The sequence below is a fragment of the Panthera uncia genome (assembly GCF_023721935.1).
Source record: "Panthera uncia isolate 11264 chromosome A3 unlocalized genomic scaffold, Puncia_PCG_1.0 HiC_scaffold_11, whole genome shotgun sequence".
In the NCBI taxonomy this organism is placed as follows: domain Eukaryota; kingdom Metazoa; phylum Chordata; class Mammalia; order Carnivora; family Felidae; genus Panthera; species Panthera uncia.
The window spans coordinates 52217702-52289790 of record NW_026057578.1 but is presented as its reverse complement, the minus strand read 5'-3'; positions in this window follow the sequence as shown (position 1 = coordinate 52289790).

The window sequence follows — 72089 nt, the reverse complement described above, 5'->3', positions numbered from 1 at the left end:
ACTAGATGTTGTTGTCACTGCTGTCCATGGTGGTTGAATCAATTTGCAACCTCGTCCTTGAATTCAAGAGTGCAGTGCCCCAAAGCTTTGCCTGAAAGTATGACACACTTGTAGAATTTTTTCAGCCTGAATGCTGAAAAAAAAATCAGTGTTTTTTTAAAGATATTTTCCTATGTAAACCTATGTATTTTATTTTATCCATTTGAAACATTATTACAAAAAAGAATCCATTGTTTAAGCCCTGGTCTAGAGAGGCCTTGTTAACACTCTGGACTTTTTTAACAGCAGGATTCTGCTTGGAAATGATTGTGAGCAAGGTTCCTCCATAGTGTTTTAAATTTCCTTTATTTTTTTTAAAAAATTATTTATTTATTTATTTTGAGAGAGAGAGAGAGAGAAGGAAAGAATTCCAAGCAGGCTCTATACTGTCTGCACAGAGCCCAACATGGAGCTCCATGCCCCAACTGCGAGATCATGACCTGAGCCGAAATCAAGAGTCGCTTAACCAACTGAGCCACCGAAGTGCCCTTAAATTTCTCTTAGTACTTTCATTTACTTATTCTTTTAAGGAGCTAGATTGGACATCTTTAAATTTTTAAATGTCATTTACATTTCTTTTTTTGTGAGTTGTCTGTTCTTACCTCTTGTCCATATTTCTATACTCTTTTCTTCTACTTTTATAGTTTTCTGATCTACTTTTGGAAAATATTTTTGGACCAGCAATACTTTGTAAAATGGATTACAAATAGACTTTTCCATATCTCATTTTATCCATTGTTTATTTTGCTCTCTTTTCCAGATATATATATTTAGGGGTTTTGAGTAGTAAATGTTGTTCTTTTCCCTCTTCTTACTTCTGATTTGTGAATTACAGTTACAAAATATTTATTTCCAGGTTTTTAAGAGAATCATCCATGTCTTAGAACACTTTTTTGAGGTCACGTATTTGTTTTTTCATTAGTTCTTTTTTTTTTACATTAATTCTTTGAGCCATTTGGTTTACCATGGATTTTTTGTGCGTGGGAAATTGATCCAGTTTTATTTTTCCATTTTTACAGTTATCCAAACATTTCTTGTTCAAAAGTCCTTCTTTCCTTCACTAATTTGAGATGCAGCCTTTTTATATCATCATATTGGAGAAATTTCCATGAGCAGCAGGGTCTTCTTTTGGCTTTTGGATTCTGTTCCATTGAGATTTCAGTTTCTTTCATGTGAAATTAACATTTTTCATGACAGCGTTTTTATATTATTTTATGCCTGGTGGTACTTGGCTTCTCATTCAAATCTTTTCTGGCTACTCTGGCTTGTTTGTCCTTCTGAATGAGCTTTGTGATCAACTTATCTTACTTCAGAATAAGTAATAAGTCTTGTGGTATTTTTTTTTCTGCTTGTATATTATGATTTAATTGACTGTCTTTTCTTCAATCTGCATCCCCTGTCTCTCCTTCATCAATGACTTTGTAATATTTGCAATAAAAGTAGCCCACACTCAATATAAATAATTCAGTCAATGCAGAAAATGTAAAAGAGAAAAAGACACTCAAATCCCAGATAAAGTAATTGTATTAAAATGGAATCTTTTGATGCATGCCCTAAATGCATCTCATCATGTAGTAATTTTGCTAAAAAGGAGTCATCGGAACTGTACTGACTGTGGTTTTTCATAGTGGAGGCTATGTGGTGGTTGCCTTTGTTCTTGGACACCTAGATTACTTATGACACTGGGTCATGTTCATGGATAGGAGAATGTATTGCAGGAACAAGCTAACTCAAAATCTTAGTGACTTCACACAGCAAAGGTGTCTCTCTGCTCAGTTGCCCAGGACCACAGAGGTCCACATGTTGTCTTTGTTTCTTCTATAATACATGGTCATTGTGTTCCTCAGGGCAGGGTATTAGAGAAAGTGAATTCAGCTGTCTTGGTTCTCAAGTGACACATGTTATTTTGTCTCTTGTCATTCAGCAAGTACTTGTCCTTGGGCCTCAACCTAACTGAAGGGAGGCTAAGAAACATACAGAATTCTTGGATATCATAACTACCTGTACCTGTGGGTCAATGTAAACATGGCTTTTTTTTTAAGTTTATTCATTTTCTGGAGACAGAGACAGAGCGTGAGTAGGGGAAGGGCAGGGAGAGAGGGAGACACAGAATCTGAAGCAGGGTCCAGGCTCTGAGTTGTCAGCACAGAGCCTGACGTGGGGCTTGACCCCACAAACTGTAAGATCATGACCTGAGCTGAAGTCTGATGCTTAACCAACTGAGCCACCAAGGCGACCCTAAATGTTGCTCTTTACTCATGTGATGATACAAAGATCTGAAAAGTCTGTTTCCTCCATGTAGTTGACTTATTTGTATTTCCTAAATGCCCAAAATGTTTGTCTTTATTTTTGAAATTCTGATGTTAACTAACATAAATATTATGGTAGGTAGTTCTTCTGTACCCCCCCCAGAAAAGAGTTTTAAAAATCAACTCAGATTTTATTCTTTACTTTGATTTTTATTGAAAATTTTATTCAATTATACATATGAACATTTTCTCCATTTCATATATTGAGTTTTCTCAACACAACTCATCCTTTTACATAATGTCATGTTTTCTTGTGCATTTCTCATTTCCTTTAATCTGCTCTTTTTCCCTTTTGAAATCACAATAATTATTGTATTTTTCTTCTGTATTAATAGATTAGAATATTAATATCTTTACTCAGTCCAGCTGCTTTGAAGTTATGCAACTAGTGGTATTAAAGTATTGATGTAAGTCCTCAAAACTCTGTGATACTTGAATATCATTCTGTGGTTTAACTACAACTTCTTTGAGCTCCAATTTTCATGATGTCATGATCTTATTAGATTTTCTTGAACATATAAAACCGACAGAGTACTTCCTTTTTCCCTCTCATTTTTTTTTCTAGACCAAATTCTTGATCCTCATTCTGAATACTGTTTTTCTCTCCTTCCCTTCCTTTCCCTTCCCTTCCCTTCCCTTCCTTCCTTCCTTCCTTCCCTTCCCTTCCCTTCCAGTCCCTTCCCTTCCTTTCCCTTCCTCTCCCTTCCTCTTCCCTCCCCTCCCCTCCCCTCCTCTACCTTCCCTTCCCATCTCATCCCCTCCTTCTCTTCCCTTCCCTTCTCTTTCTTTCCCTTTATAGAATGTGAATCATTTGCCGTGACATTTCTTGTCATCTTGGTCAAGCAATCAAACACTAAAGCAGGCTGCCCAGTTCAGAGTTTCTATTTTCTCTAACTTAATGCATGATAATTCATAATTCTCCTCAGAACTGATTGCAGACCGACTATATTCTATTTCGTCTATTTTTTTGACAACTAAGCTTGAAGGCTGGGGAGTAGGAAGGTGGAGAGCCCAGATCAGACTATGTGTAGACGTGGTTAGGACACTGGGCTCTATACTCCCTTCTGAGATGGTGTTAAGGACATCAGGTTTCACCTTATCAAGTAGGATGTGTATTTTATTTTCAAATATAAATGTCTATTGGCTTTGAATCATTCTCTAAATCAAGTAAGTCATAAAGGTTTGCTTCTGTGTGACCAAGTCAGCCTGTTCATTGGTTGCTTGTTTCATCTACTTCTAGGCATTTTTATCATGACTCACATTAAAAAAGTTATGAAGAAAATAATATTTCCTATGCTCCTTAAGTGTACTTTAGATCATTTTACAAGGCTCAGACATTGTCATCCTCCTCAGATTGTGTTTGTTTGTGTTCCTGGCTGCCACTTTTAGAAGTTTGCCACACAAGCTTATGCTCCTTCTTTGTGTGCTGCTGGTACATGTTTTATTTTATTTAATTTTATTTATTTATTTATTATTATTTTTTATTTTTTTTATTTGAGAGAAAGAAAATGGGGGAACAAGGCAGAAGGAAAGAGAGAATCTCAAGCAGGCTCATATCCAGTGCAGAGCCTGACACAGGGTTCAATCTCATGACCCCAGGATCATGGCCTGAGCTGAAATCAAGAGTCTGGAATTTAATCAACCGAGCCACCCAGGCACTCCTTAGCTGCTTCTTAAACACTTTAATTCCTGGTTCTCAGCTGAGACAGACACACAGAAACAGAATCCCTGGGATCATGCTATAATTTGAAAATCCCTGACTATGAAAGCTTCCACTTTTTCTGTTTCTAGCCCACTAAGGATTCTCAAGGCAATATATCCTTTACATTAATTTTTTAAAGTATCAAAACATTATCTACATAAGATATTTTTAGCAAAGAATAAAGAGATTTTTTCTTGGTATTCAGGGATGCCCACAATTCCACATATATCTTCTTGAGCTAGTTTAGTAGAAAAATGGTCTGATATTCTTATTCCGGACAGCCCTTTAGATTAAAGGGAAATATGTATGAAGTGCTGATGTCTGCACACCCAGAGGTCCTGTTAATGCTAAATAATCATAATTTATGACCTGGGCTTGTATATAGCAGCAATATGTAATAATTAGTGCTATGTTTTAAAGCTTCTCTTCCTGTAGGTTTCTCAGGAAATGAAGATGGGTTGCACCCATGTTGGGTGAGCCATAGGGAGCTCAGAGGGAACACAATGAAATGTTTGCTCTTCAAGATGTTTATTTCCATTTCAGAAAATGAAAAATATTGTTCATCAACATTAACTCTATTTATAGAGCAACTAACCTTCTTATAATATACATTATCTCACAAGTGTCTGATTATATTGCTTATGTAGTTCTCAAAATCTTATATTAAAATATGTCTCATGTACACATGAGACAAAGAAAGCAAATGCAAATGTAGATTCTATCCTGGTAAATTTTGAAAGAAACAATAGTTGCAAAAAAAAAGCCTTAATCCTCTTCCCACCTGCTTCTAGGACCTTCTTTATAAAGATTATTTCAGTGCCTGATTTTGCTCTTTCTGTAGTTCACTCTGAATATAATTCCATGTGCCACTTTTCTCAAGAATATTAAAAAGTAAACCATGATTCCTTAGGTATGATCAATCTTTGGGTGTAAATTACATAAATTTCTTTAAAAAGACAAATGAAGGGTATCTGAGTGGCTCAGTCAGTTGAGTGTCAGACTTTGGCTCATGTCATGATCTCACATTCATGAGTTTGAGCTCTGCACTGGGCTCCTGACTGACAGGGCTCAGCTTACTTTGCTCTCTCCTCTCTCTGCCTCTCTCTCTCTCTCTCTCAAAATAAATAAATAAACTTAAAAATAATAAGACAATGAAAAATAAAATACAAATATTATTATAGTAAGATGGAATTTATAATTTATGCAGAAGTGCAATATACAGTATCATAAGAGATAGGTAAATGTAATTATACATTATAAAGTTTGATGTGTACAATATGAATTTTAAGTAGTTTTAATTTAAGAATGCATATTTGAGTCTATTCATCTAACAAATTATTAATAAAAGTGAGTATAGCTAATAAGCCAAGAAATAAAATAAAGTGGAAGTCAAAAACCTTTTGATGAACTATAAAGGAGTCTAGAAACGATAACAGAGACCAAATAAAAACACCAGCAATAAAAACAGATAAGGCAAATAGAAAATAGATAGCAAGATGATAGAGTTAAATCAATCATTACATGAAATGTAAATGGGTTAGACATTCCATTTAAAAGATAGTTGCTATCTGACTGTATCAGAAAGGAATTACTTAATTGGGCTATTTATAAGAGATGTGCAATAAATATGAAGGCACAGATAGGTTGAAATTAAAGGACTTGGAAACAACAAATAATTCATATGGTGAGTGATAGGAATCTAGTATGGTTATATTAGTATTAGACAATACTGATATTAATGTCAGTTTCTACATTACCAATAATATCAATCAGACAAGAAGTATTACCAAAGATAAAGACTGTCATTTAATAATGACTAAAGGATCAATTCAACAGGAAGACATAGCAATACTAATTTTGTAGGCACCTAACAATAGTTTCACACAATATACAAAACAAAAACTAATCATTTAAAGAGGAAAATCAAGAAATCCATAATAAAAGTTGGATATCTTCTTATGCAGAAAAACTAGACCAAAAAAAAAAATCTGTAAGGAAATAAAAGATCTAAACATTGGCAACAAACGTTGGTCTAATCAACCTTTGCAGAAAACTATAATCAACCATGGCAGAATGTGCATTCCTTCAAGTGTACATGGAAGATGCATCATGACAGAAAATATATTGGATGTAAAATGAATACCAAGTATTTGAGTTACTGGAATTTTTCAGAATATATTCTTTGATTGCACAGGAGTTATTTTTTTTTAAAGGAAAGCAATAACATATCTAGTAAACATCCAAATACTTGGAAATTAAACCAAGCATTTCTAGCTAACATATGGGTCCAATAAAAAAGTCATCCAAAAATGATAATAAAAATGTAACATACCAAAATTTGTGGGATATTAGCAAAGCCTTGTGTAGTATGAAAAATATCATTTAAAGACCTATGTTAATAATGAAAAAGAGGCTTCCAGTCAATGATTCTAAGTTTCTACTCCAGAAAGCTGTAAAAAAGAGCAAATTAAATGAAAAATAAGTAGAAGAGAGGCTACAATAGAGATGAAAACTGAAACTAATACAATAGCAAACAAACAAAACTAAGGGTGTTCTTTGAAAGAATTAATGAGAATAACCTCCAGCAACTGAAAAAGAAATAAAATACAAATTACAAATATCAAGAATTTAAAAGTTCATTTCATTATAGTTATGGAAAGGACAAGAAGGAGATATTGTAATCAGCTTCACACCAATAAATGGAAAAATCTACAAAAAATGCACAAAGTACTTGACAAGTAATTTTATAAAATCAACATAAGAAAATATCTGTTTCTTTATCTCTAAGGGAAACTGTATTTTTAATTAATAACTTTTTCTCCCCAAAGGTCCAGAAACAGCTTTTTGGAATACTGAATTGTGCCAAATATTTAAGGAAAAAACTGTACCAGTGTTATACAAACTCTTACAGAAATTTGGGAGGGGAAGAATGTCTACCCAGTTACTTTATGAAGCATGTCCTTTTAATATAAATATCTCCATAAAATGTTGCCATGGTAAATTCAAGGACACATCTGTTTTATACGGATAATCACAACCAAGTGTGGTTTATATCAGGAATGCAAAGTTGGGTCAGTCTTAAAGACAATCAATCAATATAATTGATCACAATGTAACTAAGTAAAAAAATATGCAATTACCTTAATAGGTGCAGAAAGAGCATTTGATTAAAATTCAACCCCAAATTATCATAAAGGTCTTCAGGGGGAGCCTGGCTGCCTCAGTTGGTAGAGCATATGACTCTTGATCTCAGGGTTGAAAGTTCAATCCCCATGTTGGGTGTAGAGATTACTTAAAAATAAAATTCTTCAGGGTTGCCTGGGTGGCTCAGTTGGTTAAGTGTCTGACTCTCAATTTCAGCTCATATCATGATCTCACAGTTTATGAGTTGGAGTCCCATGTTGTGCTCTGCACTCACAGTGTGGAGCCTGCTTAAGATTCTCTCTCTCCCTCTTTCTGTGCCCCACCTTCACTTGTGCTGTCTCTGTCTCTCTAAATAAATAAATAAATAAATAAATAAATTTGAAAAATAAAAATAAAATAAATAAAATAAAACTCCAGTAAACTGGAAACTGAATGAAACTTAGTTGCATGAATAACATCTACCAGAAACCAACATCCTACTTTTTGATTCATAAAGATTTATATTTTACCCAGTGTCTATACCCTTTATCATAAATTGTGACTGTTCTTTTTGTCCTTTTGAGTCATTTCTTAAAATCAGCCTTGTTTGATAGAACTTCATTTTGTTACCATCTTGATATTATGTCTTTATACCTTTTTCTTTCTTGTAACCTGAGTCAATGGTGTTTCATTGATATTTCTTATGTACAAGTTTTTGGACTCAGTGTGTGTTTTTTTCCTTAAGTATATGTTATCTCTTTTGCCTTTATTAATAGAATAGACGTTTAATTTATTTCTAAAATTTTATCTTATATTTTCTATGTTAATTTTTCCTTGAATTCTATCGTTTGTTCCATCGGGCATTTGGTGTAGTATGTTTTCATGTGTTTATTTTTAAAACTGGTAAGTTTTATGGGTGAAGGGGACTGGGAGATACAGGCTTCCAGTTATGGAATGAATAAATCATTGGGATGAAAGGCACAGTATGGGAAATATAGTCAGTGGTGTGGCAATAGCCTTCCATGATGACAGATGGTAGCTATACTTGTGGTGAGCATGGCATAATATATAGACTTGTTGCATCACTAAGTTGTACACCTGAAACTAATCTAACATTTTGTGTCAGCCATACTTTAATTAAAAAAAAAAAGAAAGTATAAAAAGACCTGTAAGTTTTGTATTTGGTTGTCAGTCAGTTGGCATTCTTTGCAAGAAATGGAAATCTGTCTAAGTGAGAACCATGGTTCTAAGATAGACAATTGAGAGCTGACAAGTGAGCAAGAGGGGTGTGGTCTCTTCTGGCCTCCAGGACAGGTTCCAGACCATACCCTAACACTGGCTGACTGAGGGTAAACTGCCCAGGGAAGAGGGAAGTGAGGAGCAACCACTGATGAAGAGAGCACCCTGCCATCACTGGGAAACCAAGACCAGGAAACTTTCTTGCCACCATTGTTCACTGACAAATAAGAATGGAGTAAGGGGCACTGGGGAAGTGCTCAGAAGATCCCAGAATCTCCAAAACTACCTTTGCCAGCAACAACTACCACAAAGAAAAGAAGTTTCCTTGTACCCAGCTTCCATCTTCCAAAGCTTGAGGAATGCATCTAATGAGCTTACTAAACTTCTTGCAATTCAGGGAAATGTGGTTTGCAGCTTTCTTCCATATAGAGAACACGGAGAAAAGTTAGAATGAATGGTGATCATAGAGCCAACTCATGGGTTGGTTTTTAACTGGCAATTAAATAATCTTTATAGGTGACATTTTCTAGGGAATCCCCTAATTAATTGATATAAATTCTCTACAGTTATACGGTTAGTTAGAATTATTTATCTGAATCAATTACCTGGATATTTCACAACTGGACAATTTCAAACAAGAATTCTGACTGGAAATTTTAGAACTGGCCTCATTTTGGGATGTCTGAGTGGTTCAGTGGGTTAAGTGTCTGACTTTGGCTCAGGTCATGATCTCAAGGTGCATGAGTTCAAGCCCTGCCTCAGGCTCTGTGTTGACGGTTCAGAGCCTGGAGACTGCTTGAGATTCTGTCTCCCTCTCTCTCTGCACTCTCCTGCTCATGCTTTCTTTCTCTCTCAAAAATAAGTAAACATTAAAAAAAAGAACTAATCTTATTTCAAACTATGTACTGTATGGATATTCTGCTAACTTATATAAAAGTTATTATCAAATATTACCTTATTCTTCTATCATTTCACAGATAGTGACACACTCCAGCTAGCCTTATTTCTTCATTATCACCTTGGTTTTATTTAAGAAATATTTAATCTCTGGAGTTGAAATCATTTCTTTAAGAAAACAATATAAGTTAATTGTAAGAAACAGAAAAATCACCATGTAATACAGGATATGTATGCAGACTGTACAAATAGGAAGGCGAGCGTGAAATAGTCATGTACCATTTGGAAAAAGTGTTCTTAAAGCCCTGGGTTCAGTGCCTGGGTAAGAACAGTGGACTCTGCCTGCCATTTCATTAGCATAACAAGACCGAGCACATTCTGAGTGCAAGTTCTTAAAAAGAAATAAAAAGGGAGAAGATTTTGCTTCAGGTGATCCTAAAATGTGGTAGAGGAGGTATGTAGTACTTCTGGGGAAATGGCAGATTGACACAAAAAAGAATTACATGGCTTTCTCATACCTTTGTGCAATTTTATTTAACTACTCTATGAAGCATAAATGCTATTAAAAATGCCTCAAAGGGAATTTGGGAAGGTTTGTGAGGCAAGAAAAAGATCCTGTCAAACTGAAGAAAAAGCTGGTATTTTGTATTACTCTAATGTTTGTCTTCAAATCTATAAAATTCAGGGGAAAATAGGTAGAAAGATTGAGAAGTCAAAAGTCTATCATTTCCTTTTGCATTTTCCATGGAATCAATATTTCTGCTTTTAGTTGGTAGAAAACTCTTGATTTTGACTCTTCTCTGGAGTGTTCTGTGAATTATTCAATGCTTAGTTAGCATTCATTAGTTTTTCTCTGTAAAAGCCTTAGAACAACATGGGCTTTATCTACTTTCAAATATTAAGTTCTAAAACAGTACAACTATTGAAAATCTCCTATTTGTGAATCATTTAGTGTTTGAATCTCAGTAGGTATTGACTAACCCTTTATGTGTGAAATGATCTTAAATTATGAACAGCAGTCAATCTTTCTACCTGCTTTGGGAGCAATGCCAATACCATGTGACAGCCTGTCACTAGAATGGCTATTGCCAGCCAGGGGCTAAAATGATCACATTCCTCATAGAAGTGTGTAGAAAGGTAGCACCATTATTTCCATTCTATAATAGAGCAATTGAACCAATGACAACAGAGCTGAACATGAAAGGTTCAACTGGAGTCTTCAACTGGAGTCACGGACTCCAGCTCACTAGATACCTGGTTATTCTCCTGGTAGAATGGTCAAGACCTCTTATCACACATTGTGAACTACAAGAGAACTCTCTATATCAGCCATCCTATCCTTTGTTCATGAAGTTATTGGACACAGGTTTTTTTTTTTAATTAACTGGATTGAGACTTAAACTTGGGAAATATTTTAGGACACAATAAGGGATTGAAAGAATTTGTACTGAAAGATAGATTAAGTGTTGGAATGAGGAATAAGAAGTAAGAATCAGGAGAATTACATTCTAGTAAAACATCAGCTTTTTCTCAGGGGATGGTTTGTGATGGTCAATGCCATCCAATCTGTCCAAGAACTCCTTTTCCTGAAGCAAAGATGATCCTTGGGCATGGCAGGATAGAGTTTTATAAGATCCACTTTCTCCTCTGCATCATGTTTAAATTTTTTTTTCTTAGAGAGGAAAGGAGCAGATCTGAGAGACCTGGAGTGGCCTCTGTAAGTCCAGCACCCACAAAGGTGGCACCTCCAACAGTGATGGCACTGTGCTGGCTGATGGTGCTAGACAGAGAGAGGTTGGTTAAATGCTATAGGTGATGGGTCAACTACCTTGCCCTTGACTTTAGTTTTAGTTCAGGTCAACAAGTTTTCACTGAGCACCACCTATGTGTCATGCACTGTTGGAGCGGTGTTTGGACAAAAACAGGTGAAGAACCCAAAGTCCTTCTCCTGAAGGAGCTCATTGTTTGATGGTGAGCCCATCACCCAAGTGGTTTCTGTCCCGTGTGGCAAAGGTAGGGAGGTTAGTCCCAGGGTCAAGGGAAAATTGGAGGTGATTCATGTCTCCTGATTGAGGGTTCAGGATAGCCTTTGCAGAGAAGGTGTGATGCAATTGAGTTAACCAGGTAGATAAACTGAGAAAAGCAATCCAGGAAGAAGGAGCATAGGAAAAAGAGCTAGAAAACCCAATATACAGGCAGCTTAGTATTACTAAATTTAAAAGTGTAAGGTAAAAGGACTCCTGGCACTGTGGCTTAGTCGGTTGAGCATCTGACTCGCTATGAGATCGAGCCTCATGTCAAACCCCACATAGGACCATGCTGAGTGTGGAGTCTGCTTGGGATTCTCTCCCTTTCTTTCTCTCTCTCTCTCTCTCTCTCTCTCACTCTCTCTCTCTCTTTCTCTGTTCTTCGCCCACTTGCTCACACACAGAGGCCAGGTCTATTTTAATAATAGGTTATTTATAGGATTTCATCTAAAAATTGTTACAATATGTGATCTTTGCTAAACACTGTTGAAATCTTTAATTTTGTGATATAGAGAGAATTTGTATTATGAGATGATGCCATATTCTTCACTCTCTAGGACCTCTAAGGAATAACCAGTTTCAATCACTTTGAGATTTGTTTCAGTCACTTAAATGAATGTTTATAGAAATGGATGTGACCAGTCAGTATGGGGTCAGTGCGTATATATACAGAGAGGTTCAGGAGGTGGTGAGGGCTGTGCAGGGTGAGGTGGTGTCAGTGTGGGAAACACCATCTGAAAGACCATCTCTCTGGTTGCCATAGGAATAAATAAATTACTGAAAGTATGCATCATAGGGATAGCAGCATTCTTTCTATATGAATTTTCAAGGTCTTATAAGGCACTTTGACATGGGAGGAGTATAATTGGAAACAAATCAGTGGATGGATGTGCCTGAAGTGGCGGTAAGAGTGTCTTCAGGTGCCACACTAAAGAAAGTTGCCAATTGAGATACTGCTTTGTCCTACTGAGCTCTCAATCCCGTAATGGCTGATGAAACTAATATATCGGTTTTCCAGAACTGGCCAGGGCCAATACAGGAATATTATCAACATCTTGCCATTTTGTTCTTCTCATAATTACTTGATTAATAAGAATGACTGAACCACTTCAAATTACATATGATTCTTGTTAGCATGATTCCTTCCCTTAATAGGTGCAGAAACCCTGATATCTGAATTTCACCCATATTGTGAACTCACAGTTATTCATGTCATTTCTCTTTCTTTCTTTCTTTCTTTCTTTCTTTCTTTCTTTCTTTCTTTCTCTCTTTCTCTTTATATTATTTATTTTTATTATTTAAGTAGGCTCCATGCTGGGTACAGGGCTTGGACTCATGACCCTGGGATCAAGACCTGAGCTGAGATCAAGAATCAGATGCTTAACTAACTGAACCACCCAGGCATCCCTCAGGTTATTTAAAGAGGGTGTATTGTCCCTTGCTTAAAGGTTATTTCAGACATCTTTTTCTTTTCACATTCACTCCAGCCTCACTTTTTTTTAAGACAAGAGAGAATGAGAGTACAAGTGTGCATGGGGCAGGGATAGAGAGAGAGTGACAGAATCCCAGGCAGGCTCTACGCCCAGCACAGAGCCCAACAGGGTGGGGGTGGGGGGGCTCAATCTAATGACCCTGAGATCGTGACCTGAGCTGGAATCAAGAGTCCGATGCTCAACCAAGTGAGCCACCCAGGCACTCCTACTCCAATCTCACCTCTATGCTCTTGGGATATCTGTGCTCATGACACATAAATACCATATACTCCTTTCTTCACTGGAACTAACAAACAAAATTAGCAAAATATCTGGCCTACTGGCCAGAATGCATTGATTGGCTATTAACCCTATGTACTTGTACATCTTATAGAACTGTTTGTTGTCTTGGATTTATATTTATAGCATCAGATTAACCCACATTCACTAACTTGTATTTGAGGTCTAAATGTTTAAATAAAAGTTTAACTATTTGGTTATATCTACTGTTTTTATCTATAGTTCAGTTAAGACTTTTCTATCTGTGGTATGGTGTGGTTGGGCTAAACTATCATGTATCAATTATACCTATCTTTAAATAAACTATAGTTTCACATTTAAAATTTTTTTAATGTTTATTAATTTGAGAGAGAGAGAGAGAGAGAGAGTGAGCAAGGGGCAGAGAGAGAGGAAAATACAGAATCCAAAGCAGGATCCAGGCTCTGAGCTGTCAGCACAGAGCCTGATGCAGCACTTGAACTCATGAACCATGAGATCATGACCTGAGCCAAAGTCAGATGCTTAACTGACTGAGCCACCCAGGTGCTCCTAGTTTCACACTTTTATGGTAATTTCTAACTCCTTCTATTCACAGGGTCTGACCAGAAGATTCTTCAGTCTTACACTATTTTCTCTTTCCTTTTTAAAACAATTTTAAGTTTATTTATTTATTTTGAGAGAAAGAGAAAGCATGAGTGGGGAAGGGAAGAGAGAGAGGTGAGAGTGAGAATCCCAAGCCATCTTCGCGCTGCCAGTGCAGAGCCTGATGTGGGGCTCGAACCCACAAGCTGCAAGATCATGACCTGAGCCAAAGTTGGAAGCTTAACCAACTGAACTACCCAGGGTCCCCTATTTTCTCTTTCTTTAATAAAGTTAAGAGTGTAATTTGTATAGTTCAGCTGAATTTTCAGTGTGGACTTGCTTTCAGATTATCGTTTGAGACTTTGAACCCATCCTACTAGCTTACTTTTGCATAGTACTTTGTATGACTGAATAATGTAATTCTATAATATGTACATTATATTGTAGTTATTGTATTTGTTTCATAGGACAAGTGCTAAAACTTATTTGTATTGCATTTTATAGCTACTGCATTTTACCTGATATGCCATTTAAAACACGTTTGTAAGGTAGTAGGAGATAATTGTCTTTATTTCACAGACCAGAAAACCAGAATTCAGAGCAGTGTCGCCACATCACATGGCATATTAAGTTAGTAAGACTTCCATTCAAGTTTCATTGTTTCTAGTTCACTGCTTTTTTCAGTATTTATCAATGCTTCTTATGACATATTATCTGTGTATATCCCACTCTGTGTATGTTTGTGTGTGTGTGTGTGTGTGTGTGTGTGTGTGTGTGTAGGACTGGGAGTCCATCAGAGAGCAGGAGAGGCTGCATCTGAAGGTTCCCATGGGCGGGACAGAAGTGCCCCTCTGTGCTGTGATGAGGCATCCTCTGTGCTCTGTTACTTCTCTGTAGAGCATAGGCATGCCCTAGGTGATTCGCATCTGAAAGAAGATGCAGTGGAGGTATCTTAGAGGCAGCATGGGGAAGGTGGCTGAGAGACATGCCACTTGTCAGGATACTGCAAAAGACAGCTGGCAAATCCATTTAAAAGTAGACTTAACAGTAACAGCCTCCACTATCTGGTGCTGGGGAGAGCATTGTCTCATTTTCTTATCCAGAGTGGTGTCAAACTCTACAGGGACAAAATTGAAGAAGGGGGGAAAGGGAAGAGAAGCCTTGTCTCCCTCAAGTCCTGAATCCAACACAAGTGATGCCTTATTTGACCTCGTGGAAAAGCTCAGGCTCTAAGCACTTTGGAATATTTTACATTAACACAGGCAGCTTATAATTCTTACCAGTGCCCTCTCTCTTTCTCTCTCTCTCTCTCTCTCTCTCTCTCTCTTTCTCTTGTTTTTATGGTCACACCTTGATTAATGGTGTTTCATAATTAAAGAAAGAAAGAAAGAAAGAAAGGGAACTCCTCAAATGCCTTCCAAAAGGTACTTTGCTTATGAAAATGGGAAATTAGATTTAGGATTTATTTTTATTTCATTATGTTTCCCTGCTGATGGTTGACACTCCACTGAGAGCTCTTCACAGTAGATGTTTATGCAAAACACGACAGCTTTTCCCTTCCTTCCTCACTCACTCTCTCCCTTTCCTACTTTTCTTATTTTTGAGAGCTTTCTGCAAAGGGCCAATTCAGCTGAAATGGAAATCAAAATGTTTGGAAAACTAAGTTGGTCATTATAAGGGGCAAGTGCCCACAGTATCTCAGGGAAATGACAAAATGCCAAATTAACAATAAGACTGCAGATGACAAGTGTGCACACTGAAAGCTGTATTGGGTAAATCTAACTGCAGCTAGTCCAGGCAAATCTTCCAGAGTTCTTAATGTACATCACAAAGTCTTTATCTGTTGACTTGAAAGCAGCTGAAATAAGCTGGTTACCTAAATTCTATAAGAAATGGGATTTTCCCAGATATAACAAGTCCCTATGGGGAAATAATGCAGATAATAAATTTTATGGGAACAATGTGGTGGCTTCTTCCATGCTATAGATTCACAGACTGACCATATATCCTACTTCAAGCAGGACAGTCTGGATTATGCCTGTTGACCCAGTGTAATTATTAATGTTGATTCCAGAGGTTTCCTCACTTGAATTATAAATTATATATTCACGCAAAATATCAGAAAAGTATTTACATATAGTATACCTGAGTGATTTTAGACATTTGATAGTCTTGGGCTTATGCTTCACCTGCAGATCTTTTAGGGTCAAAGAGATCCAGGGATCTAATTATGCTTGAAGTTCTGCTTAAACAGCAAACACAGCTGAAATTATTTCTGTCGACACATTATAAAGTAATAGCCTACACATGCTGGGCTGACAGACCAGAATAACTGTCAGACAACCTCTGGGGGTGGGTGGAGTTTGGATAAGGAAAACTAGAGTGTTCTGGGAGAAAAGCCTGGATGAGGTTATGAATAAAATAAGGTAATGAGTGATGATTGTGCAGATTGAGTCACTAGCTTGATAAATAGGGAGAAAATGATCTCTTCACTGTGGCAGTGCAGTTGACCTTTACAATATATACAAGTATAAAATCACTCTCCATTTTTTTAATGTAGAGAGACAGAGCAAGCACAAGTTGGGGAGACGAGCAGAAGGAGAGAGAGAATCTCAAGCAGGTTTCACACTCAGCCTGGATCCTACGCCCCTGGGATCATGACCTGAGCCAAAAATCCAAGAGTCAGCCATTCAGTTGGTTAACTGAGCCACCCAGGTGGCACGCCTGTTTATTAAATTTTTTCACAGCCTCCATTGTTAACCAAAGTAATCTAAAATGTGAAAAGGAGCAGGGAACAGAGAAATCTGAATAATTCAACAGTGCTGAGGTCTATGAATCATAGAAGGTGGAGAAATAGAAAATCTAGAATGATATTAGTAGGAATGGTTCATGTTTCCAGAGTTTAAGTTCACATAATGGTGTTATCACCATAAAAGAAATATACATAATGTTTACTTTAAAGAAGCATTTTACGAGCTTCAGAAGGAAGAATTTAAGAAAAGTAATTTTCAGAACTTGTCTTCAGGGTACTAACAAAAGTGGGATTGTAGGGTTATGATCCACCTAAATGTCATAAGTCACATTTAGTGAATTCTTAAAGGTCAAAGATTACTTTCAACCTTTATCATCAGACAAGAGAACATGGCAAGGTGGGGCTAAGAACATTGTCTTTTGCATCACAGAAAGATGTTACATTTTAAACCCTCACCTAACATGCCTCTCTCAGATGCCTCTCAATGAGAGTGAGAGAAAAAGCAAGAAAAAGATTTTAAAGAGCTTAATGTCAGGCAGGTATTATTTGCTATTCTTTTAAGAATCTGTGTGTGTGCGTGTGTGTCTTTTCTTTTCTTTTCTCTGCTGACGTCTATACTCAGCCATGAGTAGCAATAATGAATTTTATGTGCTGCCATAGAGATATGTGCTGACTCTGAAAATTTAGTAACCACCATAAAGGGTATCAGATAGAACAGCATCTGTCACCCACATGGATTGGTAGAAATACCAAGAGAAAGAGACAAGTTCACTGTCATCATCTGATGTGGTAGTGTTCAAAAGAGCCTTCTTGGATATAATCATCAATAATCTTTTTTAACAGTATAGATGTGGGATATCTTGTTCTTGTTTGGGACAGGTCTATATAGCTTAACAGAAAAAAAAAGGAATTTGAAACTGGAGCAATTTTTCAACCCTAAGAGTTATTAAATATTATTCAGTCTAAAAAGGAATGTGTTTAAACTATTTGGCTTGATATTTTAGACTGTTCAAAATTTAGCAGCCTATTTCAAAATCTTCCTCTTGGCATTGACTACATAGTTCCATAAAGTTATAAAAGCTTAATCAATCTTAATTGAGCAGGAAATATCTGTGCCAGAGCCAACAAACTTGATAAAAGATGATTGGGATCATTTTTTGCAAGTATGGTAAAATAAATCTGGATCAAAATGTTCTTACCCTTTATTTCCTTTAAGAATATTTGATATTCTCCTCAACTGCCAAATCATAGAAAAAAATGAATAAGGAATTTCTATGAAGCTATTAGAAATTTTAGAACATTTTCTTCCATGAGTGTTACATCTTCTGTTGGCTCACATTAAACTCCAAATCTTTGTTCCTGATGAGTCACTAAGCATTTTGTAGATCTGAATCTGGATGTAACATATAAAAGCAACCAGATAAGGGATTAAACATGGAAACAGGTTTCTTTGTGACAGCTAAACAATGTTATGAATTAAATTCATTTTTCTTAAAAAGAATCAAGCATTTTTTCATAAAAGTGTTTTCGTTTGATTCTAGAAAGTGTTTTAGCATAGTGTTACTTATAGTGTGGCTTGTAAGCAAAAAATAATTGAGCCTTAGAAATTTTTACAGTCACTTGAGAATTGAGAGTAATTTTTTGAGAGTAATTTGATATCTGTTGAATCTAATTTTAAAAATTGGGACTTTATTATATTTTTTCTACAGTAACTTTATTTTTATATATTTTCTAAAAAGTGTTATTTCAGCACACATAATTTGGGAAGCATCTTTCTAGCATACACAAAATACTTCTAATGGGTTTTCCGAACCTGAAGATGTCCACTGACTTCCAAATGTCTTTGAAGTCTCAAACTTACTAAGTAGTAAGTAGTATTTATAACTTATCCCCAGGTTAGTTTTCTAATGGACACAACTGAAGCAAAATTGATTGCAAATGTATTTTAGAACCATGTATAATTTATAATGTCCTTTATATGAAATTAGCTAAAAATTTAAGACCATGAAGTTTAAAGAGCAGAAAGAATGAAGAGGAGCCCAGCTAAAATCCTAAATCTACACCTTCACCCAGAGGACCCTCTATCAATGTGTATCCAGCTCAGCCTTAAGTTTTTGCCTTGTGATATAGGTAAGCCTGTTAACTGGCATCAGCTAAAACAAGAAGGCCAGAATGAACTTATCTCTGGCTCACTCCTCCATAGAGTCCACTTCGAAGTTCTGTGGGATGAGGCCAGTGCCAGTGTCAGCAATGCCCACAGTGGCAGATCAGCAGCTCTCCCTCCAGGGTCCCAAGGAACAGCCATGTTCAACAAGCTGTGCCAAGGAGTTAAGCTGTCAAATCCAAGATTGATACTTTTTTTTGAAATTTGCAAGGAAATGAAAGCTTAAATCAACATTTCTCAATTTTTAGCTTTCTATTTCCCATGCTTTTAAAACTCTCAGGGTCTTGGGGCACCTGAGTGGCTCAGTTGGTTAAGCATCTGACTTTGGCTCAGGTCATGATCTCATGGTTTGTGGGTTCGAGCCCCATGTCAGGCTCTGTGCTGACAGCTTGGAGCCTGGAGCCTGCTCTGGATTCTGTGTCTCCCTCTCTCTCTGCCCCTCCCCTGCTCACACTTTGTCTCTCTCTGTCTCTCAAAAATGAATAAATGTTAAAAAAATTAAAACTCTCAGGGTCTGCCTTTCTGAACCAACTCTCCAGCAGTAGCTGTAAAAACAACAGCAAAAACACTTGAAGGACAATCCTAATGTGATTCCTTAAAAATATTTCCTATGCTAATTTTTTTAATGAAGAGATATGTATTACATGGAGCTATATATTTTTTTCTAAAAAGCTGACTTCCTAGAACATAAAGAGGAATAGTTGCTTTATGCTCAAAGGCAACATGACATTAGGCATTTTGCACCTGCATAAATTTTAAGACTGATGTGTTTGGATCAATATCTGACCAATTTTTCCTATTCTGGGAAGGTGGACCATCGATTTATAAATGAAATCAAAGAGGGGCACGTGAGTGGCTCAGTAGGTTAAGCATCAGACTCTTGATTTCGGCTCAGAACATGATCTCATGGTTCATGAGTTTGAGTCTCACCTTGGGCTATGAGCTGACCACAGAGAGCCTGCTTGGGGATTCTGTCTCCCTCTCTTTAAAAGCTCTCCCCTGTTTGCTCTCTATTTCTCTTTCAAAATAAATATCAAATGAAGTTAAAATATATATATATATAAAGGAAATCAATGAAATCTGTACCTATTCACTTCAAGGGCTAGAATTTTAAGGGGCTTTTTTTTCTTTTACCCTCCCTGTGCAGTGTTCTTTTCGAAGGCATTATGCAGAGCTCTCTCTTTACTCCATTGTCAGGAAATTAATTGCCTTTGTGAATTCATTCATCAATAAATATTTATTGTGAATCATATATATGCTTGGTGCTGGGCTTGTTACTAAGTACCCAATGATTAATAAAACACCACGATCCTGGCTCTCATGTAGATTACAGCCCAATGGAAGAGACAGACAATGAACAAAAAGATAAATATTTCATTAAAAACTGTGCAAAATGTTAAACGAGGAAACATGAAGAGGGCAGTGACAGAGAAGTGGTGCAGCCCTCTAGCTGCTGCTTTATTCAGTCCTTATCTGCCTGCTCAGCTCTTCCCTGGAGATGGTGTGTGGTTTATCTACCTACAGCTCATGGCCTGATAGTTCTGTGCAAACACTGTCATTGTCTAACCCACCAGGTCTCATAGGACACCCAAGATAAAACCCCCTTCTCTTCCTATCCCTTGACCAACCGAATAAGAATCTGTAGGCATGGATCTCATGCATAAATATTTTTAAAAGATCCTCAGGTGATTCTAATATGCAGTGAAAGTTGAGGAGTTCTCGAAGAATTCCATCAGTGGTGTCATGGCAAGCACCCTCTACTGGGTCTCATTCATCCACTCACAGAAGACTCTTACAACATTGGTAACAACCAGTGGTGTTGACTCGTTCAGATTGGATCTTACAGCTAGGCTAGGACTTCTACCTGCTTGTGACCAGGTTCTTGCAGAGAAGGAGCCCATATACCTGCCACTCTATTTTTGTCCATCAGCCTGCTGCAGAAATAAGCAGGTGAGCTGTGACTTGCCAAGATAAGAAAAATATCTAAACTGAAAACTATTTCACTTCCCCAAAAGAATATACCCCAGGTTTTCTGTTTTTCTTATTACCACCTTTCCTCTTGGTACTTGGACAGGGAGATTGGATCCTCTCATCTTTCAGATTTAACGACTCCTGTGCTCTGAGTTCCTGTGCTTTCCCCCCCTTGATACCTTCCTTTCTCTTCACTCTTATTGCTCCCATCTCAGGCATAATCCTTTGAGCATCTTGTTTGGACATTTAGCCTCCCAAATGAGGCTAATTTTTTTCTATTAAGACATCTTCTAAAGTGTCTTCACAGATTTGCCAATGTTAAGTTTCATTTTTTATTCCCATGTGTCATCGCCTCACCCTGGTATGCTCTACCCTCCCACTGATCATAATTTCTAGATATCCCGAAATGGTTTTATTCCCAAACATTGTTTCCTTTCTCACATAAAATTAAACAAATGTCTTAGAATTCCAGTGTTTGACCATTAAAACCATATTCAAAATTTACTCCTTGCACCATTTATATATATGTATGTACCATATATATATATATTTGCCAAATATATATATGCCATATATATATATGGCATATATATATATGCCAAATATATATATATGCCATATATATATATATGCCATATATATACATATATATACATATATATATATATATATATAATATGGCAATGAAATTCCCTTACCTTCTGAAAAAGCAAGATGCCACTATTGCTCTTCTATGATTCCCTGTTGAAATCCTACTCACTTTCCATGGTCCACTTCAAAGGCAACTTTCTTTATGAGGACTTATTAGCTCAAGCAAGAAAGAATGAAGCTGTTTTTCTCTTCTGAATTCCTAAGGCATACTCTCTGTATATCTTTAGGAACTGATTGCAAATTGCCTCTTATTATAGATATTTTTTATAGGCATGGGATACCCTTTCTTTTCCCTAATTAACTGTAGGTTCATTGAAGGATTTATTTCTACCCTTTGCCAAGATTTGTCACTGTCTTTTGCAAATAAGTGTTTTTGAAATAAGTGGAACAATGGATAAGCCAAGGAATAAAAATGTTAATCTGAAATATTAACTTTACCTAGGATTGATCATTTAGCCCAAATAAGTCATACATTTCAACAGTGAACAATAATTTCAGCATAATTTCTTGAGGACTTTCTATCAAAGTTTTCATATGATTATAATATCAGACAATATTATTAAGCAGTTACTATATTCTAGGCCCTGTGGTCAGAATGTAGAACTTCAAGGAAAGTGAAAAAACAGCAAGAATTATCCATGCTTTCAATAAATATATAGACCAGTGGGGAACCTAGACATTAATCAGTTTATCACACAAAGGAGTGAGTAATGACAACTATATAAACAATCTGGAAGGAAACTTCCTTCCTTTTTGAAAGCCTACTAACCAGCAAGAATTGGCCTGGCCTGGGAAGTCAGGGCAGGCTTCCCAGAAGGTGTACAGCTTGAACAGTGGTCAGAAAGGGAGGGGAGGGCATTACAGAGAGAATGGCATGTGTAAAGTGTCTGCTGGAGGAGAGGTTGTGAAAGAAAATAAAGTGAAAAGGTGCCAGTATGACTGGGGGTTGTTGTGCATGGAAGGTATGGACAGAGGAAACAGGTTGGGATGTGACATGATCATGTGGGCATTTTGCACAGAACACTCGGACCATGGTGTTAACATTAGATGGGAAGGCAGAGTGTGCCAGCTGTAAAAGGCCCAGACAGGAGAGCAGTATAGGAGAGGCATGATAGGTTTGGCTCAAGGTGGTGATGATGGAGTAGTGGCTATAACGAGTGATGTTGGGAGACACACATGATATGAGGTGGTAAGCATTTGGACAAGAGAGAATATGTGGCAGGGCAGGGAGTTGTTTCAGTGTTCTTAGGTTTTTATCCTGCTCACCTGTTTGAGGGTGTCAACATTCACTGAGACAGGAAACACTGGACCAGAAACTGGATGTGGAGAGGGGGGTAACAGAGCAGGTGAAATATCAGGAATCCAGTTTTAGACATAGTGAACATTATGTTTAAATTATTGCTTGTCCTTGCTGCATTTATTCAATTTGCCTTATATATTCACTAGGCTCTGGCTCCAGAACTGAAACGGTATTACAGAATCTAATGAGAATGAATTAATATGGTGTCTGTCCCACTGGTATTTAGCATTTCAGTCAGAGATGATGCTTATACCTCCAGTGCTTATACATGTTATGTATTTTCAAGAGGGCTCATAACCGTGACCAGGAAGATCCTATGAGGGAGCTTAGAAGCTTAATTCTGTAGTTAGAGAAAAAATGCCCCTGGATCCTTCCTTGTGAAAGTGGCATTTGAGAGCCTAGGAAAATGACTCATGTAATATAATCATTCTGAATTATTTGACTTTGATGCAAGCAGATTTATTTCCAAGTTCAGTGAAATTTGAACTTTATAAAGTAATCAATGCTAGAAAAGAGTACAAGGTTTTAAATTCAAATTTTAATAATGCTTTCTCTATTTAATGAGATTACAAGAGAATTTTATGTGAGTTTTTTCCTTATAAGTTCCAAATTTTTAAAAGTCAACATATATCATTTTTATCATTTAAAAAAATTTTAAGTCAAAAATTCCATGTTCTCAATTCAAGTACTACATAGATTTTCCACTGAAGATATAAATGTTCTGTTGTATGAAATGTATGGGGGGGAGCATGTCAGATGCTGACATTTTAGCCTCTGCTTTCATGTTAGGAATATCAATGGAGGTTGATATAGATGCTATCACAGCAGCTGAAACTTCACAAGGAGGAGAACTAATGGAGCCTCTTATCAGTGAATGTCTGGGCTTCCAGAACAACTGTTCTCCATTAAGTTTTCTGGGCCAATAAGCAATTACAAGTATACTATGATATGCAGTGTCCTATGACTAGAAAATCCCCTGATTGCTTTGGGCTGACACAGTTCAACAATTGTTTTGTTTTGAGCAAGAAGAGCCCTTCATTTCTCAGTTGGCCTTCAGATTGCAAGCCCACGTGCAGTGTGCTGTTTTATGATGCTTTCTTTTGTATTTGTGTTACCATGGCTGCTGGTACTGTTGTTATATTTAATGAGCTTTTATTAGATAAGTTCCCTGAAGGTCTTTTTTAAATGGAAGACCCAACTTTGAAAGTCCAGTCCATGCACACACACACACACACACACACACAAACATTCAAATGCGCCTTGAGAAAGAGAGGACATTACACTTGGTATAATTCTTCCAGATGCTGATATTTGCATTTGTCATAAAATATCACCAGCACTTCCTCATCTGGTACCTTAGTTAGCTCAGACTTCCATAACAAAATACCATAGCCCAGGCAGTTTAAAAATTAGACATTCATTTCTCAGAGTTCTGGACACTGGAAAGTCAAAGATCAAGGTGTCAGCCGACTTAATTTGGTGAGAGCTTTTTTCCTGGTTTGCAGATGGCCATCTGGCTGTGTGCTCACTTCTTGTCAAGGCCTCTTGGGTTAGGACAGCACAGGATGAGTGGCTACCTTTGTCCAGTGTAGCCCACAATTCATTATTTCAAGGTCAATTGTTTGATCGTGTTATGTAGTATATTTCATACTTTCATTTTATTGTTCCTTTTCCTACATGGACGTTTTGGTAATAGGTATACTTATTTATCTTTAGTTACTATGTGGGTAATTCATTTTTCTATTGATTTCTATTTCTAAAAATGCCTCATCAATGACTCCTATTGTTAAGTTTCAAGGTTGTGATTACTAGTATAAACAAGTCACCCTGGGTGTAGTAAGTATGTGAACAGAGAATTGCTGTTTGAAACCACCTGCAATTAAATCAGTCCCAGTGTCTATCCCTGATGCACATTCACAAAGTCACAAGTTGTAAGACCTGTCTCTTCTGTGAACTACTGCCATCTGTGTTTTATTTTGCATGCACTTGCAAACATGATAGTCTTCTTTGTTTGAAGTATATATTAATATCTAGTTAAGCATATTCTGAAGACAAAAATGTCCCCAAATAAAATGTTTTTCTCTTAAAAATGTTGACAATAAATTGCATGATTTTTTAAGAATCTTTGGAAACATATTTAGGTACAAAATTAAGCATACTTTAAGTGGAAGTCTGCTTTCATCAGTTTGAGGTTAGGAATGGAATTGCTTGGTCATATAGTAACTTTGTGTTTAACATTTTGAAGGAGAGCCAAAATGCTTTCCAAAGCAGCTGTACCATTTTACAACACCATCAGCAATGTATGAGGGTTCCATTTTCTTTATGTTCTTGCCAACATTTGTTATTGTTTGTCTTTTTTATTCATCCTAAATGGATGTGAAGTGGTATCTCATCATGGGTTTGATTTTCATTTCCCTAATGAATAATGATTTTGAGCATTAGTTTATGTGCTTATTGGCAATTTGTATATATGCTTTGGATAGATGTCTATTCAACTCCTTTGCTAATTTTTCCACATTTATTGAGATATATTTGATGTATAACATTGTGTAAGTTCGAGGTGGACAATGTGATGATTTGATATGTATTTATATTGTGAAATAATTACCACAGTAAGGTTAGTTAGCACATCCATCACCTCACACAGTTACCATTTGTGTGTGTGTGTGTGTGTGTGTGTGTGTGGTGAGAACATTTAAGATCTATTCTCTTAGTAACTTTCAAGTATAAAATATCGTATTGTTAACTACAGCCACCTTGCTGTGTATTAGATCCTCAGAACTTATTCATCTTGTAACTGTAAGTCTGTACTCTTTGACCAGTATCTCTCATTTCCCTCCCCACCAGTCCCTGGCAACCAGAATTTCTATGAGTTCAGTTTCTTTAAATTCTGCTTGTAAGTAAGATCATACAGTATTTTTCTGTTTGACTCATTTCACTTTGCATAGTAACTGTAAATTTCGTCCATATTGTCATAAATGGTAGGATTTGCTTCTTTTTTATGGATAATATTCCACTTAAAACACTTGAACACAAATATTTATGGCAGTAATAATAATAATTGAAATGTTTCAAATATCTATCAACTGACGGGTATATAAATAAAATATGGTATACATATATAGTGAAATATAACTGGCAATTAAAAAGGATAAAGAGCAGATATATACTATCACATGGATGAACCTTGAAAACATCATGCTAAGTGAAAGAAGCCAATCACCAAAGTCCACATTGTAAGCAAATTTGTAAGGACAGAAAGTAGATTAGTGGTTGCTGGAAATATTGGGGAGGGGAGAATAAGACATTATTACTGATGCGATCTCTTTCTCAAATGAAGAGATTTTTCTAAAATTATATAATACTGAAAGTTGTAAAATCTGTAAATATATTAAAAATAAATAACAAAACAGTGAATCATACATTTTATATGGATAAATATTATGGTATATAACTTATATCTCAATAAAACTGTTAACTTTCTTTTTAATTAAACAAATGTCATTTTTGTCCTAAGCTGCAGGAGTGTTATGGTCTACTACAGGACCTGAACAAGATTAAAGTTTGGAAAGTTGAATAAACATAGCCATTTATTTCCTCAATTAAATTAGCAACAGCAATCATAGATTTCCCATCAACTTTATATTTTTAAAAATTTTAAATCTACCGAGGAACTTGGGTGGCTCAGTTGGTCGAGGGTCCAACTCTTGATTGTGACTCAGGTCATGATCCCAGAGTCATGAGCCCCACTACAGGCTCCGCACTAAGTGTGGGGCCTGCTTAGGATTCCCTTTCTCTCTCTCTCTCCCTTTCCCTCCACTCCCCTGCTTGCACAATCTTTCTCTAAATAATAATAATAATTTCAAACCTACAGAAAAATTGAAAGAATAGTGCCATAAACACCAGAGACCCTTTGTCCATGTTCAACAATTATTAACATGTTATCATATTTGTGTGTGTGTGTGTGTTCTGAATCATTTGATTGTAAGTTACAAATATTGATACTTTCTCATCAAATACTCCAGACCCAGAATGTCTCTGAAGAAGAGAAATTTGTGAATGCACAAACATCAGCACAGAGCCATCAACAGGCAAGAGATCCACAGTGAGTATCTGTAGCACATTAATATACGATATGCAGCCTTTAGACTTGTTTTCTTGATTTTCCCAATGATAAACTTTTCAGCTTTTTTTTTTTAGATCCAGCATATAATCACTGTATGGTATCTAGTATCTTTTAATCCAAGGCAGTCTCTCTGCTCCTTTTATTGTCCATGCCATTGACATTTTTTGTTTATTTATTTATTTTGAGAGAGCATGAGTGGGAAAAGGAGAGAGACCATCAGTGCAGAGTCCAATTTGGGGCTCGAATCCATCAACCGTGAGATCATGACTGGAGCTGATATCTAGAGTCAGGCCGTTTAACCAACTGAGCCATCCAGGCACCCCATGGCATTGAAATTTTTAAGGAGTCAAGACCAGTTATTTTTTTTAAATATCCCCTGATTGCTTGTTGTTGTTGTTATTTTGTTGTTTAGATTCATCTTAAACACTTTGGTCAAGAATATCACATCGGTGATAATGCATCATATCTGGAAACATGGTATTAGCTGTTCCTTTCTTAATGAAACTCAGTAGAATAACTTGTTTAAGGTGGTATCTGTCAGACATCTCCATTACAGTGGTCCCATTTTTCTTTGCATTAATGAACAATCTTTGCAATTAATAGGTAATAAAAGTGAATTCTTCTCTTCTCCCAAATAATGAAACAGATATTAATATTTTTAAAAAGCAATTTGTTTAAGGTGTTTTGTTCCTCTTTCAATGTTAAGAATTTATGGAAAATGTTTCTTATTTCCAATGACCATTATTGACTGTGCCTACCCTGTGCTGCCTGGTAGGAAAAGTCTGGGAAATTGTCTGTTCTCCTGCTAATTGTGTCATCACAGCAAGGCCTTGGGTTGGGGAGTATTTCCTAATCTATATTAGTAGCACAATCAGTCACATGGAAATCTGAAGACTCATCAGGGCTTTTATAAAGGAAAAACACAAACTCCCTATACACATGCGGTTTCTATTTAAAATAAATTTAGTAGCACCTAATTCTGTAGGATGTCCCAGAGAAGAGGAGCTGGATGATATGAAAATGCCCATGCATTCTCTTGGACTTAAGTAAATTATTGTTTCTGACCCAAGAAGAGCATGTCTGAATGGACTGCACTTTGAAAAGAAGCTTTGAAATAACACTTTGCACATCGAGGGTACTTGTGTGCTTAACAACATGATGCACAGGCAAATCATTCTTCCATCTACCTCTAGGAGACCTGCAGGTGGCAATACACTAGTGACACCATTTCCTTTGAGGGCTGGAGAAAACCAGAGCACAGAATTGTGACTCACTACATGAAGCCATTGGCTGTTATTTTTTTAACATTAATGAACAGCAGATTTATTTTTTCATTGGAGGATGCTCTGAGCTAAATAAAAGGTGAGGTCAGCTAAACTTCTCCCTGCTTAGAAACTGCACAGTCACATCTTCTGAGACACTCTTAATTCTGAAAGCATGTTGTAGTAATAAGAGTAATTTAGACAAAGAGAATGAATTAATGCTGACGAGTGGAGAACAAAGAAATTAAGAACCACTCAAAAACATTTCAAGGATTTAGTTCAGAGGCAGAGCTGGAAATTTAGAACCTTATTATTCTGGTTTTGAATAGGATTTCAAAACACTAATTATAGCCTTAACTCACCTCCAAAAAAGATTGTTTTACTCAAAGGCCAGTTAGGAAGCAGAATTAGAAGTAAAAAGAGTGATTCTCTAGGCAAGTTTGTTGGTCCTTCTTCCTCACCTTACTCAAATAGTTAAAGATGGGGGACACAAAGAGTGGGAATAAGGTGTAAGACTTTGTGGGGGAGAGAAAAAGGGGTCCCAGGGGCTGCAGATTGCATCGGACGCACTGCTCAGAGCAAGTAAAGATGGTCTGTGAGAAGTCTGTGAGACAGCAAAAACTCCTGAAGAGCACAGACTTGGTAGTCAATCTCAAAAAAAGATCAGACTTGAGTGTCTTGAGGCTTTTATCCATTGAATCACATACACCCATAATATGAGGCATTACAGTCAGATGTTAGGACCATCAGCTCCAGCTGCTATGCCTTCCAACCAGAGTCAGGCTCAAGAATTTCCCATGAGCCCTAAGGGACAACCTCTTGCCATTCCCATAACTCCACGTGTCCCTGTTTTCATGGTGGACTCTATTTTAGTACCATAGATCACCTTTCTCCATGAACTTATTCAGCCTCAAATGATCCTTTGATTGTGTAATATTTATTATTAATGTCTTCTCTGCTCATCTTGAGTGGTTTGGATTTCATATGCATATAATTTCTAATACAGATAGCATCTAGTTCATGACCAAAAAATTTATATCACCCCATGAGGAAAGCTAATTGACTTGCTCAATTTCCCACTGGCTAAGACATGAATGCCATCTTTGTGATGCCAAGCCTGGAGCTTTCTCATTATGTAGTCTGGGAAATGTGTCCTTTGCTGGAGTCTGCTAGGCTCCCCACTGGGTTCTGCAGTCCTCGCTACCACACCAATGCCTCTGAAGGAACCGGTAAGCTGGATAAGATTAGAGCATGGACCAACACGTTTATCAGAAGTGCCTGTAATCAGTAATCTTTGTAAATACAATTTTTATGGGATTTTAGAGACTTATAATAATATACCATAAATTAAATTAGCTAGCCCTCTGAGAACGTAAGGAGTCATTCTAACATTCAGAATACTTTACTAAGTTTCTTTTACATTTTTCAGAGCACAAATCATCCATCGACTTTAGGTTTTAGCTATATCCATGGTTTTTTTAATTCATTTTTTGTCCAGAGAGTGAGTAAACTATTTTTACAGGATTCATGTTTGAAGAAGATAAAGAAGAGTACTGGAAAGGAAGAAAAAAATCTAGCAATCTCTTCATAGAGAATAATTTTATCCCGTTACTTTCACACCTGCATATCCTATGTAAAAGTTAAGAATAGACTCCCTTCATCAAGTTTATATTTGGGGACATGTCTAAAAATAAAAAAGCATCAGTTTATGAAGTTTAGATTCACACTCTTAAAGAGGGAAATGCAACCATTTGCTCTCAGAAACCCTCCAATCTGCAGTTCTGATCACCCTTCCTCTCTGCCCCTTGGAGAGTGAGTGTGTGGAAACCAACATTTTTACTGATTACCATCTAGATAATGCTATGGACAAAACGAATAGTATCAGAATTCCCACCACTTCAAACTTAACTTCCACAGGATTACGGAAAGAGGAAATAGTTTTAGTATGTGGAGAAGCCAAAATGGGAGCATAACCCCACCATGAACCCTCTGAGCTACTAATTAACAACAGCAAGATGTGAACCAATTACTCAGTAGTCAGCAAGATCTAATCTAAGACCCAGAGTGCTAAATGTTTCCTGGAATCACAACAGCTAACATCTTTACTAAGATGGGGCAATTTGTGTGCTTGGGACAAATTCATTTGTACTTTTTCAATTTGCATGAAACAACTCCAAAGTCTTCCCTTATGACTAAAAGTAATTTAGTTCCTATCCATTGATCAATCTTACCTGGCTAGGTTTTAGAGATGGGTATAAAGAATGAAGAAGCAGAGAGAAGGCCAAAGCACTCTTGACACACTTTTGTTTTAGTTATAAAAGGACTAGAAGATACATTATTAGAAGTGAGGATGAAAGATCATTGAGAAATAGTTGCTAAGAGTTGCAAGCAGTAACAAGAGGGAAAAAAAGGAGCAGAAGAAATTTTCTAAGAAATTTAAAAAATTAGTTTCTACAATTAAGGGAGAAAGAAGGAAGGAAGGAAGGAAGGAAGGAAGGCCACCCTATCATGGATATTAGCCAATTGCCTCCCTAGCTCCAGGTTTTCCTCTCTTCTTCCCAACAGCCCCTTATTTCTGACTGGGGTCCTTGTGGCTTTTAGGAAGTAAACTCCACCCCTAGCCCTAGGGCTAGACCACATAGTATATTTCACCCCCTGGTTACAAAGATTGGTTCTAAAGTGGGCAGGCTACTCATACAAATTCAGTTAGTGACTTTGTGTAGTTTTTCTGATAATGCTGGGACAAACAAGTTTTAATGAGGAATGCTAGATCAAGCAAGGAAGCAGGGAACTGCTGGTGGCCAAGGACTTGACACTGGAAGGCTGAGTGGAGACACAGGAAGGAATCCACATCTCTGTTATTCGAGCATATAATTTCCTTTATTGTTCAAGCTCCTCTGGGCTTGGGTTTCTTTCTCTGTGAAAGAAAGTATTTATAATTGATTCAGATGAAAACATAGCTTATCACAAAATTTCAGAACACCAGAGATGAAGTTATAATTCTAAAACCTTCTTTCAAGAAAAACTTAAATACGTCATCTACAAGGAAATGATAGACCGGCAGTCAACTTTACATCAAAATTTCTATATGTTGAACACAATGAAGACATAGCTCCCCAATTTTGAAGGGAAATTATTTTAATCTTAGAAACATATGTAGCTAAACTTTTTGGAAATGTGAGGTTATGACATTTTAAGATTTACACTTTCATTAAATTCACCTCCTATGTACTATTTCTTAGGAAGTTACTTAAAGATGTGCATTTAGAGAAATGTGGGTCTCAAACAAGGGAGAGAAAGACATGGTGCAGCCTGGATCCATCAACCAGGTTCATGAGGGATGAACATCCAGGGACAGCAGCTGGGCAGCGGCTCTAGGGGTGATATGTCACGTAGGGTAGGGGAGACCTTGGGGAGGGACATCTCTGCAAGAGTGGTTGCTTGTGAGAAATGTTATGAAGGGGCAGATTTGGAAAGAATAGACACAGAGAAAACTAAGCAAGTGAAAAAGTTGGCAGTACTCACTATAGAAAAGAAAAAAATGCTTTGTAAAAATTTTTATCATGCACAATTACTATCAGTGATAATAATGTGAACACGTCTTATCCTTCAATTATAAAAAGAATCATGACTCTGTTGGAGGAATGTGATGTGGCTTTTGGAAGGCCTAATCCACATCATACTTATAGATAAGTATGAATGAATTTACAGTTGACTAATAAGTATTATATTTTCCAATCAACTGAGCAGTTATGAATTTTATTTTTGCATTTTTCTTTTCATAATTTGAAACACATTTTTTTCAGGTTTCAACCATAAACACTTGAAAATCCCATAGGCCCTAAGCAGTTGTCTGTATTGCTCAACAGATAACATGTCCTAGGAGTGGTGTTAGAACAATACATCCTTGGCTGTTATCAAGCGAATCGACTGGAAAAAATAATGAATTTGTGATTAATGACAGCATTAACAAAAACATGTTTTGAGTGCTTACTAATGTCAGACATGTTCCAAGCACTATTTATGTGTTATTTCATTTAATAAAATCTCACCAAATATATGGTATTGGTATGATTCCTTTCATAGATGATGAATGGATACATAGGAAGGTTAAATCACTAGCCTAGAGTCACCCATGCAGTCTTTCCCCAAAACCTGATAAAATCTAAAACATAAATCAGAAGATGGTAGAGAAGCACATTATTTAGAAACATGAAGTTCAATACTAGAAGAAACAAATGAAAAACAGAACAAAACTTAAAGTGGTGATATGAAGAGTGAGTTTAGGAAGGAGAGATAGGGAAAATACTGCTTATTTTTTATTATACATTTTTTTGTACTGTTGGTCTTTTAACTCCATACTTATATTACTTTACAAAAGATTTAAAAGCTAAAAATAAAGAAAGTGAAAGCAGCAAGTGGAAAATTATGTCCCCAAATAAACTTTTTCATGTGGCTCTTTCCACATGGAGTTGACCCTTGGGTGAGTGTGGTTCACCTCCCTTAGTATCTGATTGACAGTAGTGGGGTACTCCAGGGGTCCACTGTAATGCTCAGGGGCTGATTCTCCTCTGCCTTCAGACTGTGTCTTGCCATACTAGAATGTTTTCCACTCCATTTTAGAGTACAATAAGTACAATTATTAATAGAACAAAGTGATAGAATATAATTGAAATGTTGTTGTGGAAACAGGACACAGAGAATCCCAATCAAGCATTTGCATTCTGAATTATAGGAGGGCAGGGGCCAGATCATTTTCTCTGCTAAATAGCCCTGCCTCCATTTATATATTAAAATTCCCATTCCTTTGTTCATTTGCCTAATAGCACTTAATTGACAAATGTTAGCAGATGTTAATTTTGTCATGTTAGGTCCTGATGGTGGAGGTAACTGCTAGATACGTGAATTAAATGGGGAACAAACCACCACTAGAAACCTCAGAATCTTAGCTGGTAACTTGTGTGTGTGTGTGTGTGTGTGTGTGTGTATGTTTGAGTGGGGTGGGGGTGGGTAGAGTTTAAAAATGGGAGACACTAATCTCAACTACTGAATTAGTCAAAATCCTGAAAGCTTAATTTTTATAGTTCTATTCCAATAGTTAAAATATCCTAACAGAGTTAAATCTTTGTACTGAGATTTGGTCTGGACAGTGAAGTGTGAGAAACTGAATAATTCTTTAGCATACTATCTGGCATTTTGTCTCATATTATAATGCAGAGCTATGATATTTTGAACCTCTCAGCAACTGTTCATTTTTTCTCAGCATACTCTGTCCATGTCAAAACATTTCTCTTCATGGGGAATCATCACTCACTGCCACTGGCGAATACATAGCTGAAGACTTACAAAGATAGAATGCTGTAGGATGACAAAAATCATGATAAACATCATTGACAATATCCTTCTTTCTGACAGAAACTTACTGAGACTCAAAATATAAAACAATTTGGTAAAGTTGGGTGAAAATTAAAGTATTTTAAGGTGTGATTCTTTTTTAGCAAAGGAAGTTGAGTTATTAAATATCCCCAACTCATGCTTAAAACTTAATGCATACAATGAATATGGCAGAGCACATGACGTGGAAACAACAGAAAACTAGTCATCTGAGCCCAGGAGATAAGGAGTAGAAATGTCCCAGATGACAAGTTTTGGAACACAGAAAAGGGAAGATGAGAAACAGGGATTATGTGAACATGGAGACAAATACTAATGGCTGCCATCAAAAACGTTTGTCAGTAAATTGTGTAAAGGCAATTTAAGTATTCTCAATTTTCTCCATAAGACTGTTATCAGGGACATTATGAAATGTATAGTGGAAATCATCACATCTATGTCTCTTACACCATCTTGTCCTGTCATTTATGTTTTTTTCAACATCTTGTTCGCTGACCATTAAGTAAAATTTTGCTTGATAATTTGTGAATCATTTAAATTCCATTGCATTTCTCTACTTTTTGTTAAGGATGAGATATTGTTTACTGGAGCCTTGGGATCAGCATCCATTTGACTATACCAAGGATTTTCATTTCCTGAGACATTGTCACACAACAGGGACTATGGCCACCACTGCTGTTTACCTCCAGGGAGTCCAGGCTCCTAACTCTGTTTCCAAGTGTTCTCTTACCTATTGCTTAAGGTTACTGTGCTTTCCTGTCAATACCTGTGGGTGGATGTGTGATAGGGGAAATAACACTCATCAGTTTTCACTCTTAATATATTAGGGAAACATAGATAAGCCATAAAACTTTAGCTTCTTGTAAGTTGACATTCTCTTGCCTTCTTTCACCACAAGGAGAAAGTGAAGTTAAGTATTAGAGCTTCCAAATGGCTTTGAAATGCAATTGCTATGTTTTTATTAAATAAAGACCAAAATTACTTAATTACTTAGATGAGGGTTTTTTTTAGAAATAAAGAATTCTTTATTATTTTTTGTTTGTTTGGTCTAACTTTACTAACTCAAGCCATTTAAGAACTGCCAATAAATGGCAGAGGAGGGGGTAAGGAAGAAAAGAAAAGAAAAAAAAAAGAAACTGCTTCTACACTTGGAAGTAAGTCTGGACCTGTATTTTTAAATATTATTTCGATTGAACATGCTTTAACAAATTTATTCTTTATGTCAACCAAATATACTATGAATGTGTCAACTGAATATGTGCCTGGGTGCTCAGTCGGTTGAGCATCTGACTCTTGATTTTGGCAGGTCATGATCTTACAATTCATGAAATACGGTTTGTGAGGTTGAGCCCTGTGTTGGGCTCTGTGCTGAAGGCTGAGCACTGAGTATGGAGCCTGCTTGAGATTCTCTCTCTTTCTCTCTCTCTCTCTCCCTCTCTCTCTGCCCCTCCATGGCTGGCACACATGCACACATTCTCTGTCTCAAAAATAATAAACATTAGAAAAACATTAAAAAAATTTTTAAAGTTAATGGGTCCCACTGAATTTTTTTCTGGAGGTTTTAATACCAGGACTTCTATTTTGAAAATATGGAAATTTTTACAAGACCGAAGACACAAATAGGTAAAGTAGAAAAGTATATGCCCAATCATGAGATACTGCAGTGGTTTCCAGCTTGGAGGAGTCACAGATCAGAAACACCCTGACAAATCCTTCAAGGGAATTGAACCAAATGACTAGCTTTTTATTTTATCAACTAAGCAAAAGCAAACAAGCAAAATCAACCCACCAAACAAACAAAAAGGCCTTCCATGAGTTCTTATTATAAATTTATAAAAAAAAAGAACATGGTCTCAGAAAAAGAATTTTTTAAATTTAATGATATTAGTTTTATGAGAAGTACCGTGTATTTTTCTGATTTCTTTTATGAGTTCTTTCTTGGAAGATAAAAGCCTTATCACAAAATAGCCTGCGTGGTTTTATTACTGTATAGAAATCACTGATTTAAAGGACTGGCACTTCACTCAGCACCATTAAAGGAAACAGTTCAGATAATGAGAAAACAACAGCAACAACAACAACAAAACATCTTCATTAGAAGCTCTACTCCTTCCATATGAATGAACAGGGTCACTGGGGACCAGAAAAGATAAAAACAGACACATTGGTGGCACCATCATTAAAGGAGACAGAAATCTGGAAATGAATATTTAAAAAGTTAAAAGATAGATAAACATTTCCGAAAGAATGCTCCATAAAGCACTACTTTCAGAAGTTGTTGAGTGAAGTGACCTGAGTCAGATTCATGACTTTTGGAGAATCACAATGCATGGTGAGTATCAAACTCTGTGAAACTGCCATGCAACACAAGGAAATCTAATTCACTTTGTTCAGACAAATATTGTGCACCCATATTTCACCTCAGAACTCCCGTTATCATGACTGTAAACTGGAACACATGTCCTATTCTCCAGTGTTCTGTTAATCTCTTTGACCATCCTGAGATCTTTCAGAAAATTAAGATATTGAGGATATGGACATTCAAAACTATACCTTCTTGAATTACATCCAACAGCATGAATCGTATCCATTCACTCATTAACTCGGCCTTCATGGAGAATGGACTGCATGCATAATAATCTTTCCAACAATGTGAAGAATTACATAATAAATGAATACAATATAAGATGTGTAACTCCAAGGATTACAATTTATGAAGAAAAATAAAAGAGCACTTGTTGTGATGAGCACTGGCCCTGAAAAACTAAATATCTGATAATGAGAAAATTGAGTTAAACCTTTTCTTCCTGATCTAAAACTTGGTAGTATGAATCTAGGGCAGCATTTCCCATCATACAAAAATAACATCTGTGGAAAGTCAGGAATTTACTTTTATCAAAACAAGTGGATCTTCTGTCATCCATATTCAGATTTCTAGAAATTATACCAGATGAAAACTTCCACGTGCCATTTGTGGAAAATAATGTCCTTGACAAGACAAATAGATCCTACAGGGCAGGAAGGGTGTGCCTGTAATTCATGAAACACACTAGTCCAGATTAATCTTACTAGAAGATTGTTTGGGACACACTAGACTCTTGTTCAAAACATTGTAATAGGAAGCTATTGCATACACAACTCCTCTTGCATCAATCATCAAAATGTCCAGCCATTCATTTCAAACTGCTATGCATTTGTGTCCCATGGTTCCTTTCTTAATTATAATTATTGGTTTGCAACTAGATAACTTTCATAAGCTATTTTATGCAAAAAAGAAATATTAAAAGGGTACAGGTATACCCTTGAAACACAGAGCAGTAAGAAGAGCTTGTCTTGATGAGGACTGCACTAAGGAAGGAGGATCATAAAGAATCAAGATATTTATGTATTTAATTATTTTTGTTGAGACATAATTTTTTTTTAAAGTAGACTTCACGCCCAGCACAGAGCTCAGCGTGGGGCTTAAACTCCTGTCCCTGAGATCAAGACCTGAGCTGAGATCAAGAGTTGGAGTCTTAAACAACTAAGCCACCCAGGTGTCCCAAGATATGCTTCTAAAATCAGAAAGTTCACCATTTCTAAGCATACAGCTCAGTGGTTTTTAGTGTGTTCACAGAGTTATGCAACCATCTCCATTGTCTGATTCCAGAATATTTTTAGTACCTGAAAAGAAACTCTACTTCCGATAGTCACTCCCTACTCCCCATCCCCCATCCTGTAGCAAAGAGCAATTTATTTACTGTCTTCATGGATTTTCGTATTCTGGACATTTCATAAAAATGGAGTAATACAAAAAAAATGGAGTAATACAATGGGAGGCCTTTTGTGTCTGGCTTCTAGTGGTTAGAAAATGTTGACTATATCTGTGTTGTAGTATGTATCAAGACTTCATTTCTTTTTATGGATGAATAATAATTCAATTATATGTCTAGATCATGTTTTGTTTATGTATTCATCCCCTGACAGACATTTGGATTGCTTCTACTTTTGGGCTGTTACGAATAATACTTCTCTAAGGATTCATGGTTAGGTTTTTATATAAACATGTTTTTGTGGGTATACACTTAGCGGTGAAGTTGCTGGATCCTACAGTGTTAGTGATTCATTTGTGTCACTCCCCCCACCCGCCACTCAATTTATATGTTGAAATCGTAGTGCCCAGATCTCAGAATGTGACGTAATTTGGAAATAGGGTTATTGCAGTTACAATTAAGATGTGGCAAAGATGAATTCATATTCCAGTCAGGGGGACTGCTGATCCAAGGGCACTGGTGTCTGTTTGAAAGGGGGAAATTCAGACACAGGCATACAGGGAGAATACTAAGAAGTGAACTAGAAGACAAAGTTTGGGGTGATGTGACTACAAACTATGAAACACAAAAAATTGCCCACAAACCACCAGAAGCTGTGAGGAAAGCCTAGAACAAGTTCTCCTCACAGCCCTCAGAAGGAACCAACAACTCTGTGGACACCTTGATGTTAGACTTCTCTCCACTATGAGAGAATAAAATCTTGTTTCAGTCACCTAGCTTATGCTACTTGGTTACAGCAGCCCTAGCAAACTAACACATGTGATACCTCTCTGTTTAATTCATTTCATAACTGTCAAAGTGTTTCCAAAATAGTGGCACCATTTTACATCCTCACCAGGAACATGTGAAATTTTTCAATTTCTCCACATCTTTGCCAGTATATGTTATTGTCGAACTTTTTATTTATTGCTCTCCTGTTGGGTGTGACGTGGCATCTCATTGTGGTTCTGAGAGTATTTCCTTATAATCTTTATTACTTCTGGAAAATTAGTAGTAAAGTTTCCTCTGTTATGCCTGATATTAATAATTTAAGTCTTTTTTTCCCTCTTTTTCTTAATCTAGCTAAAAGTTTGTAAATTTCATTTCAAAGAACCGACTTTTGGTTTTATTGATTTTTCTCTATTGTTTTTAATGTGTTCTACATGCTGGACCCCAGGAAAATTGTTCACTGTATCTGTATAGATGGGATATTGAATAATATAATGAAGGGTGTTCTTTTTTGTTTTTTTTTAATTTCAGTGTAGTTCACACACAGTGCTTTATTTAGTTTCAGGTGTACAAATAGTGATCTAACAGTTCCATACATTACTCAGTGCTCATCAAGACAAGATTTTTCATCAAGATTTTTCTTTTGTTTTTTTTTTTGAGTCTCTATTTTATTTATTTCTACTCTAGTCTTCATTCTTTCTTTTCTTCTTCCTTTTGATTTAGTTTTCTCTTCTTTTCTAATGTCTCAAGATGGAACTCTAGGTTATTTATTTGAGATCTTTCTTCTTGCTTCATTCATGCATTTATGTCTACAAATTTCCCTCAGCACCACTTTTGTTGTGTCCTGTAAATTTTCATATATTGTGTTTTTGTTTTAAATGATCTCAAAATATATTCTAATTTCCTTTGTGATTTCTTCTTTGATTTATTGGTTATTTTGAAATATGCTGCTTCATTTCTACAAATTTCTAAGTCTTTCAAATTTCTTACTGCTGTTGATTCCTAATTTCATTCCATTGTGGTCAAAGAACATACTTTTTATTATTTCAAACCTTTTAAATTTATCAAGATTTGTTTTATTGCATAACGTATGGTCTATTCTGGAGAACATTTCACGTTCACTTAACAGAAATGTGCATCTGTTGCTATTGGGTGTTCTTGTGGACGTTTGTTAGGTCTGTGTTTACAGAATTGTTTGAGTCTTATATTTCCTTGTTGCTCTTTTGCCTAGTTATTCTATCTGTTATTGAAAGTGGTTTATTGAAGTCTCCAATTATTACTGTTGAATTGTCTATTTCTCCCTACAATTCTGTCTGTCTTTGCTTCATGTATTGTGGGACTCTGGTGTCTGGTGCATATATGTTTGTACTTGTTATATTTTCTTACAATTATCATTATATTACATTACAAATATAACAATGGGTCCTTGTTTCTAATAATAATCTTTGTCTATCTTGCTGTGTTATGGCAAGTATGGCCCTTCCAGCTCTCTTTTGGTTACTGCTTGCACAGTATGTCACTCTCCATCCTTTTATTTTCAACCAATTTGTGTTTTTGAATCTGAACTCTGTTTCCTCTATACAATATCTAATTTATTTTGTTTTTTTTATACATTCTATTTTCAGTGGAGGGTTTAATACATTATCAAATATATGTATGCCATTTTGCTATGTGTTTCATATATATATATATATATATATATATCTTTTTTTATTTTCTACTTCCTCCATCATTGCTTTTTTGTTGTTGTTAAGTAGATATTTTTCTCCTGAAGCATTTTAATACTCCTGTCATTTATTTTAGTATACTTTTTAAAATTTTTTTTTAATCTTTATTTATTTTTGAGAGAGAAACAGAGTGTGAGTGGGGGAGGAACAGAGAGAGAAGGAGACATAGAATCTGAAGCAGGCTCCGGGCTCTGAGCTGTCAGCACAGAGGCCAATGTGGGGCTCGAACTCATGAAACTGATCATGACCTGAGCCAAAGTTGGACACTCAACCAAATGAGCCACCCAGGTACTCCTTTTACTATACATTTTTGAGTTAAGTTCTTAATGGTTCCTTTGAGGATTATTGTCAACATTTTAATTTATTGTAATCTTGTTTGGATTACTACCAGATTCATTTCAATTTTATACAAAAACTTTGTTTTTATATAGATGTGGTTTCCCTTCCCCACTTATTGTCACAAAATATATCTTTATACACTGTTCTCATTTACTTGGGCTTACAGTTATTACATTATGTATTCGTGTTTTAAATAAAATAGAGAAAAACACAATTTTAAACAAAAATATATTAATATTGTCTTTTATACTTACCTATGTTGTTATCTTTGCTGGTGATCTTTATTTCTTGATGTGAATCCAAATTACTGTCTAGTGTTCTTTATTTTCAAAATCGAGGACTACCTTTAGTGCTTCCTTTAGGACAAATCTGTTACCAATGAACTCTTTTGTTTATCTGGGATTTCTTAATTTCTTTTTCATTTTTTGCAGAATAACTTTGTTGGATACAAAATTCTAGGTTGACAGGTTTGTTTTTTTTTCCTCTCACACTTTTAATAAGTAAACCTCTGCCTTCTGGCCTCCATGGTTTCTGCCTTTTTTACTGATATTTTGTCATAACCAAGGCATTTGGACTTTCTGACTGTGTTTCTCACACTTCTATTTTCTTTAATCTGGATTGTTTCTAATACTCATTGCATGAACCTAGACCCTGACATTAAATTTAGAATTCTTCAAATTGCACTTACTCATACCAAAAGTGTGCATCCAAAGAAACCTGAGCCCTATAGAGTTCTCAAAATCTTTTACTTGTCACCATCAGAGATTTTCACTGCCTACTGGCAACTTCTTATTCTAAGGTGTCCTGCCATTAGAGACTGGCTGGGACTTCTCTCTTCTCATATTTCTATTTCCTTCCTACTATCTCCATGCTGAATCTCCCCTAATGACGTCTGATTCTTCTTTGACAATATGATCAAATACTCAGTTCTCTCTGGATCTTATCCTCTAATTCACCTTTAGGCTCTCTGTTACATATTTAAGCCCATAAAAATGTTTATAAAAACAAAAATGACTTCTATATGATAAGATTTAACCTCCTTTGGAAGCAATTATCAATTTAGTATTCTCTTTTTCTGTTAAATGGTCACTTTCACATTTCTGTACATGAGGCACCATTGTTTTTCTTCCTTACGTATAATTTCCTATAGCACATTTTTATATCATGGAATATGACTCATTTGATAGGGTCACTTATGTTTTTCCTCTGAGTTATTCTAAATTATAAGTTTTTTTAAAGCAAGTAAAATTTAGTCAGTAGTAGGTGATGAACAAATATTTTTAAAAGTATAGTAATGTAGATTATGTTTAGTTCACTTAATAAACACAAAAAACATATACCATAATTTATTGGTGTGGCTGAATGGTGCAGAAAGCCTTTTGATGTAGCATGAGCAGTATATATAAAGAAAGTAAGGCAATGACAGGATGCTTGTTAAGGACCTATTCAGCTTGAACATTATGTTCTATTTTACTGAACACTATAGAAGCAACTATCTCATTTTGAGATATTTGGTCTCTCTTCATTCACCTGGAAGAGTTGGATATGACCTTGCCTTTCATATGCTGACAAAGAGGGTATTTCTTCAGTTGTTAATCTCCCTACAGTACTTATAGAAATTCCAGCAAGGTAGGCCACATGCAGACTGAATTTTCTCTCCTTTTACTCAGATTTGGTGAGTTTTTCATACACAGAAATACAAGGTGAAACTTAGAAGGAAAAAAAGAGAGAGAGAGAGATTCCTGGTACAGCTGATTTGTATTCATAAGTGAACCATCCAAAATCCATTATACTGACTTTTAATCAAAAGGCAGATAGGATGGGAGCTCTTTTTGCTACAGGGGACATTTCTTTTTAAATGGACTATCCTACCATAGTAATAAGGTCTCGTGTAGGGACAGCACTTCAGACTCTGAATTTTGTTATATAAAGAATTATATATGTTTTGTTACATAAAGAATTAACTCATTTTATTCACTGTCTAGGAAGGGCAGGCTTTATAAACCCTTTTTTTTTAATGAAGATACTAAAATACAGAGCAATTAGATTTGCCTCAGTCACCCTGAGAGGTGAATTCCTCAGATAGTGGGATTGGAGAATATTTTCACAATATCAACAGTGACTGGGGGACTGGAGTAGGGGCCTAGTGCAGGAAAGTCAAGTTTAGGTAGCTCTTAAAAAATACCTTTTTAAAGAAATGATGAATAGTCTTTGAATAAAGGAGTCTGTGTCACTTTTGCAACTCGTAATGATGATGAAGATAATGATGATACTGATGATAATGATTGTGATGATAATGTTAATATTTATCAGAAACTAACTATAGGCCAAGAATTGCAATAGGTGTTTAAGTCGAGTTAATTTATTAAATCCTCACAGAATCATTAAAATTATTGGTCTGGGTCATCAGGAGAGAGAGCCACACAATAATTTGAACAGAAGAAGTTTAATATAAGGAATTATAAAATAATTATAGGAAGATAAAGACATAAAAGAATGTGAAAGGGTAACTTAGAGCTGAAGGGAATGTCTGAAAAAGGAAAAACTTCGAATGGATGCCTCTCTCAAGGATTGGGTGAAGACCTCATTTGACAAGCCCACTGAAGAGTGCAAGCATTCCTTATGTTGCTCAGGCCAGAGCTGGACCAGAATCACAGGACAGAAGGAAGCTACCATACGGGCACAAGTGAGTGTAGGTGGTGGACAGGTACACAGAAGGATTCCTGTTCACTGTTGGGCAGCATTGTCACGTGACATGTGGTGCATTGTGTCCAACCTGGGAGGACCCTCTTCACACAGGTGAAGTGAGGCAAGTGGGAGGTGTGCAGGGGGACTTGAGATGCTACTATAGGAACAAACATAGGACATGGTGTGTCCATGACCTGGGAGCTGAGGGGAGCAACTCCCAAGGCCAGGACTGAGAAACTGCGTACTTGGGGCATGGTTGGGGCAGAGTGTAGTAGGATGTCCCCCATGGACTTGAAGTGCTGACCAGAAGTGCAGAAGGCCCATGTAAGAGTAAAATCTTAGTGTACCAGAACCAGGAAGAGGGCCTCCCTGCCCCCACAATGCCCATCAATCTACACAGAGGTAGCTTCACTATGTGCAATCCACAAAGGAAGAACTCATTACATCAGAGCAGGTACTGGAGGGAGAATTTCCAGCTGAGGGCAGTAAATTAAACTGACACAGTAGGAATGCTAGTAATCCATTTTTATTTTAAAAAAATATTTATTACTTTTTTTGTGTTTTTTTATTTTGGATTTTTTGAAGTATGATTGACAAATAAGAATTGTATACATTTATTTAGATTTCACATTGTAATTTTTTTACTAGAACTTCTAGCTATTTACCAAAATATGTTCTCATTTTCTATCTCTTTTGAAATTCTTACTTTGCTTATGCATTGTTCTCCTGATCTCAATCAGCATCTTTCTGACCATTAATTTGAGGTCTCTATTGGATAAAATAACTTACCTCCATTTTATTAACGTTGGTTTCTGGAGATTTATCTTGCTCTTTTGATTGGAGCATACTCTGTTTCTTCATTTTTCTTGACATTCTGGGCTGATGTCTGTACATTAAATAAAATGGCCACTTTTCCCAGTCTTGACAGACTGGTATTGTAGAGGAGATAAAGCCCATCAACTAGCCCAGCTTTGGGATCATCCAAGCCTTTGTATTTATTCTGAGTGTCTCTCAGTAGTTGAGCTTGAAGATGCATCCATGTCTTAAAGGCAAGGGTCACAGTTGGCCTCTAGATGCTGGCTGAATGGAAGCCAGAGCATCAGGCAGCAGCCTGTACAGTGTGCACTCAAACCCCTTCCAGGGAGGAACTGGGAGATGAGCATTTTTTCTCTTCTCTCTCTGTGCTGAGTCTGTCCTCCATATAGTAGCAGCGGCTTCTCCTTTACTGGAGAATAGTCTATAGTCTATGGGGCTCATGAGTGCAAGTCCCATGGGCCATCAGAGCTGGGTGATTTGGAGACATGCCCTATAGGAAGAATGACAGAAGTTGGGGCATTAGACTTGTGGGCAAGTTTCTTCCAGAAAGATACTCATAACTTTGTGGTTTTGTTTTTGGTTTTTGTTTTGTTTTTGTTTGTTTTGTTTGTTGTTTGTTGTTGTTGTTTTGCTGGAATGAACCAGAAGGAGAAGGTGGATCAAGTTCCCAGAAGGCATTTTAAGGCACTGAGGAGTATCTCAGTCAACCCAGATGTATACTAATTAGAAGCCAGACCTCAGGCAGCAACTTTAATATATGCTGTCAAACCCCTGCCAGGGTTAAATTGAGGAGATCATTTTTACTTGAGCCCCGTGGGGCATTGGTACAGTAAAATTGGTGCACCTGTTAGTAGCTGCTACTTTATTTGCCATAGTCCTTAGGACTTGCAAACAAAAGCCCCTCTGGCTTTCAGAACTAAGTGGTTCAGGGGTCTTTCTTTTGGGCAACAGCTTTAAAAGTTGGAGCACTTCACTCCTCAGGAAGCAATGGGGAGTTGGGGGCTCCTTCCTGATTTTATAGAACTGTGCAGAGAGGGAATTTATTGTAACAGTGTGTCTCAGCCTTTCTTACATGCTTTGGTATGGATTCTATTTGGTTGCCCAATGTTTAGGAGTGACCCAACTAGCATCTGGATTTCTCTTTTTTTTTAACACTTCTTATTTCTTTGAGAGACAGAGTATGAGTAGGGGAGGAGCAGAGAGAGAGGGAGACACAGAGTTCAAAGCAGGCTTCAGGCTCTGAGCTGTCAGCACAGAGGCCAACACGGGCTGGAACTCACAAACCACGAGATCATGACCTGAGCCGAAGTCGGACGCTTAACCGACTGAGCCATCCAGGCGCCCCTCATCTGGATTTCTTTTGGAGGGAATTGTTCCAAGTGTAGCCAGATGTTTGGTGAGTCCATGGGAGGAGGGAAATTCAGGAGTCTCTTTTGTCACCACCTTAGACCAGAGTATAGCTTTAACTTTTACATATCATACCAGAATTATTTACTGAATATACCAGGAGTCTGGCATGAAGCCGTCCTCTTGATATGTCCAACTACTACAAGGGAACTTGGAAAATGGCGACTCTGTAAATTTAACGTTATTTTCGAAGATATACCCAAGTCGAAATAAAACTAGTTTAAAGTTTAAGCTGTCAGACATGTCAAGCATATCCAGGAAGGAACAAGGAAGATTTTATACCAGTGTTATTCTGCCTGAATTGGCAAGATGCTTATATAAAAATGGACTGGTTACTAAAAATTAATAATAGACACTTTGAATGTTACCTTTCATATGTCTCTCCTGGAAGTTTCGATATCACTTTAAAAGCCTACACCACATGCAAAATTAAATTTTTGAGATTCAGTACCTTCCTCAACCCACTGGAGAAAGGCTTAGAAATGTGGCACAGGTCTTTTATTGTTTTATTTTGGTTCAGTATGTTAAGGCTCAGGGGGATCATTTCACTGTAAAAAAAATAAACTGATTTAAGGTATTTAAAGATACAGGGAAAGAGTAGAATAGTCTTCTGAAAATCCAGGGAGAACTGAACAGCTAGGTCTTGCAAAGGTGAGGAACTGAGGCTCTATGGACGAATTCCTCTTCCACTCTTCTCTCTCTACCTCATGGCCTCTCTGGCTAGGGTCTTCCCATCTCTGTTTCTCATGGTGTATCATTCCTGTACTCCTCTCTACCTATCAGTCTAGATTCTGCTTCATGTCTGTCTTGCTCTTGGATCCACTGCGGTGCCCACCGCTCTTCCTCAACTTCCCTATGATTCTCTTATGTCAAGTTTTTGAGAAACAATCTGCTTTGCCCAAGCTCATTTTACCAATTTGACCAATGAAATCAGATGAGTAGAGTTAGATGATTTGTTGCCAACAGAGAATGAGCTCCTGGTAGAACCTATTTTCTGAGACAGGGATGAAAGGGGCTGGTATGCTACAACTTGGCTAGAACACAAGCTATTATGCAAATAGACTGCTCCAGGGAGTAAGAACTTTTCTGGACCAGTTTGACAATACTACCATCTAGTTATATGACCTTGGTTCTCTCAGTTGTAAATGAGATGAGTGGGACTACTAGAGAGCTGTAACATCACTTCCAGCTCTAATCAAAGTTGATTGTAGGAACACATTAAGTTCATATAAGTACAGAACCAAATATAACACTGGTGTCATGGTTTTGTTTGTCTTGTTGATACCAGATAGTGAAATCAATAGGTTTGGCAATAAGGCTAACAAACACTGGCATATTTGTTATAGTCATTTTGCACTGCTAGGTCATTTACATAAAAGAGATCTATTTAGACTTAGAAATATGATTTATTATTTATTATCTATTCTTTGTTTAGAAGGGAAATATTTTTTATGAAAAATTTCACCTTACATAAAACAACACTATCTTATTATATTTACAGCCATAGAAGAAAAAAAGCAATAGGCAGAAACACAATTCATCTCTTCTAGTTCACGTAAAAAGCTACATAACATAAAAATGACATAATTTATAAGGTATCCCTAATAATGTAAAGTATGTCCACTAAAAACATAAAAAAAACCTTCATATCACCAGCGTACACATATACATTTTACTTATATCGTCATAGAAAACTAGGACAAAAGTAAAATAATTTAAATAATATAGTAAAATGTGACCATGGTACAATAAAACTAGAAAAAGAAAGAGAGAGATAATTTTTCTTCACAAAAAGAAATTTTAAAAAGATGTCTTCAATAAATATTTGGCCAAAGAGGAAATACAAATAAAAATTATATAATATACAGAAGGCAATTAAGAAATTAATTGGAATGCTACACATTGAAGTATACAATAAGTCAGATAAGACAATGCTCAGAGGAAAAATCATTTCTTAAACACTCATGTTTAAAAACCAAGTAATGAAAATAAAAGAATTTAGCATTTCATTTTAGATTTTAGAAAAATAATTAAAACAATTTTAAGGAAGATGCAAAAATGAACTAAAGTAAAAAGCACAAATAAACCAAAGAACTATTTCTCAAAGAAATAATAAACTAATTAAAACACTAACTTGATAAGAGGAAAAAATCAGGTAAAACACACAGGCACAAAATAAATGATAGGGATGCAGTAACTACAAATAGAGAAGAAACTTTAAAAAAATTATAGTTTACTTTGCTTAACAAAATCTAGTTTGATACAGGATATCGAAGTGGCTTAAATAATTTTCAAAGAAAATATAATTTACTAAAACTGACCCCAGGTGGACAGATTCTAAAACACAGCTTAGTTCCAACACGTAAAGAACTTGGGAGTCATAATTCTTGTACTCTCAAGAAGAAAAATAATTGAACAACTAAAAATCAATATCTTTTCCTAGATACATCAGAGATTTGCAATCATATGGCAAACATCCATCCAAAAGCTGGAGAAAAAATGGATAAAAAGAATAAATCTGAGCTCAGTTTACCCAACCTAGAAGCCACTGGATCAAGCAGGCATTAGGGACACTCATATGGTCACTTTAAAGAATTTTTGAAGGCTGAGTGTGGACTGGCTTGAGAGCTAAGAACTGTTGGGGCTCGGTGTTAGAGGGTCCCCATACTTACATATATTTTACCCCCAGGAAATCTACCAAATTTTCATGGTAAAGACCGCAGGAAAAACAAAAATCTCCTGTTTCACTCACGTTTCCAATTTAGGAAAAAGAGTAAGAATTACGTTGGACTTCTCATCTGAAATCATTTCATCTAGAAGGGGAGCTGAGTGAAATACATTTAAAATGTTTAGAGAAAAAAACAAAATCTATGCCCTGTGAAATTATCCTTCAAAAGTAAAGGAGAAAGAGAGATTTTCTCAGACAAAAAACTGAGGGAATTTATCACCAGCAGATAAGCCTTGCAGGAAGTTTAGTAAAATAAACTTCTATCTAAATAAAGAAAGGAAGAGCATCAAAGAAGGAATAAATTAAGGTAAAATTAAATATTTTTAGTTTTTCTTGTTCTTTGTTGATTCCCTGTTCAAGTAGTAATAACAACTATTACTACTACTAACTATTGGATGTTTACAGTACATGGATATGTGAAATAAATTATGTTAAAAGGGATTGGAGGGAAGAATTTGGGATACTTTCCCATAAGGCTCCTGTACTACCCATGAACCTGTATAGAATTATTTGAAAATAGATGGAGACTAATTCTAATGGTATATTGAAAAGTTTAGGTAAGCCATCATAAATTTTTAAAGCTGTTTTTGATAATTCTCTGAAAGGAAAGAAAATCAAAGCATATAAAACACTCAATTAAAACAAGAGAAGACAGAAAAGAAGAGGAAAATTGTTTTTTAAAGGAATAAATACTATGTTCAACAAAAAACAGTTACAAGCATGGAAGACATTAATCCAATCATATTCATAATCACTTTAAATATGAATGGGATAAATACACCAGTTAAAAGACAAAGACTGGCAAAGTGAATATAAAAGTCCAACCCCAACTATATGTTGTCTACAAGAAACCCACTTCAAATGTAAAGGCACATATAGATTAAAAGTAAACAAATACAGAAAGCTATCACATACCAATATTAATCAAAAGAAAGCTAGAGTAGCTATATTAATATCAGAAAAAGCACAATCCAGAACAAGAAAAATATCAGTAAAAAGGGGGAACGTTCCATAATGTTCTCCAAGAAGACATAACAATCCTTAACATGTATGCACCTAATGACAGAGTATCAAACTAAGTGGGGCAAAAACTGATAAAACGGCAAGGAGAAATAGACAAATCCACTATTACAGTTTGGAGATTTCAACACACCTCTGTCAGTAATTGACAGATCCAGCAGGCAGAAAATCAGTAATGATACAGCTGAACTGAATAGCACCATCAATCAACTAGATGTAATTGACATTTATTGAATATATCATTCAATAACAGCAGAATACACATTCTTCTCAATTTATATAGACAATTCACTAAGATAGACCACATTCTGAGTCATAAAGCACAACTCAAAAAATTTAAAAAATAGAAATCATACCAAGTTTTCTCTCAGACCACAGTGAATTAAGGTAGAAAGCTATACAGAAAGATAGCTAAAATATCTGAAAATATTTAGAGATTAAACAACACACTTCTGGGGTGCCTGGGTGGCTCAGTCAGTTGAGTGTCTGACTTAGGTTCAGGTCATGATCTCACTGCTCATTAGTTTGAGCCCCACATCGGGCTCTGTACTGACAGCTGAGAGCCTGGAGCCTGCTTCAGATTTTGTGTGACCCTCTGTCTTTGCCCCTTCCCTGCTCGAGTTCTCTCTCTCTCTCTCTCTCTCTCTCTCTCTCACACAATAAATAAACATTAAAAAAATAAACAACACACTTCCACCTTGGGAAACTAGAGAATGAAGAGCAACGTAAGACTGAAACATGTAGAATAAAGGAAATAATAAAAATTAGAACAGCAAGGACATTCAAAGCAAATCAATAGAGAAATCAATGTAACCAAAAGCTGGTTCTGTGGAAATAAAATAGAATTGATAAACTGCTAGTCAGGATAGCTAAGAAAAAGAGAGAGAGCACAAATTATTAATATTGGAAATTGGAATTATCACTATTCATCTTGTGTCCATTAAAAGGATTCTAAAATAATGCTGCAAATAACTCCATGCCCCTAAATTTGATAATTTAAATTAAATGCACCGATTTCTATAAAACACGATTTACCAGAAGTTTGTGTGCCAAGGACATAAACTCTTTCTCACAAGAGAATTAGTCTAATTGGCCTATATCTATTAAAGAGATTGACTCAATGATTAATACTCCTCCCCAGAGAAAGCATGCAAAGTTTTCATTGATGCATTCTACCAAATACTTAAGTAAGAGATGGTAGTAGTTTTCTACAATTTCTCCCAGAAAATAGAAGAAAAGGAACATTTCCTAATTCATACCAGGAGATGGGTATTACCCTAAATAAATAAATAATAATAATACAAACAAACAAACAAACAAACAAAAGCAAAAGCATTCCAAGAAAGGAACATTACAGACCAATATTCTGAATACCTGAAAATTCTTAAACAAAATTTTAGAATATCAAATCCAGCAATGTATAAAAAGAATTATAATCAACTGCTACTTATTCATGGTACAGTTGGTTCAAGATACAAAAAATAATATAATTCATCATACCAACAGGCTAAAGAAAAAAACATATAATTATATTAATAAATATAAAAAATTGATTAAAACCAATGCCTGCTCATACATAATAAAAACTCTCAGCAAGCTAAGAATGGAGGATAACTTTCCCAACTTGATAAAAAAAATGTTTATAAAACCCTATAGCTTAGCATCATACTTAATGGTTAGAAATTAAATACTTTTCCTCTAAAATTAGGAACAAAGCAGATGTTCTCTCTCACCACTCTTATTCAAGATTGTACCAGAACTCCTAATACAATAAGACAAAAGAAAGAAAGAAGGAAAGGAAGAAAGGAAGAAAGGAAGGTAGAAAGAAAGAAAAGAAAGAAAGAGAGAGAAAGAAAGAGAGAGAAAGAAAGAAAGAAAGAAAGAAAAGGAAGGAAGGAAAGAAAGAAGAAAAGAGTATATAGATTGGGAAGGAAGAAATAAAACTGTGTCCATAAATGACATGATTGTCTATGTAGAAACATGCAAAACTGACAAAACAAACCTTCCAGGAACTAAGAAGTGCTTACAGGAAATTTTCAGGAACAAAAAGTTAACATGCCAAGTTAATTACAGTAGAACCATAATGGACAATTGGAATTTGAAATTAAAAATACAATATCATCTACATTAGCAGCAAAATGCTGAAATGCTTTAGCGCAAATCCAACAAAATATATACAAGATTGACATGAGGAAAATTATAAACATCTGACAAAATTTCCTGAATAAAAGGGAACATATTTTATGATACTTTGTTTTATAAGAATTATAATCAATTCTCTGCATCTACATAATCCAAAAATAGCTTTAGAGAAGGACGTGGGGTTTGGGACAGGAAATGCTCCTTTAGCTACTTGTTTTTATTTTCTTACATTTCCCTCATGCATTAGACTAGATCTACCTGGAGAGCAGACAATATATTCTATCAATCCCTGAGTACTCTGCTGCTAGAAAAGTGCCTGGACCAGACTGAATAAATGTTTATACAAAGAAAAATGAGTATGTATTTGGGGAGATTCTTCAACTCATGAAGAATAGTGTGGCCAAAATAGATGCACTTAAAAGCAAGATTAGTTGAAATTCCAATGTAAACATGGAAAACAGGATTATACATGCAAAGAATAGAGTGGCCATATCCAATAATATATTCTCTGCTAAACTTCAAAAGTGTGACCATTTTAAAGTCATAGGACGTTTAGTGATCTCAATGGGATTTGAACTAATAGTCTTGGAACACCAGTATCACTGAGTTGTAGGTTACTGTGTGAGTGGAAACACACAATTAATTTGAAGACTGAAAAATTCCCAAAATTATAAAGGATTTTGGCAGAGAGAAAAAAGATCAATTGAGGCTGAGAGTAAAAATCTACCTTGTGGTAAAGGAATTGAACCATCACAGTGTAACCCTGGGAATTCGTGGATTTAGGTGGCAATGAGCCAGCCTGTTAGAGTTGTAGTGCTGAGGAGTGGCTCTCTTCCCCTAGTGGAAATGTTAGAGTATCCCTCAAGCCTGAAGCCTCCAGGAGATGGGCAGCTGTCCTTCCAGTCAGTCCTAGAAACAGCTGGTGCTTCAATCCAGGCAGCTGGGTTCCCTGAGGTCTATTTCCTTACTGCCAAGTTCAGTTTCTCAGGCCTGCAGAATAAGAAGAGAGACCTCTAGATGGTTAGGAGTCCTTGCATCAGAAAGAAAACCAGACTGTGCCCAGCAGATGTCCTGGCCTGGTGTGTATCTCTATGGGATAATGAGAATATGCGGGAAGTGACTTTGGAGTACTTGCATCTCTGCCTCCCTGACCTTGGCCTAGTGAGTTTTCCCTTTTCTCAGTAAAGCATTCCTTAATCCATGTTGCATGATGGTATGATGTTGAGGAATTTGTTCTGCCTTCTTGCATGACAGATGGTAGCCCTGGAGAGACCCACCTGATACAACATATGTTTAGCCTTCCCTGAGAGCTATATTTATCAGATACTGAGTGACATTGTCTCTGCTCTTTTCATCTTTCATCCTACTTCAGGTTGCTATTCTTGCTAGAGTCTGGCAACCTGTGAGAATCTTCCAGGGAATAAACACAAATTCTAGCTACAGCTGTGCATGCTTGGGTAAAGAGTGGAGCCTTGCCAGCAGTGTGTAGATGGATACCTGGACTCCAATAAGATGGAAAACACATATCCTTTCTGTTCTGTTTGTCTTTGAAACTGCCAAATTTCATGGAAGGGGATTTCTGATTAGTTAGTGGGCTGTTTAACCAGTCTGTGAATTGAACTGGAACAAATATCCATTTATTTAGTTTAATGAGTGTTATGAAGCACAATATTTTTTACCTTTACGTACCTTTTAGCTATTCTGTCCTTTATGTTTTATTTGGATAATATAAACATTAACTAGAATATTAAAGAATTGCTACATTTGAGGGGCCTTTGTGGGGGCTCAGTCAGTTAAACATCTGACTCTCGATTTCGGTTCAAGTCATGATCTCAAGGTTGTGAGATTGAGCCCCGTGTGGGGCTCAGCACTGATCATGGAACCTGCTTGGAATTCTCTGTCTCCCTCTCTCTGCCCTTCCCCTGCTTGCAATCTCTCTCTTTCTCACTCTCTCTCAAAATAAATAAATAAACATTAAAAAAAGAAAATTGCTAGATTTAAGACTTAGGAATTTGAGAGAAAATTTATTTCACCACGTTGTACAAGAAATCCTACTTTATACCAATGTGACCATCATCAACTTTCCTTAATGAGAAAACAATAAAACAGTGACTCCTTTAGAAAATCTACAGATTGGATTTGAAACTTTTGTCTTTCACAATTTAATGGAAATAATACACTTTTCTCTTTGATCACTCATGGATTACTTAGCCCTTTTTTGTTAGTCTTTGAAAATCCTTCCGTGTAATTTCCATTATGTTCTTAATACCTTTAGACATTAAAGAGATTAAAAGAAAGAAATGATTTTTTTCTCTCTTCTCTGTATCAGGCATATTAAATTGTTTGGGAGTAGCTAAGGAAAAATAATTGGGAGAGGCTACATTTACCAGAGTTAAATAACTTGGCCATGATGTAATTTTCAACAGTGGAACTATTCAAACATTTGTCATATTTGACTATTTGTTACAACTGCAAGTTGGCTTATTTAAAAAAAAATAGAAAGATATATAACCCAGCAATAGGATGAACTCCCCCAAAAGATGTTTTTATTCCCTGTAGGGAGAGGGAGAAAAACATCAGATAATGTTATCCGAGTTCTAAGAAGATTGTCATTCATATTCGGTTTCTAAATTCAAGATATCAACTCTGAAAATTAAATATATACCAAGTAAAATCGATTTTCTATATTTAGAAAAAATATAAATTTAGTTTACTTTAATAAATTTCAAAGTAAGTGACCTCCTCCTTTCAAAGGAGGAGGCTTTGCTGGTTTCCTGGCTTTCTTTTTGTTTTTCCTCCTCTACTCTTCTCTCATTTTGCATATACATTTTTTTCTTCTGCTTTCTCTTTGCCTTTTGTGTTATCCTAGTTAATACATCATTTTACCAGAAATTGACCACACAGACTCTCTTGGTTTTTTTTTATTATTTCAAAACCAAAGTAAATTATGTTCTAAAGTGTTTTATAGCAAAACTGAAAGAGCATCTATGTTAATCTTATCTAAGGCAATTGATCACTCAAATTTCATTGCCCAAACTAAGTTAAATACCAACATAAACTACTTTTCAAATATATGTGGATAAAGGCTAATGCCATTTTATATTAACTTTTTTGTTACGTTTAATATAATATTATATATTCACAAACATATATACAAATCCTTAAATGTATGCTCAATGAACATTTACAAAGCGAATCACAAACCAGCACCTCAGGAGACATTATTTTCTCTCCCAGGATACATCCCCACCTCTTCCCAAAGGTAAATTCAGTCTCTGCTTTGCTTGTATTGAATTAACTTTGCTAGCTTTTGTAATTTATAAAATTGAAGTCATAAGGTATGTATTCTTTTATGTCTTGATTCTTTCATTCAATATTATGCTTGCATAAGATTCATCAGTGTTGGTGTGTGTAACAGTAGTTCCCTCACTTTTTTTGCTGTATAGTATTTCATTTTATAATATATGACAGTTTACATATTCATTCTATTGCTAATGCATATTTTGGATATTTTTAGTGTGGAGCTATTGCAAAGGTATGTAGACATTTCTACTGAATAACTTCTAGGAGTAGAATTGTTGGTTCATAGGGAATACATAGGTTCATTTACTTGATATTGCCAACAGCTTTACAATTGATTTTACTAATTTTCCAGCAAACTACCAAGATATGACAAAGCAAGTGTTTTATGTTCTCACCAACACTAAATACTAGATATTTCTATGATTTTAATTAGCTACTGTTTTGTTTTTGTTTTTGTATTTGGTGTGTAGTGGTGTTGCATTGCTGTTTTGGTTCATATTTCCTTAATAACTGATGAGATTGAGCACTTTTTTAAATATGTTTGTTGGCCATTTGGATATCTTGCCCATCTAAGTTCTTGTTTAATTCTTTGCCCATTTTTTAAAAAACACTTATTCTTTTTTATTTTATTCTTTTACTATTATTTTAATGTTTATCTATTTTTGAGAGAAAGAGATAGCTTGCGAAGGGAGGGGCAGAGAGAGAGAGAGACACAGAATCAGAAGCAGGCTCCAGATTCCAAGCTGTCAACACACAGCCTGATATAGGTCTTGGACCCTCGAACCGTGAGTTCATGACTCGAGCCAAAGTCAAATGTTTGACTGACTGAGCCACCCAGGCGCCCTTCGTATTCTTTTTTAAAATCAATCTGTAATTATTTTAAATTCTGAATATGAGTCTTTAATATATATTACAAATATCTTCTTTCATTTTGTGGATTGCATTTTAACCTTTTTAATGGTATATTTTGATGAACAAGAGTTCTTAACTAAGATCAATTAATCGATATTTTTTATGGTAGTACTTTGTGTGTCCTACTTCAGGAAGCTTTCCCTATCTCAAGGTTGCGAAGATATGTTTTATCTTCTAATTTTATATCAATTTTGTTTTTGTTTCCACCTTTAAATATAAATTAACAAGGAAATTATTTTTTATATGGATGATACTAGTAGTGGTCAAGATTCTTAACTAATTAATTGATTAGTTTAAGATTCATTTTTTAAATACATTAATACACTTTGTACTTCAGAGAAGTTTTAGGCTTACAGAAAAATTGAGTAGATAGAACAGAGTCTCCATATATCCCCTTCTCCAAGCTCTCTAGATTCCTCATGTTACTGACATCTTTCACTGGAGTAGCACATTTGTTGCAATTGATAAGCCAATGAAATACTGAAATAATATAATTACTACAATAATGCAATACTATTAACTAAGGTCTATGATTTATATTGTTGGGTTTCTTTCCCTCTGCCCCTCCCTGGCTTGCATTCTCTCTCTCTCTCTCTCTCTCTCTCTCTCTCATTCCCTCTCTGAAAAAATTAAAATAAATGTAAACATTTTTTCAAATATTTTAAAAAATTGTGTGTAACCAAGATAGATGGATACTTCATCTTAGTATAAAATCCAGATAAATGTGGTGAGATTATTGTAGAGGATTGGTGACTAGCAGAATCTGTATTTTGAGAGTTATTATAAGAATAACAGTAATTAGTGACACAGAATAGCTGGTCCAAATGTTTTTTTTTTTTTACATTTTTAACATTTATTTATTTTTGAGAGACAGACAGACACAAGCGAGGGAAGGGCAGAGAGAGAGACACAGAATCTGGAGCAGTCTCCAGGCTCTGAGCTGTCAGCACAGAGCCTGATGTGGGGCTCAAACTCACAAACCAGGATCATGACCTGAGCCAAAGTTGGCAGCTTAACACACTGAGCCACTCAGGTGCCCCAGGCTGAAATGTTTTGAATGGAACTTTTGCATATAACTGATTTAATCTGAATTGTTTCAGGACATAAAGGAAAAGAGGTGTTCTGATTAGGTTTTCATTTTGAATCTTAATGGCATAGAACCCGAAAGAATTGTGGATCTTCATCAAGAAAAGCTAAAAGGTAAAAATTTATCTCTGAGATCAGAGTAGATGTTCACATCATGACATCAGATTTTAACATCCTAACACTGGTATTCTTTCAAATTTTTTTTTTTAATTTTTTTTTCAACGTTTTTTATTTATTTTTGGGACAGAGAGAGACAGAGCATGAACGGGGGAGGGGCAGAGAGAGAGGGAGACACAGAATTGGAAACAGGCTCCAGGCTCCGAGCCATCAGCCCAGAGCCTGACGCGGGGCTCGAACTCACGGACCGCGAGATCGTGACCTGGCTGAAGTCGGAAGCTTAACCGACTGCGCCACCCAGGCGCCCCTATTCTTTCAAATTTTTAATTACCTTCCAAACATCTGGATGCCTACCATCTGTCATGAGCAATGTACAGATCAGGGTTTCTTAAGAACATCACTATTAACATTTTGACTATTGACCTATTGACAGAAAATTCCCTGTGAATTATAGAATGTTTAACCTCTATCCATTAGATTCCAATAGCTTCTTCTACCCCCGACCTGTAACAAAGAAAATACCTCCAGATAGTGCCAAATGTCCCCTGAAGGGCAAATTTGCTTTTGCTTGAAAACCGCTGGTAAGGATTGAGGCTTAATGGAATCTGTGTATCTGAAAATTGTCTTTGATTATTTGTTTTTAAGTGAAAAATGCCTCTGCTGTTGATCAGGGAAAGACTTGTAGTTATGTTTTTAGATTTAATGTTGCCAGCTGGGCTCCATGGTAACCCCATTTTCTTATCTAGATATACCAACATGTGAGATATATGGCCTCTTAGACTTTCTACTACATGGCTCTTTTCATTAAAAATGAGTCTCGGGGCGCCTGGGTGGCGCAGTCGGTTAAGTGTCCGACTTCAGCCAGGTCACGATCTCGCGGTCCGTGAGTTCGAGCCCCGCGTCAGGCTCTGGGCTGATGGCTCGGAGCCTGGAGCCTGTTAACGATTCTGTGTCTCTCTCTGTCCCAAAAATAAATAAAAAACGATGAAAAAAAAAAAAAGAGTCTCAGTAGGTTTGTGGTTTATAAATACTTTGTAGCTGACGAACTTACATTCAATCTAGACATCTTTGGAGATGAGAAGTAGAAAGGAGGGGTGAGAGGTTCAGGGAGCAGTTCTCAATCCCAAATTAGAAAAATACTTTTAAGAATAAAACTTTCAGATATATATCCAACCTTTGATATTAATATAAAATTCCTTGAATAAATGAATTTTCCTAACTAATAATTTGCCTTTATGATTAATAAATTGTTCCTTTTTTCTATTAATGTAGCTTTTTTTTTATTTAAAGATTCCATTATTTCAAAATGCTACCCTTCTCTTGTTTAACATTTATAATCCAGTTCTTCATTGAAGGAAATATTTCATTAATTTTGCATCTGAAACGTATGTACTATCCTGGATCTATTTATGAGTTCCTTCTACTACTTAATCATAATTGGCTGAAATATTTTTATAAAATTGCATTCAGGTTGAGTTTGACAAGGCTGTGAATTACAGAACAGTTGTTTTTGATCTAAACAATTGTCAGTCTATGGAAATCAAGCACAGCTTGAGGCCAACTTGTATGAGAAGGTTAATGCTCAGACCCTTAACTGTGTGGACTTTTCTTACTCAGACATTCCTGGTGTGACAAGTAAAGACAGTTGCCAGTAATCTCAGCAGGCCCTTAGCAAACACTTCTCTGGAACATATAATTTTCCTCAGCATTTAGCCCATCTGAGAGAAGAGTCTGAAAAGCCCTTAAAATCCACCTTTCATTTTAAACATTAGTTGGCTGATGCTTACACAGGATAAATGACTCACTCATAGTGTCACAGCTGGTAGAACTAACAAGGTCAGAATTTGTATTTTCTGTGTTTCTGATTCCCAGTCCATGTCTATTTCTTCTAGACCTTCCTGCAGAGCATGGGAGGGAGTCTGGTAGGTGGTCCACTCAGTCAGGAACTCCAATTAGGGGTTTCCTTCAGCAGAGAAGTCCAGAACCAGAAAAGGCCAAGCAAAGATATCCAGGGTGCAACACTAAATTTCCCTGGAAAATTAAAATGGAGAACATAAATTTATCAAGAAAATGCAAACTTCCCTCATAAAGGGCCAAGAAAAAAGGAAGATGAACATGACTAGTGGGGGAGAAAAATGAGTTAGTGATTATTGGGGCCTACTGGAATGTCAGGAGAGACAGAATGTGGATTCTTTGCTGCTATGGTTACCTTAGGTCATTGGGTAACCTTAAGTGACAGAAAAATAGTATAAGCTCAGACAGAAATCCATTCAATGGGAGATTATAGGCAAATATGAAGAGTGCCTGCGTCATGACATTTATATCAGGGTCTTGGTAGGTCTAATAGAAAATGGAGGTATAAAAAGTCATCCCAAAAGAAAAAAAAATAATTCTTCTTACATCTATAGCCAAAAAAACATATGTCTCTCAGTTAGAACAGCTGTTACATGAAGCACTACAAAACTTTATAATCCTTAGTGGAGCGTGCAGATTCCCAAACAAAGAAACACACAAGACACCTAAAATAAAACAGACAAAAGTGTTAGGAATTTTGTAATAAGGCAGAAAGGAAATGACTTTATACTAGCTTTCTGTAATGTTGTATATCCTATGTCAGAACCAGAAGTGGTTGTACACCCTAAACAAACCAAAAATGTATCAATAAAAATACCCTAAATGTGTTCAAATAGCTGAATATTTGACAAAATATCTGAATATTTGGCCAAATTTCCCCCATAAAACTGAAAGGTAAGGTATATGGTTCAGTTGCAGAAGTGTTCACATTTTTAATTCTTTATAACCAAACATATTAACCACTGCCATGATTGGATCATCAATCTCTAGTGTTAACCTTAAAAAAAAAAAAAAACATGAAAAATCAGTTTATTCAGGAAAAGCAGAGAATTGCAAGCTATGACAAGCAAGCTAGGGCAAAACCATAGCCAAGTTCAAAGAACAAAGAAGATTGCTCTTAAATAGAGAAAGGGGGACATTGGGAAGGCTGTTATAAACAGTTCACTGGAGTAATCTGGGAGTTGGAAGTATAGTGACTTCTCATGCATTGAGTTGTGACAGTCTCTCATTGGCTGGGCTGTTGCTGGGGTGGAGGGAAGCCTGTCTTCCTCTTGCTGGGACAGTAAAGCAGGATTTATACACCAGCAATGTGGGTCTCTTTCTATTGGATCTGCAATTGATAAAGAATGGTAGGGAATGAGAGCTTCCCCCTGCTGGCCTCCCCACTCCATTATAAATGAGATTTCCTTTTATTAATTTTCACATTGGTATCAAGGTCATTAAGGTGGTTGGTCTTTGGCAGGCTATTGATTGATGGAATTCATTGATAACTATTTGTCTGGCAATAATAATTTGACTAGCATAATTTACCTTACACATTAATAAGTTCAAGTATCAAGGATAATATTTGGGACTCTTTTCTCCCAAATGACAAAAGGACAGTAAGGAAATAAATGCCAGATCAGAACAATTAAAACCATTAAAACCAAAGCCTCTGCTCATTAGGGTCAGGAAACCTGATAACATAGCATGTATTATTTCATTACTGAAAATATTCTAAATATTTGCACCATCTGTCATTTTAAGAATTATAAAATTCTCTCCATAAAGTGCCTATTTAATGTTCTCTATAGTCCTGTGTGGAAGTGTGGCATAATACAAAAATACAAGCAGTCTTTGTCCTTTGTTCCATACACAGAGCTCCTAAAAACACTTGGTATTTCCTGAGTGATAGGAGTGTCTTTTGTAATTCATTAAGCCTGCTTCTCCCATAACACCTGAGTTTATGCTAATGAAGTGACTTTGGGAGGGGCTTCTAGGTGAAAGACCTAGATTAAAGGGTTGGAATTTCCAGCCCCACATACTAACCTTCAAGAAAGGGGACCAGGGCTGAAGATTGAACTGTATAAAACTTAAACAAAATTTGGAAAGCTTCCAAGTTGGTGAACACATTGAGGAACAAGGCCAGTGGCACTCCCAGAGAGGGCATGGAGCTTCCATGCCCCTCCCCCCATACCTTGTCCTGTGCATCACTTTCATTTGTCTGTTCCTGAGTTACATCTTATACTAAACTGGTAATAGTAAGCAAACCATTTTCCTGATTTCTAAAAGCCATTCTAGCAAATTATCAAAACTGAAGAGTCATGGAAATCTTCAATTTATAGCTGATTGAGCAGAAGCATAGGTGACAGACAATAGACATCTGAAATGGGATAGTCTTGTGGGATTAAGCCCTTAACCTGTGGGGTCTGCACTAACTCTGAGTAGTTAGTGTGAAAACTGAATTGAATTGAATTGTAGGACATCCCGTTGGTATCTGGAGAGTTGGAAAATTGGTTTGTATGGGATATACCCTCCTCAAAACCCACATATTTTGCATTAGAAAGTGAGTAAAAGCAGTTCAGACAGGCAGGACAATATCACTCCTTTTTATAGGTAATAGAAGAAAGTCTTACGAAATTGAATTGGTTAACCAAAAAGGTAAGCCATGATGAGTGCCCATGTCTGTACCATAATCCCAAACTCAATACCATCTCCTTTCTTCCGTCTCTATTATTATCACAGGTTGGCCTTCTGACTAGTCACAGGATCATATGTTTGAATATCAAAATTGCAGAAACCCAACTAACATGCAGAGACTAGGGTAGACTCAGAATAATTGGACAACCAAGTCAATACAAGCTATTTTCCTTAGAAATTGGGTTACAGAAATACTCCTCTTAAAAACTGTATGAAAGCTGCTTGTTGCTGTTTTTTAAAATTATTATCCAAATTCTCTTGAAAGCAACTTCTGTTTTTTGTTTTTGTTTTTGTTTTTTTTTTCCTCAGCAAACTGCTGCAGTGTTACAACAGTTGATTTCCACAAAAGGAAGTTCATCTGTGCGATAAACTTATTTCAAGTGAAAATGCTACTACAAAACCAGAGGGTCTATTTAGAGAGAGGGAGAGATCAGTAAATTTTATTAGGCAGAAAATTGGCAAAGGCTTGACAACCTCTTGCTAATGCTGTTGATCGCATTTCCTTCAGATGGCAGATTCAAAGGTTAGCCTGAATTGACAAATGGCAGCAGTGTGTGTGTGTGTGTGTGTGTGTGTGTGTGTGTGTGTGTGTGTATCTGCATGTGTCTATATAGGGAGTGGTTGTGGGCAGTGATAGGAAATAATTCAGGCCAAATACAAAAAGCCATACTTAATGGTAGCAGCAACTAACACCACAAAGTGGCTTGTTGTGCATCACACTCATTAAGCATTAATGGGTAATTATAGTATGAAGCAGAGTCCTCTTAATGTGGTGATTGTGTGAGAAATAGCACTCCAAACTACATGGGATGCTTTAGATCACACTTAGAAAACTTGAAATGGAAAAACCCAGCAATTTTCCTCAGACATTTTTATTGTAGCTGCGTTTTAAAATATGCAAATATTTTCTAATGATGTTAGCTTCATCTTACTTAGCTCATCCATGTATGACACATTAAGTGCCATCCTAAACTGATAAATCTGGGCTATGATTTCAACACAGCAGTCCCCTTGTGTATTCCTTTTCTTCCGAAATGACCTCAGAAAGATTTAAATGGAATATAACCCTAATTGCAGTAGATAGATTCTGTACTCATTTTCAAAATCTGAGTAAATAGATAAAAATTTTATTCTGATGGACAGCCTTCCTTGATTACTATAACCACACACTAAAACTGCAAATCTGACAGATCTTGTTCCTCTTAATATCCTTAATGCTTTTAAAACATTTCATGCTTAGCACTCTTGAACAGCTTCCAATAGTCTTGATGATCAACTCCAACCTCTTTGGAGAGCTCCAGAAGGGCATCTGCTTTCTGTCCCATACCTGGTCTCCTGCCTCATTGCTTTTCCACTCCACCATCATATACTCAAGGCATATGGAGCCTATTGCATTCCCATATCTTGCTATGCTCCCATATGTTCCTGAGCTTTTCAGGAGTCATTTGACTGCATGCCTGGAATAGCCTTCTTTCACCTCTCCACCTGGCTGACTCTCTCCACTCATCATTCAAACCCAAGCCAGGTGTCACATTCTCCCACCTTCCCCACCTTTCTCTTCAGGCTAGGTTTTGTGCCCTGGCTCTGTACCCCACAACTGTTGATCCATTGCTGTTACAGCCAGTCTCTCACTGTATTGTCATTACCTGTATTCTTGTCATTGAGGACTCTTGGAAAGCAGACACTGTCTGATTTTATGACCCTAGTGCCTAGCAGCATGATGGCATATAGCAGTCAATGAATGGTTTAGTGAATGAGTAAATTCAATATGAAATAAACTTCTTTTTGACACAGATCTATGAGAGATACATTTTATAGACCTATTGTGATGGTCCCAGGTTATTGAAAAGTGGTGTTGACCAAGAAGGGAAATGGGCTGACCAAATTGCCCAAAGGTATTTAGAAAATGTTTCATGTGTATGTAACATCTAATTTAGCAGAATTTAAGGCCAAGGTATGGATTGGAGGAGAGTGACATTAGTTATGATTTTATTCTGACAACTTTTTAAACATATTTGTATCATGCATTTTAGATCATACAAATGATTTTGGCATGTATCATTTCACTTTTTACTTAATCTCTCCTCTTTTTTTCTATTCTTCTGTGTGGAAACAATGGTGTTGTTGGAACAATGGCACAGATGGTAGCAAAGTAAGGGCTGAGAGAAGAGAGGCAGTGTTGGTTGAAATAATTAAGATCTTTTATTTTTGAGACAGAGAGAGAGAGTGTGTGTGTTTGAGTGGGGGAGGGGCAAGAGAGAGGGAGACACAGAATCTGAAGCAGGCTCCAGGCTCTGAGCTGTCAGCACAGAGCCCAACGTGGGGCTTGAACTCATGAACCATGAGATCCTGACCTGAGCTGATGTCGGATCCTTAACCGACTGAACCACCCAGGTGCCCCATGATAAAGGTTGTTTTTTAAAGGAAGGGGCAATCCCTACTGGATCGTGTCACCATTAAGCAAATTTGTGGTACACTTCTATACACTTCCATAGTACAGTTGCCCTCTCAGTGGCCTAATCAAACTATTTCACCACTTTTCCTCTCACCACAAACACCACATACCCCCCTCTCAGATGATGACCTTATCTTCTATCAAGAAAATAAAAGCAACCAAAGGGGAACTTCATCTTCCTTCCATGAAATCTACTAAGCCTCCTGTATTTGTCTCCTTCTCTGAAGAAGGACACAGTATCATGTGCCTGTAGTTCCTCACTACATGGTGGAAAGCATCCCCTCTCACCTCCTCATGGATTTTGCTCCTGCACTACATCCTCTTATTATTGTCTTTTACACGCTCAGTTTCTCTTTGTTAGTTGTGGTACAGCACAGTGGCACACCATTGTGGTGTGGTATCACTCATCTCTAAGTAAATATGTAACCCTTCCTTAGCCCAAGGACTCTTCACAGTCACTTCTCAGTTCCTAATTACAGCTGAAGGGAATCACAATATGCTACCCCCAATACACCACTTTAGCCTACAGATTATTTAGAGCTAAAGGCAACTGGAAATCGGCATATAAGAAATAAACCTTCTTGGAGCTTCCCTTATCTAAGAGCAGAAACCTTTGAGCAATGAAGACTGTCATAAATCCCTTCTCTTGGGAGAGTTTATACCCAGGAAGAGGACAGAAATTCAGCACTGAGATGGGCCTTTACAGGTAAATAAATTTCACTAAAATAACCCTTATCTTAACATTAGTTTCCCCATACTTCACTTTCCCTCAATTCACCACTTCTAGAAGTTCAACCCTTTTTTTTTTTTTTTTCGGTCTTGTCACTTCTCCACAAATATCTTGCCCTTTGTTAAAATGGTATCCAAACCTCTAGTCAAACCACCTTTTTGGGGTTTTCATTTCATTTCAGTGAAGCCCCCCCCCACCCCCCCGTATGCATATGAAATAAAGCTTTTTAGCCTATTAACCTGTCTTTTGTCAGTTCAGTTTGCAAGCACCCAATCCCCAAACCTAAAAGGATAGAGGAAAAAGGTTTTTCCCATCCCTGATACAGCCAAACAGCTTGAAAGAATGATCTATAATTGCTGATTCCACCTCATCACTTTCCATTCTTGCCCAATTCACTACAACTGGTTTTTTGATCCCACCACCCATGCTTCTGTTTTGCTAGGGCAGCCAGTAACTTCCATGTCCTATTTCTCACTACAACTGAGACTTCTGACAGTCCACGCCCTTGGATTCTAGCAACAGGACTACCTCTTCTGTGTCTCTTAACTAATTTCTCTAATTTCTAAATGTTAATGTTAATGTTAATGTTAAATCTTCTTAAAGCCCCTCTCTTACTTATTCATCATATTTCTTTATATAATTTCAACCACAGCATTCCAAATATATATTACATATTTGTTGATGATGCCCAGATTTGCCTGGATTTCCATCTTTAACACAAATCTCCAGCTCATCCATCCAACTTGTCTATTTGAGATCTTAATCTGAATGGCTAACCCTACCACTAACTTGACATGCCAAAAATAGTCACTTAACTTCACACCTGAGCCCTTAGAATTGCCTCCCCTATAGCCTTATTTCTCTCAGTAAATGCTACCATTTGTCCAGTTGGTCAGTCCAAAAGTCCAGAAGCTAAGTTGTTCCTTCTATTTCTCTCATTCTCTTCATTGAATACATAAGGAAGGCTCTCCCCATAAAATGTCTCAAATGTGACAACTTCTCTCTTCTTCACAGATGCCACCCTAGTCTAAGCCAACATGGGGTTTTGTGACAAGCATCCTAAGTAATCTTTTTTATACTCTTCTTCCTTCACATAGCTGCTGAAGTGATATATTTTTAAAATATTTTTGGAAGTGGGAGAGCAAGAGCATGAGTGGGGAAAGAGGGAAAGAGGAGTGGGACAGAGGATCCAAAGTGGGCTCTATGCTGACAGCAGATACCCTGACGTGGCACTCTAACTCATGAAGCATGAGATCATGACTTGAGCCCAAGTTGGAGGCATAACCAACTGAGACAGCCAGGCACCCCCAAAGTGGTATTTTTTTAATTGCAAGTTTAATCTGCCTAAATGTTTCAGTGGTGGCTCTGTTCTTGGGATTTAAAAAAAATGAGAATCCCTAAAGCAGTCTCAACACTCTCCGTGATCTTGCTTCTACCTACTCCTTCAGCCTGCATTCTGACAGCCCTGTCACTAACTATGCTCAGTCCTGGTGGCCATCTCATTGTTGCCTGAACACACCTCTCTCTCTACTGCATTAGGACTTGTGGTGTAAGTGGTTTCCTCTGTGTGGACACTTCTTCTACCAGATCTTTCTTCACATATCTTGCTCCTTCAGTCATTTGTGTCTTGGATCAAATTTAACATTACTGGTATTATAGAAATTTCCTGGCTTTACCTGTCCCCATCTAACTCCTAATATGTCACCATTTTTTAAATTTTTTCTTCATATAGTTAATTGTCCATGTGTGCTTATGTGTGTTTATAACCGCAAACTTAGTGATGCATGCAGATATCTCACTCACACACACACACACACACACACACAATTCAAAGTGGAAAACACCCACACTCCTTGCTTCTTCCTCTAACTTCAAAGCTTAAAGATAGTTTTTCATCTGTATGCAGTAGCTGGACCAGAGAGAGGAGACAATGGTTAGAACATTCCACAACACCAAAGGCAAGGAAAAGTTTAAAAATGTAAGAAGAGCTTTGATACCTGCTAACTGCTTAGGGAAGGATAGTGCCCTGAGAAAAGTGGATGGGATGGGGCCTTCAAGGGGGAACAAACAATGGAAGTTCTAAGAGACCAAGGAAAGGGAGAAGAATGGAAAGAAAGACCCAAGTAAGACATTCTCAGTGGGATTTGGACAGTTGAGGTGGGCACATCATAAATATGTAATTTATGATGTTGAAGTTCCTTGCTCTTATTCTTCTGCTTTTTTATTCTCTTGACTCCAGCCCAAAGAGACCTGTGTACACAAAATTCTGGATTCCCTTAGCTCTGATCATACATGTGAGATGAGCTGGAAGTCTCCACCAAACCAGTCTGCAAACCAGGATGCAAACCAGTGACCTAATTTGCCTGCAAATAACTATTTGTATGGTTTAAGGTACACTCATTTATCATTTTTCAAGTAGTTTCACTTTCAAACTTTTTTTAAATTGCTAAACAACAGTAGATACTTCACTAAATCTGCTCTGCTGAGAATTCCCAAACCTAAAACAAAGGGACCATTTGTTCCTCCAAGAGGCTGCTTTCAAGGGCAATGTTAGTGTTCTGGAATTGCACATTCCTCCTATCCAAGTGAGCAGAAAAGAGTATTTCGGCAGTCCAAACAAAACACAACATCAGGTAGATAGAAGACAATGAACATGGATGGCCCATTGGTTCAATACACTATCGGAGTTAATGGATATGCACCAATTGTCCCTTGAGCAGGAGCTCAGAGTGCCCCAGGAATCAGGAAGTAGAAGGTCATAAAAGAAGGAGATAATCGATGAGACATGAGACATATTACAGGATGAGACTATATTTCTTTTTTTTTGCCCTGGAGCCCACTGTGCAGTTTCAATGATCTTGCTTGCATAAACTTCCTTTATTTGACATATGAAGTCAAGCCCATTCTAGAACAGGATGCTGGAGAGCACAATGGCCTGAAACAAAAATACAAACAATTCCCGACTCCAAAATAATTTGACATGCACACCCTGGGAAAGCAGCTCTCCCTAAGATGAGGAAGGTTTGTGTACGTTAGCAAAACAGCACACACAAGTTACAAAAAACTCAGGAAGGGGAAAAATCATGATCAGAGAATAATTTAGTGTTAAATTAGTGTAGTGCTGGCTATCAGCATGAAAATACTACATGCAAATTCGCTGCAGGTAATTTAACACTAATTACTAAAGTGCTCTGTTTTTCTGACCTTCTCTTCAGCATTCCTCCTTGTTTATGCACTTTTAGCTTGCCTGTATTTCCTTTTGTTAGTGTAGCTTTTATTGGGTCAACTGGGAGGTGTGGCACATGGTTGTGCTTATAGCGTGAGACATTGAGCTTATCTTGGGATTTCTATACAAACAGTTCCATGCTGCTACTACAGCAATTCCCATGAGTAGTGCTGGAAGCCTTTTAAATAAACTGAGCTCACTTATATATATATTCATGTGTTTATGTCTCATAACAACAGCTACATTATACAATGCACTGGTTTGATCACTTCAACTCTTCTCTGCTTGGAAAGCTAATAGAACAAAGTGAAAAGAAGAGAAATCAAAGTTATGATTTATGTAGCACGATCTCCACCTGCCACTACAGAGTTGAGTTGCCTGTAACCTTAAAGGGGCAATTTATGCCAAGAAAACCTGGAAAGACAGATCAGAGAGCAAGAGACCTTGCTAATTTGTTTTTGAGCACTCTTGTAGGTAGCTGCTATTTTAAAGACTGAGAAGGACTTATATGTGTACCCCTGTTTCAGTATTTCCCATTCATTTATGCAAAAGCTTTTGGCTGGATTTTGAGCAGATTCAGTCATCTCCTACCCTCTTTTGTGCATCTCCTTCTTTTGTAAACAATATGTTTACTTTCAGCTGAGTGAACCACTGCTTCCTGACTCTCCTTTGATCATCTCACACTCAACACCTTCATCATACTGGAAAATAAGGATATAAACTGAAATCTAAAGCTACTTTTCACATCATTAATTACAGTGGCAACCTAAGTGACAAGAACATGGAGGCGGTAGACACTGGTGCTGAAGAACACAGCATCCTATTCTTCCATTCTATGAGTTTTGGTTTGTTTGATTTTGCTGTATATTGTCAGTTTGCTGTATATTGTCAGTTTCATCTGCCCGCCAAACTATAAAGTCCACAGGGACAAAGACTTGAGTCTTGGCTATATTTTATTTCTAAAATCTGGCAAGTGTCTAAACCTGAGAGACACATATAAACTAGCTGTTGGATTGTTTTGGAATGTCACTGTTGAAAGGTTCATGAAAAATATAGGTCTTACTTCACTTATTAATCAGATAACTGGAGGAGATAAGAATCTTGAGGTCAAGTCTGTTACAACAGTCCAGGTTCATGAAATTTAAAGGTAAATATGAATTTGAATATTTTATTCATTTCTTCAACAAATATTTAATGTTAATTATGTTTATTATGTGTTAGAGAAACAGCCATGAAAAAACACATAAAGATCCCTACCTTGAATAGTTATAGTGGGAGAGTCAGACAACAGACAAGAGACATACACAAACACACATACTTTACATGTTTCTAAGGAAAACAAATAAAGCAGGGAAGAGGGCTAAAAAGTACTGAGAGGGGTGTGAAGCATTGACATTTTAGGTGCAGTGATGAGGGGAAGCCTCACTCACGGTATCTCTGAGTAAGCACTAGGGCAGTGTGGAAGTGAGCCGTGTATGTATCTGAGGGAAGATTGTTCTGGTGCACAGGCTATGAATAGCAGTATGATCATATGTTCTAGAAATAGCTGGACAATCTGACTACAGAAGAATGAATGTGGAGGTAAATAGGAGGTAAGGTCACAGAGAGTTCATGTAGAACTTTACAGGTCATAGTAGGGGGTTTCATTTGCTTAATAAGAGTGAGATGGGGTGACATTATGCAGAGCAGTGACATACATGCCATATTTTACCAAGATCACTCTAGCTGCTATGATGAGAATAAGGTCAGAAGCAAGGATACTAAATTAAAAAAAAACTGTTAAAATATTTCAGACAAGCATGGTGGTGGTAGCTTGAATGGCAGCAGTAGTAGTGGAAATGATAGAAAGTAATAAGGTTCTGGATCTATTTGAAGTCATAATCAACAGGATTTTGTGATGTGATATGAAAGTAAAAAAAAAAAAAAAGAATCAAGTATGAACTTAGGGTTTAGTCCTAAGCAACTGGGAGGATTTGCCATTAATCAGGATGGAGAAGAGCATTTTAAAGTTCAGGGTGGTACAGGGAAGGTGAAATATCAGAAGCTCAGCTGAGCACATGTTAGTTTGAGATGCATTTTGAGCATTCACATGGGATGTTGAGTGGCCAGTTGGATACATGGGTATGGAGTTTGGAAGAGGGGCCCAGAGATGTAAATTTGAAAGCTATCATAACATAGATCCATGAGACTAGATGTGATCATGTAGGGAATGAGCATTGATAGGAAAGAGCAGAGGTCAGGGGAATATTCAATTTTAGAGGCTAGAATGATTTAAAAAAAAAACTGATGAAATAGACAAAGCAGCACCCAAAGAAATAAGAAAACTGAATGAATTCATGAAAGCCAAGTGGAGAAAGTTTCAAGGATGAGAATGGTCAACCATGTCAAATGCTAAGCATAAATGAAGTGAGAAAAGACCAAACTGTAAACCATTGTATTTTTGTTTTAGCTTTTAATTTTATTCCTTTATTTTTGGCAACATTTTCTATTGATATAACTTCAAATATAGGAGAGTTGCTAGAATAAAATAAAGAATCTGCTGATCTCTTTGTCCATATTTGCCAAGTGTTTACATTTTGCCCCACTTGTAATATAATTATCTATCTATCTTCTGTCTTTCTATCATCTACATATCTGTTGAGTTATATGTATATATCTACATATATGAATATATAGATATGATTTTGTAATTTATTTTTTGGAAACATTATGTCCCTTTACTCCTATAGTTTAGTAATTATTTCCTAAGAATGACTATATTCTTTTATCTAATGATGATATAGGTGGCTAAGTCAACAAACTTAAGAAATATGAATATGTAATGATCTAATCCATTGCTTCCATTTGCATTTTTTTCAATTGTCCCCAAAATGTCTTTTATAGTTATTATTTTTTAGTCTAAAATCAAACGCAGGATTATACATTGCAATTACTTGTGATGCCTCTTTAGACCTTTTTAATTTGGAGTAGCTTCTCAGCCTTTCCATATCTTCCCTGACCTTGATATTTTGTAAGAATAGAGACCAATTATTTTTTAGACTGTACTGAAATTTGAATTTGTCTGATGTTTCTTCGTGATTAGATTCTGCACTTTTGGCAGGAAATAGCATCAAAGTGATATTACATTCTTTCAGAGCACCACATTAGGAGACATGTGGTGTCAGTTAAGATGGTGTTTGCCAGGTTTCTTTATGATAAAGTGACTTATTTTTCCTTTTGGGTAATGTTTGTCTGGTGATAATTTGCAGAGATAATTTTCAAAAAGGAAATATCCAATTACACATTAAATTTTTAGCTATTAGTTTAAGACACATTGATAATTTTTTTCCCTCCACCATTCCTTTTATTTTGATTGACACTGTGAGGAAGAGCTTATTGTTCTTCATTTTTTGTTATATCGTCCTTTGTTTTGCTTATTATATGATAGGTGATAAGTCATTATAATTATTTATCTATCAATCTAATCTCCAAACCTGTGACATGAATATTATTTTCTTAGGTATGGGTTTGAATGAGCAAAACTTGTAAATATTAGTCATGTTTACTCTGTCAATTTTTTTCTTTGATGTGTAATATTTCCTGTGTCCAGTTTAATTAATCTTAGCCTACTCAAAATTTTAGAAAAAAATGTATATGATACAGATTATGAATTTCCAAAAAGCCTTTTCTTCAGAAAAGAAGAGAGAATCCTGGCAAAAATTGTCAAAATCAACTTTTTAAGAACTCTGATAATTAGCCAACAATTTAAAATAATGTTTGGAGCATTTATTTAAAAAATAGCTACATCTCAGTAAGAACAGTGAGTTTTATGGCAGTTTAACTTGTCCTATACTCAACCACTCTCTCCAGCTCCTTGGTATCCTTGAAAATCAACATTGCTCATACAGCAGACCAGCAGCCTAGTGACCACTGGAAATCTCAGTATAAGTGGGAGCTCCCTCAAAGCCCCATTTTCAGAGAATTATCATTATTTGACCTTTCTGTAGTTTCTTTAGAAAATCTCACTCACAAATACTTGTCTTTTTTTTTTCAAGTTTTTATTTAAATTCTAGTTAGATAACATACAGTGTAATATTAGTTTCAGGTATAGAATTTAGTGACTTATCACTTGAACACCCAGTGTTCATCACCACAAGTGCCCTCCTTAATACCCCTCACCCATTTAACCCACCCCCCACCCACCTCCCTACATCAGCCCTCAGTTTGTTCTCTATGGTTAAGAGTCTGTTCTTAGGTTTCCTCTCTTTTATTCTCCCCTATGTTCATCTGTTTTGTTTCTTAAATTGCACATATAAGAGAAATCATATGGTATTTGTCTTTCACTGACTGATTTATTTCCCTTAGCATAAAACTCTCTTGCTCAATCCACATTGTTGAAAATGGCAAGATTTCATTCTTTTTTAGGCTGAGCAATATTCCACATCTTCTTTATCCATTCATCAGTCAATAGATATTTGAGCTTTTTCCATAATTTGACTCTTGTTGATAATGTTGCTATAAACACTGAGGTGCATGTATGCCTTTGAATCAGTATTTCATTTCCTTTGGGTAAATACCTAGTAGTGCAATTGCTGGATCATAGCAACTTATGGAATGGGAGAAGATATTTGCAAATGACATATCTGATAAAGGGTTAGTATTCAAAATCTATAAAGAAATCACAAAACTCAACACCCAACAACCAAATAATCCAGTTAAAAAATGGGCAGATAATGTAAATATTTTTCCAAAGAAGACATACAGATGGCCAACAGAGACATGAAAGGATGCTTAACATCACTGATCATCAGGGAGATACAATTCAAAACCACAATGAGATATCACCTCACACCTGTCAGAATAGATAAAATTAACAACACAGGAAACAACAGGTGTTGGTGAGGATGTGGAGAAAGGGAAACCCTCTTACACTACTGGTGGGAATGCAAACTGGTGCAGCCACTCTGGAAAACAGTATGGAGGTTTCTCAAAAAGCAAAGACTTGTCTTTATTTGATCTGACTCAGGGTTCACTTAGTGAGAATGGCCTTTTTCTCAGAGGCATTGGGCAAA